The following is a 72,089-nucleotide window of genomic DNA, read 5'->3' on the forward strand; positions in this document are numbered from 1 at the left end:
TAAAACCTCGGATTGCACAAGCACTATGCCTATTATTATTATTATTATTATTATTATTATTATTATTTGTAGAATCCTCTATACTATCTACACTATCTATACTTCTATACTACTATATAAAGGAAACCCTTGGTAGTTATCTTAGTAGTGATTTTACTAAGCCGCCCTCAATATTGCTTGGCAATGGAGTTAAATCATGCTCCACGTAACTCTAATTTACGTTTTCCTCAATTCAACAACACACATTATTACTTTTTTTTTATCTTTTATATTGCAAGTGGTATTGGAGTCCCTCTTTGTCTTGAAAACTCAGCTGCTCATATTTCTAGAGGAAGTACTGCTAGAGTCTGTGCAGAGTTGAGCTCCCCTGGTAAAACTCCTGCTGATATTGATTTAGTTTTGAAGATGGAAGTATGGCTAAAATTCTTGTTGAGTACCCATGGGCAAAGCAAAAGAAGGTAGTTAGCAAGAAATGGGTTGAGAAGACAGCTCTTATGGAAGTTTCTGCTGCTGTTGATAAATCCCATTGTCCATAGAGGTACAGGTGAGTGTCGTGAGGGATAAAGCTAGCATGATTGTATCTAAAAGTCCTCAGAAAGTGAAAGCTCCTGAAGTTATCTCTTCCTGTGTAACTAGGACATCTGGGAACAAGCTGGAGAGTAATGCTAATAGCAAGGGCTCTTGTCCAAAGCCTGTAGAGGATACTGGGATAGAAACTGCCAACTATTTTGATGTCCTGGATGATAAAGATGTGACTCAACCTACAAATGATCTCCCTTTATCTCCTGAGAGACCTCGAAATGCTGTGTTGGAATTCAATCAAATGTTGCAGAATATCACGCAGCTGCAAAGGAAAACTAGAAAAGGAAGCAAAAAGAATGAAGTTGAAGTAACTGGTAATGCAGCCAGGGATAGACCCATACATCTCAACTCCTCCCAGTGACTAAGATTTCAACTTGGAATATGAGAGGCTTCAATAGGCCTCTAAAGCACCGAGAAGTTAGTGGGTTAGCTGCTGCAAATAGAATCAATATTATTTGAATTCTTGAGACCCGTGTACAGGAGAATAAGATGCAAAGGATTAAAGACAGTTCTTTCTCAACTGTTCCATGATTTACAATTATTCCCACCTTCACCTGGGGCAAGTATGGATCTTCTATGACAACAATTTGGAGCTTTCAGCGGTGGAGAAATCTGATCAGTTCATCCATTGTGCTGTAAGGATTGATTCCTTTTAAGTTCTGGTTCTCTGTTGTATATGGTTTTAATAATGTAATTGACAGATTTAATATTTGGAATTCTGTAAGGAATATACGGAATCTCGTAGGATCCTTCCCTTGGTTGATTGCAGGTTCTTCAATGCTATTAAAGAGGTTAGGGAAGCCAGTGATCTCAGCGACCTATCTGGGATGGACGACTTCATGTTGCTTCTATTTCTTCAATGTCTGCAAGTATTGCAGAACAAAACTCTCACTTTCACTCAGTATATGCACTCTTGTCTGCAAGTTGTTGCAGAACTGCACTCACGCACATACAGAACAACAGAGAGATGGACAGAAGAGAAACTTTATTAACACATTAACACACTTAACTCACATCATTGACCCTTACATATAAAGCCATAACTGATTGAAGATAACTGTTTTCCACTGGAGAACATTTGAAATTCAAAATATAACCTGTCTAACTTAACTGCTAAATTACAGTTAATCAACAACACAAGACAGACAACATAAGTCTTAAAGACACAAACTAATACACGAGTAAATTAAACAGTAGCTGATCCACATCTCCAACACTCCTCCTTGGATTAGGTACTGATACATACTCCAACCATCCTTCTCAGGTGCTCAAATCTTCCCACATGAAATGACTTGGTGAATAAATCAACCATTTGATCTTCTGTCCTGCAATAAACAAGCTTGATTTCACCACTTTGCTGTATTTCCCTGAGATAGTAGAACTTCAACTTGAAGTGCTTTGTTTTCCCATGGAAAACTGGATTTTGAGAGATGACAAGAGCAGCCTGGTTGTCAACAAATATCTCAGTTTCATGGTCAAAACCCATCCCTAAGTCAGTCATCAACTTTCTTAGCCAGATTGCCTGGTTTGTTGCTGCTGTGGCTGCAATAAATTCAGCTTCTGCTGTTGGCTGAGCCACCACTTCCTGCTTCTTAAAGCTCAACGAAAAACAAGCAGAACCAAGAGAAAAACAATAGACAGAGGTGCTCCTCATGTCATCCAATGATCCTGCCTAGTCACTATCAGAGAAACCATGCAGCTTGAAGGTAGAGCTTCTGCAGAATTTCAAACCATAGGAAGATGTCCCTTTTAGATATCTGATGACTCTCTTAGCAGCCACAATATGTGCTTTACTTGCACAGCTTAGAAACCTCGACAGTACATTCACAGCAAACATTATGTCAAGCCTTGTTGCTGTTAAGTACATCAAACAACCTATAAGACTTCTGTAGGTTCTTTCATCAGCTGGACCTGATCCATCATCCTTCTGCATTTTTGTCTTCTGATACATTGGTGTGCTTACACTTTTGCACTCTTCCATTTCAAACCTCATCAAAATCTCTTTGAGATACTTTCTCTAGCAAACAAACACTTCATTTTCTTTCTGTTGAATCTCAATGCCAAGAAAGAAAGTCATCTCTCCCAAATCTATCGTTTCAAACATTTTCATCAGATCCAACTTCAATCCATCTACCTGTACTTTATTGTTTCCAGTGACAAGCAAATCATCAACATACAAGGGTAGAATTACCATGTCTTCCTTCTCTTTCTTGACATAAAGTGTGAATTCACTTAGGCTTCTCTCAAAACCCAGATTCTGCAAATACTGATCAATCTTACCATACCAGGCTCGAGGGGCCTGCTTTAAGCCATATAATGTTGGGAATTGGTGTATGCCCTAGATGCAATCTATCATCAGTTCTGTAATATGACATGTATTTCATTATATTACGAGGCATATCTGTTATTGTGTAGATTGCGCTAAATATGATTTTACACAATAATGTCCTTGGAATAGTAGGTTCAATAGGCATCAAGTGTGACTTGATTGTGAGATCCTATAATTACTGAACATTATTCCTAAATGTCCATAGTCAAAGTATTATCGTTAATTAGGACAACGATAATACGGTTAGATTAGTGTAAGTGTTGATTGATGATCAAATCTCATAGGTCATGGATATGGAGATATCAAATCACACCACATGTATACATTAAGAGTAATGTGTATAGGACTGATCCGCCATGAGATTGCTACATGGGTTGTTACGTGACTGTCATTAGCATATCTCAAAGTGACTATAGTGTAATGGTCCTTTGACTTGAGGTCACCATAGATTCCTGCATGTAAAGTCATATACTTTGATACTGTCAAACGCCACTGTAACAGGATGGTTATAAAGACAGTTATTGGGTATACCACAGAGTATGGAGAGGAATGTGAGTGATCAAGATAGGATTTGTCCCTCCTACGAAACGGGAGCGATATCTCACGGCCACTTGGTGGTTAAGTCTAAAAGTGTATGCATACCCAAATGAGTCGATATAATGATATCGAGCTCATTTATTCTGATAGACTTACCCGGTAAACCAAGAAAAAGAGATATTGAGCCATACAAGGATGTCATCGACCATGCCTTGGGTTCAATAGAGATATAGAGGACAAAGGGATTATATTACACGGTAACGGAGGTCACAAGGTTCGTCGAGAAATTGACTTTCCGATTACTTGAGTAACAGTGATGCATTGCTAGATGCCACTCACTGTTTGTAATATTGAAATAGAGATTTTGATATTACTGTCAACGTAATTGGGAACCTACAGAGTCACACACTACGACTAAATTGAAGAGATATCTTGAAACAAATAAAATCGTCTAATAGAGATTAGATGATTTATGGTGCGACCGATTAATCGGATATTTAATGAGATTAAATTTATTGATTAATTAGACTCGATTTATTAGATTAAATGGACCTAATTGATGCACGATCAATATGGTGACACATGGCTTTTACGTGAATAGACATGTGTATGGACACATGTAATGTGGAAACCCAATTTGGGTTAGTCCCACATCGGCCAGGGACTTGAATTGTCCCCCCCCATATTGCTTATAAAAAGGGGGGCAATGTGCATATATATAGATATCAGTAGAGACATATATATATATATGTGTGTGCTGCATATATATTTGCTAATATATATATATATATACACGTAGTGTATGCATGTGTGTGCATATAAGTATATATATATATATATATATATATATATATATATATATATATATATATATATATATATATAATTTGAGTTGAATTGTTCAACTCAAATAAGGTCCATTAGTCTAATAAATTTCGGGTGTCGCATCGGGGTGTTTCTTTCGAGTGTTGGTCGCTAGCACCGCCGATCTCGAAAAATCGTCGACAAAGTCGGTGTGGATACCAGTAGAGGCGTCACGCGTGGGACGCTCGGTCGACAACTTTAAATATTCCAGGTACGCTTTTATTTACTCTTACTCTTCTAGTAGGTCTTGGAATTAGTTTCACGGGTAGGAAATTTTGAATTTCTGTTCCTTTTTCGCTTCCGTTGCGCCCCGTGGAACTAGCATATAACGCTTTCTTTAATTTGTAGACTTTGCTTTCTTCTCCTTTAGCAATGAACCCTTCAGGTTGCTCAACATATATTTCCTCTTCGAGCACACCATTGAGAAAAGCAGATTTCACATCAAGCTGGTAAACCTTCCAATTCTTCTGAGCTGCAACAGCAAGTAATAACCTGATAGTGTCTAACCTTGCTACAGGAGCAAAGGTTTCAGAGTAATCAACCCCCCAAATTTGAGCATATCCCTTCACTGCTAACCTGGCTTTGTGTTTATTAACAGAACCATCTGAGTTTAGCTTGGTCCTGTACACCCACTTAACTCCAATGACCTTTCTATCTTGAGGTCTTTCCACCAGATCCCATGTCTAATTTTTTTAATCATTTTTAACTCTTCCTCCATTGCAGATACCCATCTCTTGTCTTCTTTTGCTTCCTCGAAATTTCCAGGTTCAAAGACAGCTACATTGCACCTCTGATACACTTCATTTAATGACCTGGTTCCTCTTACTGGTATGTTATCTACCAGTTCTTCATCATTCAAAGCTTCAATTTCCTCCACCTCAGATGAAGTCTTTTGAGGTGCTGCCTCCCAATTTTGTGCGACTTCCATTTCTCCTTTCTCTTCATCAGTCCACTTCCATTTTTCTTTCTCCATAAATCTTACATCCCTGCTTACAATCACCTTATTTCTTGAAGGCTGATATATTCTGTAAGCTTTTGACTCCAAGCTGTAGCCAATGAAGATACCAGCTTTAGCTTTTTTATCAAGTTTGTCCCTTTTCGCCTGAGGAATGTAGGAATAGCATATACAACCAAACACCTTCAGATTTGCCATTGAAGGTTTTCTTCCACACCAAGCTTCAACTGGTGTTCTCTTGTCCAATGACTCAGTGGGCAATCTGTTTAGCAGGAAGACTGCGGTATTTGCAGCCTCAGCCCAAAATTTTTTTGGCATCTCCTTCTCTTGTAGTAGACATTTGGCCATCTCCATTATGCTTCTGTTCTTCCTCTCACTAACCCCATTTTGTTGGGGTGAATAAGGCACGGTGAACTGGTGCATTATACCAGATGTTTCACAAATTTCCTTGAACCTCCCTGATGTATATTCACTGCCATTGTCAGATCTTATAGCTTTCATCTTGCACCCACTTTCATTCTCTACAAGCTTCTTAAACTTCATGAAGATCTCAGCTACTTCTGACTTAGCTTTCATAAAGTATATCCAACACATTCTACTGAAATCATCAATGAAGATCACAAAGTACTTACTCCCACTTAGTGACTCCTCGGGCATAGGTCCACATACATCTGTATGGATTAGTTGAAGCTTCGAGACAACTCTCCAACTTGATCTTTTAAAAGGAAGTAGGACTTGTTTTCCAAGCAAACAAGTTTTACACTCTGTTACTTCTTTCTGAATTGCAGGCAACCCATCCACCATATCATTTTTCTGCAGAAAATTTACTCCTTTGCTGTGAAAATGTCCCAGTCTTCTATGCCACAACTCTTCTTCTTCTTTCAGCAAGTTTTTCATAGCCATGTGCTTCTTATCTAAGGGATTAAATGAGAAGCACTTGTCCTTCATTGGTATCCTAAACAGTGTCTGCCCTTCACTGTCCATGATCACACATTCAAATTCTTCAAATACAACCTTATAGCCCCTTTCAACCAGTTGACCGACACTTAGTAAATTTTGGTCAATATCAGGAACAAACAGCACTTCATGAATAAGCTTCACACCATTAGAACCTTCAAGCATTACATCTCCTTTTCCCTCAACAACAATGTATTCACCATTTCCTATCCTCACCTTTGACTTTACTGATTTATCCAGGGCACTAAACAAGTCTGCATTACTTGTCATATGATTTGTGCACCGACTATCTACTAACCAACCATCTTTTATCACATTTGAAGTAAAGCATGAAGCCACAAACAACTGCTCTACCTCATTTGTTATTGCATTGTGTGCTTCTCCTGGCTGTTGGTGACCTTTTTCTTTGCAAATTGCCTCCATATGACCAATCTTGTAACATCTTCTGCATTTAACATTTGGTCTCCTCCAACACTTGAAATGTGGATGACTTTTTCGCCCACTTTTCTAACAAGGAACCTTCTGCCACTTTCTCTCCTAGCCACCAGTATTGGTGTTTCCAGTTTTTGAAGATGCTTCTCCTTGCTTTCTCGGCTGATAAGCCTTCTTCCCTTTTGCTTCACTGTTAAACTTCAACCTTGCCTGCAAAGCTGCTTCTACAGGTTCTTCTTTTCTCATCATTCTTCTCTGTTCTGGTGCTTGCAAAGCACTCAGAACCTCAGCAAACTTCAATTCTGATAGTTCCTTCGTATTCTCTAATGAAGCAATGGTTGCTTCATACCTTTCTGGTACTGAGACAAGCAGTTTCTGCACCAACCTTTGATCACTCAACTAAGTTCCCAACACCATTATCTTGTTTGCGATTTCCACAAGTTTATCTGCAAACCGTTTCATCGTTTCCCCCATTCATCTGCAACCGTTCAAACTCTCTCATCAGATTAAGAACTTTCATACCTCTGATCTTCTCATCTCCTTCAAACTCGTCTTCAAGTAATCCCAGATTGCCTTAGCAGACTGAAGCTTCATTATTCTGGTGAAGAGAGTGGCTGTTATAGCAGCATAAAGGCATGATTTTGCCTTAGCCTTCCTCGTTACTCTTTCCTTGTGATATCTTATCTGATTCACCATGGGGTTGTCTGGAAGAGCAGCCACTTGATAATCTTCTTCTACTGCTTCCCACAGATCAGCCCCTTCCATGTATGTCTGCATCTTCACAGCCCACACGTGGTAATTCTCTCCATCAAACACAGGTGGTGTTATGGTGGAGAATCCCGATGCTGAAGTAGCAGCCTCCATCTTCAACTGATTTCCTTCTTACTTTTCTCCTCCTGCTCCACAGATCCCTTAAGATTCTTCACAGCTCTGATACCTCTGTTGCTTCTATTTCTTCAATGTCTGCAAGTATTGCAGAACAAAACTCTCACTTTCACTCAGTATATGCACTCTTGTCTGCAAGTTGTTGCAGAACTGCACTCACGCACATACAGAACAACAGAGAGATGGACAGAAGAGAAACTTTATTAACACATTAACACACTTAACTCACATCATTGACCCTTACATATAAAGCCATAACTGATTGAAGATAACTGTTTTCGACTGGAGAACATTTGAAATTCAAAATATAACTTGTCTAACTTAACTGCTAAATTACAGTTAATCAACAACACAAGACAGATAACATAAGTCTTAAAGACACAAACTGATACACGGGTAAATTAAACAGTAGCTGATCCACATCTCCAACACTTCAGAGACTTATTAAACGATGCTGTATTGCGTGACCATCCTTGGGTGGGTAATTTCTACACTTGGACCAACAAAAGAGTAAAAGGTTATAGAGAGGAAGCTAGACAAAGTACTTGTCAATGAACATTGGTATAACCACTTTCCAAGCTCTGTGGTTAAGTTAATGGCTCCACTAGTTTATGATCGTTGCCCAAGTGTTACAAGAAATTCCTTTAAAATTTTCAACTTCTAGACCTCCCATCCGAAGTATGAGGAAGTTATTAAAAGGGGATGGTACAGAGAGGGAAGGGGTACTCCCATGTTCTTATTTTGTAAAAGTCTTAAACATTTGAAGGGGGAGCTTAAGACCTTTAATAAAGAGAACTATTCTGACATTTCAAAGAGAGTGAAGAAGGCTGAATGCAAGCTTAAGGTTGTTCAATCGAAGTTGCTCAATGGAGAAGAGTCTACTGATCTTTTGGCTGCTGAACAAGATCTTTATCATTCTTATACTGAACTTAGAAGTGCAAAAGAAGCTTTTTTCAAGCAAGAAGCTCTTGTGAGATGGCTTTCGTTGGGGGATAGCAATACTGGTTATTTTCACAAGATTGTCAAGGCTAGGAGATCTAGTCACACTATAAAGGTCATCTTTACTGAAAATGGCATCAAACTTGAGGATCTTACTGACATATCTAATGAAGCTGTTGGGTTCTTCCAGCGACTCTTGGGGACCAAAGATCCATCTGTAATTGGTGTTGATATTTCAACTCTTCAGTACATTCTTAATTTTAGGCTTACCTTGGAGCAGGCTGCTCAGCTTTCAAGACCTGTTACTGAGGTAGAGATTAAGGAAGTGTTATGGAGTATGGATAGCGACAGTGCTTCAGGCCCAGATGGGTTTAGTGCTCATTATTTACAGCGTCCTGGGCAATAGTGGGAAGAGACTTCAGCTCAGCTATTAAAAGCTTTTTCTCCAGCGAGAAACTTCTCAAGGATGTAAATAGTACATGTATCACCTTGTCCCTAAGGTGCCTAATCCTTCTAGGATGTCTGAACTTAGGCCCATTTCCTGTTGCGATATAACTTATAAATGCATTACTAAGATCTTTGTAAATAAACTTAATGTATATTGCCTTATTTTATATCTCCAAATCAATGTGCATTTGTGAGTGGTAGAAGCATTGGTGATAACATTCTCCTAGCACATGAACTGGTGAAAGGGTATGATAGGACGGGTGCTAGTCCTAGATGTGCTATCAAAGCAGATATAATGAAGGCCTTTGATTTTGTTGATTGGAATTTTTTGAGATGCATCTTTGAAGCCATTGGTATTCCCACTATATTTGCCACTTGGGTGTTTGAATTCATAATGGGATCTCGATTTTCTGTGCTTGTTAATGGTGGTTTACAAGGCTATTTTAATGGTCTTAAGGGACTAAGACAAGGAGATCCTTTGTCTCCTTACTTGTTTGTCATGACTATACAAGTTCTCACTAAGATATTGGATAAAGTAGCTATTAATGGTCTTATAGCTTACCATCCATTTTGTAAAAAGATTCAGCTGACTCACCTTGGGTTTGCTGATGATCTTTTGATTTTCATGAAAGGAGAGCTTAATTCCATCAAGGCTGTTCTTGACATCTTTGATATGTTCTATGAAATGTCTGGACTGAGATTAAATCCAGCTAAAACTAAGATCTTTTGTGCTGGGATGGAGGAGCAAACTATCAAACACATTTTGAACTTAAGTGGTCTCAAGAGGGGTTCTTTGCCAGTCAGATATTTGGGAGTTTCACTCATTGCGGACAGAATAATAGACAAGGATTGTAAACCACTTATTGAGAAGATTACTTGTAGGCTTCAACTTGTTAAATCCGTAATTCATTCCCAAGTGAATTTCTGGTGTTGTGCTTTTGTTTTACCTAAGAAAGTTTTGAAGAAAATGGAGCAAAAGCGTAAGGCTTTCCTTTTAAAGGAAAAGATGGAGATGCAAGGTGCAAAGGTGGTTTGGGATAAGGTCTTCCTACCAAAGGATGAAGGTGGTTTGGGTGTTAAAGACTTTTACACCTGGAATCTATCCTGTAATATGAAGTTGATATGGTTGCTTTTTCAGAAGGCTGGTTCTCTTTGGATTGCCTGGCTGAATAACTATATGGTAAAAGGAATGAGTATTTGCAGTTTGAAAATTCCAAATGGCAGTTCTCATGCATTGAGGAAACTCCTAAAGATCGTATCACTATTTTATCCCTTTCTCAAACATGAAATTGGTGATGGTCAGTCAACATTCTTCTGGTTTAATAATTGGACTGATAGGAGTCCCTTATTTGTTGAAGGTTCCTTGTATGACATTCCCTGTGATGCCAAGCTTGCTGATGCTTTGAATAATTTCGTCTTGACCAACATAGTAAGTAGTGAAGAAAGGAGGAGAGGTATTCAACAACTGATGACGTCTACGACTGTGATACCCAAGAAGCAGGATGAAATTATTTGGTGTGCAACTAGGAAAGGGAAGTTTTCCATTTCTGGGACCTGGAATGAGTTGAGGAATAAAAGTGGTAAGGTTATTTGGTACAAGTTGGTCTAGTTCAACCCTTGTATATTCAGACACTCCTTTATCAGCTGGTTCATTATAAATAATAAACTCAGTACAATGGACAAGTTTTGAAGTGGAATCCTACGGTAGACACTTCTTGGAAGTTCTGTGGCACTGGTACCGAATGGAGGGAGCATCTCTCTTTCTTATGCCCTTTTGTGAAGGATATGTGGAATGCAATTATGAGGAAATGTGGCATTATGAGGAGTGCTCGTGACTGGAGTTATGAACTCAATCGGGCTATTAGCAACCTGAAGGAGAAAGCAATTGATAAGATCTGCATTAAGCTTGTTTGGCGTGCCTTTCTATATTTTACATGGAGAGAGAAATATGGAGGTCTTTCAGGGTGAGGATCTTTCGAGGGAAAGGATTTGGCAAGCCATACATAGTTCTGCTCAAGCTCGTGAACTGGAAATCAAAGGATTCGAGCAGAGATTGTCAAGGACTACCAGAAGAAGCTTCTTTCTGCTTGAGGTATATTTAATTGATGTTCCATTTTATTCCTTTTTAGCTCTATAGCTCTGTAATTAAGGCTAGTTACACTATCTTTAATTATTATTATTATTTTGAATTCTTATTTTACCTCTTATAACAAGTGGTTTCGCTTAACCTCGCCCTAAGATATCTCTAGTTTCCACATGGTGGTTCATTTGCTAGGTGTGTTAGGGCGTTGTCCGAAGGGTTTTTTAATGAAACACTAGTTGACCTCACCAAGATTAACGCGTAGATCCTTGATCCAGGAAACTCGAAGGATCAATTGGCCGTAGGGTTTATTGCGTGCCATTGAGCTTGTGACCACAATTAGCTCAGATGATATTGCAGCTCGAGGATTTAGCCGCTTTGGCTCTCCCAAGCACACGCATGATGGTAAAAATAATTGTGGAAAACAAATTAAAAAGAGTTCGTGCGATGAACCGAAAAATGAGAGAAATACATTTTTTTTTTGTCATCTACATTACAAAAGGAAGAATGAAGGTAGTTGGGGTAACTTTCATTGTCCCAAAAATGCCCATGGTAAGAATAAAAGTTGTAATTCCAGCTACTTAAATTAGGCGAAAGCTAAAAGTACAAATTAGTAATTTAATGATTTTTAACTGAACATCATCACCACTGGACTATTATTGTCTCTCACCTATTATCTTTCTCTCTCTCATTTATATTCGGTGCGTATGTTAATATCCGGGAGCCCAATAGGGCCTGACTAATCCGGTTTGAGTCGGATAGGCTCACTAAGGGGCAAAACTATTACAATCAAGGATTTTCTCCATTCACAAGACTTGAACCCGAAGCCTTACACAAGGGGAACAAGCGCTGAACCGTTTGAACCAATCCTTGTTGGTTGCGATTTGCCTTTATTTTCATTAATCAACTTTTTTTATTACAATAGGAGGCTCGTGGCCTAGTACAAGGAAATGGAAAGGAAATCTAAATAAAGGGGCACGGGTAGTCCCATTGATGAGAATCAAACTCGAAATCTCTAGATTACCAGGTGAGGGTGTTAGCTACTGCACTGCACCCCCTTTCATTAAGCAACTTTGTTATCATAAAAAATGCTTTTGTTATATTTTATGGAAAAACTATTCACATTTTGTATTATTTTTAAAATGGGTTATTTCTATTGGAAATATCAAATAATACATCAGTTATTAAATATAATGTAGTTAAAATAATTGTTTTTGGTATATTCTACGCGTAGTTCGAGTAGAAATACAGTGTACTAAAAAGAAACAAAGATAAAGGTTATAAACCATTTTACCAGTGGGCCTAATGGAGGTGATGCTAAAGCCTGTTTTTTTTTTTTAGGTGTATACCCTGGTATCCAAAGCCTAATGGAATCTGACTAATCCAGTCGGGAGATCGAGCATTAAAGGTTATTCTCCCTCCCAACAAGTGCGTTTCCCGGGATTTGAGCTTTGTGTTCTTTTCTTTACGGGGGTGAACTGCTTACCACCCAACCAACACTTGGTTGGTTGCTAAAGCCTATTTTAATATACTACCAGACTCAAATTCTCGGAAACTTTCTTTTCTCAAACGTTAGGATTCCTCCCAACAAGTGCATTCCCGGTGTGCGCACTCGAATTTCGTCTCGTCGGGGCACGCATGTGCGCGCCTATGCAACGCGGCTTGGGAGTGTCCACCTTCCCGGGGACGCGCGACGGATGCACGTGACAAGGAGTCGCCACTTGCCATTTTACGACCCGAAGGTCGAGGGCCGGCAAGTTACCCAGGTCTAGGGGTACGGGGTACACCTAAAATGTTAAGGCAATGGTCTATACGGAACCGAAAATTCCGAATTCGGGGATTCTATTACGTGTGGGCCTATATCCCATACGTCCTTTCGGTACTCTAACTTGTCTAAACTTGCCATTTTAATTTAATTACCGCTTAATTAAGTTCCGCTCATCTTATACGTTTTGACACCGTAAATTCGAAGAAACACTCTGACCGTCCACTCTCCGACCAGGATTTTACATGAATATATGTATAATATAAAACCTTACATTGTTCTCACAAATAAATAAAAGACAAGCTACAATGACTAAATCCCGGTCGGTTCGCATTCGGCCATGATTTCACTCATGCTCACCGTATAGTTTTGGAAAAGACCGAAAATTAAATTAAATGCGCACTCGGTGTATGGGGGTATTGGATCCCGTGATCGACGGTTATGGGCGTTGGACCCAGTGTGAATCGAGTCCTAAGGGATCAGGCTCGATCCGCATAACAATCAAGTGCAAAAGATGTAACAAGCAAGCTCAAATAAACAATCAATGGGGTTTTGTTATCGCCGAATTTACGTGAATTAACTGATTATTACCCGAGGTATCTTGGCATACAAATCCTACCTTAAAACAAGCAAAAAATGGATGATGGATAGGGTATGTAGCATCCGGCATTATTTTGACGGACCCGACAGACGTGATGTCCATAGTCAAGTCTCGAATGTGTGGGTTGTTTTTAGATTATTCTGTATCGTGACAATATGGCTTTTACAGATTAAAAGTATTTTCACCTAAAACCCAAAAAACCTAACCCTCTAATTGACTATTGCCCATGTTTGATTTAAGCCGAGTTTGTGATTAATTTGTTTTGACCAATTCTATGCACAAACCTACGCTAGGATCACGGTAGGACAAGAACCGGTAATCATGCCCTTGAATCGGTAAATATGTGTGTGCATGAAAATCAAGATTACGTTGTACGTATCTCGGTGCTTTTGAAATTGTGAATTTTGAAAAGGGTATGACTAACAGTTTTTGAACTGTCGACGCAATTACAAATTATTAATCAATTCGTGCAATCTATTTAAAGAAATCAAGTGATTTAATTTAGCCAAATTTAACGTCTCGATTATCCCGTATGTAGAATTTTAGGTTAATTAAAAACTTGTCGAATGCTTTTAGTCTACGGACTTCGAGCCGTCGAGATAGCCATTAGTTGACCGACCGATAAACTCTAATTTCCGACATGGTCACATAATTACAAAAATGAAATATTTAAATGGGGCACATACATTGTCGGTGGGTGATCCAAGTAGAAAAGGGCCGGATATTTTTAGAAAATGTCCAGGGGACTGAATTGAACGATTTTAAAAGAGCAGGGATTGATTTGAAAATTATGAAAAAAATTGGGGACTGATTTGAAAATTATAAAAAATTGGGGACTGATCTGAAAATTCTAAAAAATGGGGACTGTGTAAAAAATTTATTGAAAATGTCCTAGGACTTATTTGAAATGAAATTGAAAATCGGGACTGATCTAAAAACAAAAAAATGGCCCCAAGACTAAACTGAAACAACTCGAAAAGTCCCTAGGGATTCTTGAAAAATTCTGGGAATTCCAGGGTTGATTGGAAAATAGTAAAATGACTGGATTTTATTGAAAAGATTTTTGAAATTCGGGACAGATCTGAAAAGGGTGAAAAATGGTCCCGGGACTAGACTGAAACAATTTGAAAAGTTCTTTGGGATTCTTGGAAAAATTCTGAAAAATCCAAGGATTGATTGGAAAATAATAAAATGACTGGGGCTTGATTGAAAATAATTTTGAAATTCGGGGCAGATCTTAAAAAAATAAAATACGTCCTCTGGACTGAAATGTGACAAAATAGAAAGTTCGTAAAATCGAGTTCGGGACAAATTCGATCACCACGCGACCCAAGAATACTCATTTCACATTATATCCATCAAGCAAGCAATAATATTCAAGAAAGGAGCCCTAATCATGCCACTAAGTCGAGAATTTACCTAGTTCGGAAAGTTGAGGGGCTTCTCTGTAAAAATAAAAAATATCGTCGGATGAATCGGGCCTGATCGGATCGGACTGAACCGCCCGAAGGAGAAACCGCCCGGAAGAACGCTGGGCCGGATTGGGGAAGTTGGGCCTGGTTGGGCTTGGGCTGGGCCTGCGAAAAAAAACGAACTAGGCCGAGGCCCGTTAGCTGAAGGATGGCCGGGATCAGGGGGCAGCGGCGGCGACGAGGCTGGGGGCGGCGGTTCTCGCCCCTGGACGCCGCGACGACGGCCGGAATGGACGCGGGAGATAGCTCTGGGTGCCGCCGATGCTTCGCCGTGGTCGATCGGGACCTCACCGGCGCTTAATCAGTCGGAATCGTGGGAGTTATCTTGGTTTTCCGGCGATGGTTCCGAATTCAATCGATTTCCAAATTCCTTAAAACGGGAGCAAATTTTCCGATTTCTCTCAATGGTCTTGTTCCTCCCTCACCGAATTGCCGTTCCCTTTAATTAATTTCGATTCCTTCCCCTTTTCGTTAGGATTTCGGCCGATTTTCAGGGAAAATCGCGGATACCCGCGATTTGGGCGTTCTGGGCTGGCAGGGATCGCGGGCAGCCGACGAGCGCTGCCCGGCCTGCCCAAACTGCCCGAATCTCTTTTTTTTTTTTTTTTTAAATGCCGGCAGTCACGGGCAGCCGGTCAACGCTGCCTGGCCTGCCCGGCCCTGCCCGAATCTTTTTTTTTTACATACATAATTTAATTAAATTAAAAATAATAATATTTTTTTTAAGAAAAGGTGATAAATTAGGAAATGACGATTTTGCCCCTTGGAGTCGATGGACCGAAATTAGATGCTTACAGCTTGCCCCTCTTTGGTTGCGTGCTCGGATAGAGGATGCAGCCAAAGACTATAAGAAGCACCTTGTTTGGTTCTGGCGACCGTTTGGCAATTCTCCTCGTTTTTGCTAATATGTGGGCCTGTTGCAAAAATAGTAAAAACCATAAATTAGTAAATGTGGACGCATACTTGAAAGACATTAAGTGAGGACACGAAGTCCAAAAAGTAGTAAATGTGGACACGAAGTCCGGAATGCAATGAATGTGGACACGAAGTCCAAAATGCAGTAGATGCGGACGCGAAGTCCACAATGCAGTGAATGCGGACACGAAGTTTGGAAAGCAGTAAATGAGGACACGAAGTCCGGAATGCATTAGACTCGGACACGAAGTCCGGAATGCAATGAATGTGGGCATGAAGTCCAAAATGCAATAGATGCGGACGCGAAGTCCAAAATGCAGAGAATGCGGACACGAAGTTCGGAAAGCAATAAATCAGGACCCGAAATCCGGAATGCAGTAGACATGGACACGAAGTTCGGAATGCAATGAATGTGGACTCGAAGTCCAAAATGCAATAACGATGTGGACACGAAGTCCCGAACGCGAAGTCCGAAAAGCAGTAAAGATGGACACGAAGTCCTGGACGCGAAGTCCGAAAAGTAGTAAAGATGGACGCGAAGTCCGAAAAGCAGTAAAGATGGACGCGAAGTCCGTGGATGCGAAGTCCGAAAAGTAGTAAAGATGGACGCGAAGTCTGTGGACGCGAAATCCGAAAAGCAGTAAAGATGGACGCGAAGTCCGAAAAGCAGTAAAGATGGACGCAAATTCCGTGGATGCGAAGTCCGAAAAGCCGTAAAAATGGACGCAAAGTCCGTGGACACGAAGTCCGAAAAGCAATAAAGATGGACGCGAAGTCCGAAAAGCAGTAAAGATGGACCGGAAGTCCGTGGACGCGAAGTCCAAAAAGCCGTAAAAATGGACGCGAAGTCTGAAAAACAGTAAAGATGGACGCAAAGTCCATGGACGCGAAGTCCGAAAAGCCGTAAAAATGGACGCGAAGTCCGAAAAGCAGTAAAGATAAACGCGAAGTCCGAAAAACAGTAAAGATGGACTCGAAGTCCTTGGACGCGAAGTCCGAAAAGCCGTAAAAATGGACTCAAAATCCGTGGACGCGAAGTCCAAAAAGTAGTAAAGATGGACGCGAAGTCCGAAAAGCAGTAAAGATGGACCCGAAGTCCTTGGACGCGAAGTTCGAAAAGCAATAAAGATGGACGCAAAGTCCGGAAAGCAGTCAATGTGGACACGAAGTCCAAAATGTGGTAGATGCGGACATGAAGTCCGGAAAACAGTAAATGAGGACACGAAATCCGAAGAACAGTGAATGCGAGAGTAAGAATGATTGTTATGGGGTGGTGTAGGGCTATCTGTTCGGTGTTAAGCCGGTATTGTGCTGAAATAATGCAGTGATAACCGCGCCCTGTCGCTGGTCGTGCGCCTATGGGTTTGTTTGGCGAAGTTGACATGTGCTCCTTTTCGGGTCCTTCACCCGGATAGGGACTGCGACTTGTCGAACGAGACAGACATATGCCCGCTCGGGGAGACGCCTCCCGGGACCTGTATACTCAGACCTGTATGCAGGAAAACGATAACCAACAATCGTTGTCAGTCGCGCAGAACTTGCTGAAATTGCGATATTTAAAGAAATCTATGTAATGATATTCCGGGAATTTAAATTCAGTGGCCGTTTGAGGGGTGGCCGCGTCCCCGAGTATGACATGTATTTGACTTGAAGGATGCAAGGCGGGCATGACCCGCAGAGTTTTTGTATGAAGGTAAAAGGAAGGATCTTTAGGGATCCTCTAAATCAAGGACACGACAATTCGAACTCATTTCGAGTCATGTCTTGAACCCGAAGAATCGAAGATAATTTGCTTGCGTTGAAAATCGCTAAACCACTACTTGTCATAGCTCTACACGAGGTGTCGCAGCTCTTTCGTGGTTGAACCGACAATTTCCCCTAATTTTTGCCCGGGCCGCAAAACGCGTGACGACCTGACGGGGTATTTTATTTTGACTTTCTCTCATGAATGCTCTCCTTTTGCTACGACAGCCCAAGATAGGGTCCGATCGCACCTCTCAGTTCCTTTAACTTTTGCCTAGACCGCCCTTTGTGGGTTTTCAGCCTAGTAAGGATATAATTCATGCTCTCCTTTTGCCACGGCTCCCCTTTGCGGGATTTTAAGTCGTGCCCCTCATTCCCTAATTTTTGCCTAGGTCCCCTCGAGGAGGTTTACGACCTAGCGGGAAAATTATTCTTTTTCTCTCAGAGACGTCCTTATATGGAAGGATTGGATGGAGATGGCATAAATGCTGATAACAGAAAATGCGCTGAAGTAAAACGGGCGTGGAGCTTGAAGAATACGGAAGAAGACAAGTGTTAGAAGTGTGAGTTGTAGCTGCGGGGACATGCAACGGCTGTAGAACGACGAAGTACCCAATCAGGGATAGTACTTCTTAAGGGCATCAGCGTTGACTGGGAGCGCATTTTCGGTCCCGTCCATGTCGCTTAAGATAATTGCCCCTCCGGAGAAGACTTTCTTGACGACAAAAGGCCCGTCGTACTTGTATGCGAACTTGCCCCGAGAATCGGGTGTAATATGTAGGACTTTCCGCAGGACGAAGTCACCGGGTTTGAACTTGCGGTGGCGGACTATCGCATTGAACGCTCGGGCTATTCTCTATTGGTAGCATTGGCCGTGACAAAGTGCTGTTAGCCGTTTCTCGTCAATGAGATTGAGCTGTTCAAAGCGTTGTTTCGCCCATTCTGCTTCTTCAAGTTCGGTCTCGGCGAGGACCCTTATGGAAGGAATTTCCACTTCGATCGGGAGGACGGCCTCCATGCCGTAGACCAAAGAATACGGGGTTGCCTCGGTTGAAGAGCGGATAGATGTTCGGTATGCCAAGAGCGCGAAAGGAAGCATCTCGTGCTAATCTTTGTAAGTCACCGTCATTTTCTCGATGATCTTCTTGATATTTTTGTTTGCAGCCTCCACTGCACCGTTCATTTGGGGACGGTATGGAGTGGAGTTGCGGTGATGCACTTTGAATCGCTCACAAAGCTCGTCAATGATCCTGTTGTTCAGGTTCTTGGCATTGTCGATGATGATCGTCTCGGGGACTCCGTATCGGGTGATGATGTCACGCTTGAGAAAACGTGCCACGGCATTTGCAGTGACTGCAGCAAGTGTTATGGCCTCGATCCACTTGGTGAAGTAGTCAATTGTCACCAAAATGAATTGGTGTCCGTTGGATGCTTTGGGGTTGATAAGACCGATCACGTCGATACCCCACATTGAAAAGGGCCATGGGGCTGCCATCGGGCGCAACTCGTTAGGCGGTGCTTTGATCTGGTTGGCGTATACCTGGCACAAGTGGCAATGCTTGACATGTTTGACGCAATCGGCTTCCATGGTGGACCAAAAGTAACCCAAACGCATGAGTTTCTTGGCAAGCATAAGCCCGCCCATGTGGGGTCCGCAACTCCCTTCGTGTATCTCTCCCATGAGACGTTGTGCCTCGACTTCGTCAACACACCGGAGTAGTGTGACGTCGAAAGAACGGCGATAGAGAGTTTCTCCACTCAGGAAATAATGTGCTGCGAGTCGCCGAAGTGTTTTTCGATCACGACGGTTATCGAATGTAGGGTATTGACCGGTTTGCAAGAAATGCTTAATGTCTTCGTACCATGGCTGCTCATCGGTCGCCTCGATTGCGTCGCAGTGAGCAGGGCCTTTGGCGATCTCGATCTAGAGTGGTTCAATGAGGTTTTCTTTCGTGATGCTCACCATGGATGCGAGCGTCGCGAGTGCATCAGCAAATTGGTTCTTGATGCGAGGTGTGTATGTGAATGAGATTTTCTCGAAGTTCTCCGCTAACTCCTCAAGATACTCGTGATATGGCACTAGCTTTTCGTCCTTCGTCTTCCATTGCCCCAGTGTCTGGAAGATTGTAAGCATAGAATCTCCGAACACTTCTAGCTCCTTCACCTTGAAGTCGATCGCCGCTTGCAGGCCAAGGATGCATGTCTCGTATTCAGCCACGTTGTTGGTGCAGGGAAAATCGACTTTTGCTGCAATCGGATAATAACGTCCGTCGGGGGATATCAGCACTGCGCCGATACCAGAACCGGTGGAATTCCTTGCACCGTCGAAATACATCTTCCATGCGAATTTGTTCTCCTCACTATCTACTTGGAGGATCCCTTCGTCCGGAAAATTAGAGTTGATCGGCGTATCGTCTTCGATTGGGAACTCCGCTAAGTAATCCGCAATTGCCTGCCCCTTAACTGATGTGCGGGGCACATATTCAATGTCGTATTCTGTCAGCTGACATCGCCACTTTGAAATGTTCTTCATGGAAGATGGACTATCGAGCAAGTACTTTAGGGGATCCACTTTTGACAATAAGCAGATAGTGTGGTAGAGCGTGTATTGTCGAAGTCTGTGCATAACCCATACTAGCGCGCAACATATCTTCTCAATCTTAGGGTAGTTTGACTCCCCTTCGGTAAACTTCTTGCTCAAATAATAAATGGCGCGTTCTGCGCGCGTGGACTCGTCTTCCTGCCCTAACATGCATCCTAGGGATTGCCGACGCACTTTCAAGTAAAGGATCAGTGGACGATCTGCTGTCGGCGGAACTAGCACTGGTGGCTGAGCCAAATATGCCTTGATAGTATCGAAGGCCTTCTGACATTCCTCGTCCCACTCAATTGCCGCATTTTTACGAAGTAGACGAAAGAGTGGTTGACATTTGTCTGTCAGGTTTGCGATAAATCTTGCAATGTAGTTCAGCCGTCCCAAGAAACCTCGTACTTCGCGGGCCGTCGATGGCTGACGTAGCTCCCTGATTGCCTTCACCTTGTCCGGATCGACCTCAATGCCTCTCTCACTGACCACAAATCCTAACAGTTTCCCTGACTTAGCGCCGAATGTGCACTTCGTCGGGTTGAGTCTGAGCTTGTACTTCTTGAGGCGGTCAAAAAGGCGCTTTAAATTAACCAGGTGGTCCTCTCATTCTTTGGATTTGGCAATCATGTCATCAACGTAGACCTCGATCTCTTTGTGCATCATGTCGTGGAGTAGCGTGACCATCGCCCTCTGATATGTTGCCCCGGCATTTTTGAGGCCGAAGGGCATGACTCGGTAACAGAAAGTGCCCCACATTGTGATGAACGTCGTCTTGATCTTGTCCTCTTCGGCCATCCGAATCTGGTTATATCCGAAGAAGCCATCCATGAAGGAGAACAACGTGTGGCGTGCTGTGTTGTCGACTAAGACGTCAATGTGAGGTAGGGGAAAGTTATCTTTGGGGCTGGCTTTGTTGAGGTCTCGGTAGTCGATGCAGACTTAACTCTTCCATCCTTCTTCTCCACGGGCACGATGTTCGCTACCCACTCAGAATAATTGCAAACCTCCAGGAACCCTGCGTTGATCTGTTTGATAATCTCCTCTTTGATGCAGAGGAGAAGGCCGGCACGCTGCCACCGTAAGTGCTGTCGCTTGGGTGGAAACCTCTCTGTATCAAGCGGTAGGAAGTGCTTGACTATCGATGGATCTAAGCCTGGCATGTCGGCATAGGACCAAGCAAAGACCTTTTGGTAGTCCGTTAGAAATTCGATCATCCAGGCTCGTTGTGTAGGGTCGAGACCCGTCCCAATCTTTAGGATGCGAGGTTCTTCTTCGGTACCCACATTGATCTCCTCTGTCGGCTCCACGGAAGTGAGTTGGCGGTTCTCAAGGCGGCGCAAACTCTCTTCTATATCGGGCACTCGACCATCCTCGTCGAGTCTTTCCCCAGAGTATATGGGTTGTGACTCTTCAAGGAGTTCCTCGGATGGGTTCGAATCGACGCGTCGAAGACTCAGATTCGAGTGGAGCCTGGCGATTTAAATAAATTGTCTTAGAAAATTTAAAGTGCTGTGAATAAGTGAGAGAAGAAGAAAGTAGACGCAAGAATTCTGAAAAATGCATGTAGGGATTTTATTAATGATGAGGGCGCAATGCCATAACAAGAATCCATCTTCCGTCGTGTGGCTTATGGCTATGCCGACACGCGAGGAATATCAAAACATAGATGGCCTTACACATCGGTGATTACAGCCGAGTAACGCGGGACTGAGGTCCAGTTGTTGAGTTCCTCATTTTCCTGCGCGAAGCGGATGTAAGCCCCTGGAGTAGTCTCCTCGGTGACGGCGCATATGTTTGGCAAGTCAACAGGCTCGCTGTCTGAATCCGAGGAGGGACCGTCAAGAGTACCTCCGATGATGTGTGGAGGCCCAGGAAAAAAGTAGGAGAGCGGCTGATCCGGGATGCCCCCGTTGGTCTTCCCATAGCGTGCAGCGAGACGGTGAAAGTGCTTGCCCCTGCGGGCTTCAATAATCTCATGGCAGGAAGGGCGAAAACCGAGTCCCCTCCTGTTCTTGTACTCTCCGACCTCAATGGGACGTCTGATCCCTTGACCATGTGCCCCGAGTCAGGTGCCGGTGATGTAATTGTGGCGCAGCAAAATCTTCCCTACCATGCGATTAGCGCGGGTTGGACCGATCTCTCCGTAGTCCCGAATGACGGAGATGGTTTCAAATGAATGGAATGGGAGGTTTTGATCGTCCCCGATACTGATGTAGGGGACAGCCGTCTCCTTGTAAATGGAGTAGTCCTCCTCACCCTTGACCGTGATAAGTCGATCTTCTGCGATGAATTTGATCCTTTGGTGTAGGGACGAAGGAACGGCGCCAGTCGCATGGATCCACGGTCTCCCGAGCAACAAGCTGAAAGCACTCGGAATGTCTAGGACTTGGAACGTAGCAGCGAATGAGCAGGGACCCACCTCGATCACCAGGTCGATCTCTCCATTTACTTCCCTCCGCGAGCCATCGAAGGCTCGAACCGCAGTCTTGCTCGGACGGATGCTGTTAAAGTCCACGTTCATCTGCTTCAGCGTGGAAACCGGGCAAACATTGAGTGCCGAGCCATTGTCGATCATGACCCGACCGATGATCAAGTTATTGCACTTCCAGACAATGTGTAGTGCTCGCGAGTGTGCCCACCATTCTGAGGGAAGTTTATCATCTGAGAATGAAATGTTATTGGAGAAGATCGAACTGATAGTCTCTTCAATCCGCTCCGGAGCCGTCTCTTTGGGGATCTGCGCTGCTGTCAGGACCTTTAGAAGCGCTTCACGATGTGGCTCTGAACCCAAGAGGAGGGCGAATAGTGAAATGTGGGCTGGAGATTTGCCCATTTGTTCAACGACCTTGTACTCGCTTGCCTTAATAATCTTCATGAAGGTCTCAGCTTCTTCTTCAGTCACCTTCTTCTGGGGCATAGACGAGGCTTCCGGGGCGACTCCGGGCACTGCCAGGGCTTTCCCTTTGTTTGCGGCCTTCGGATTTTCGTAGACTCGACCCGAGCGCGTCACGCCCATGACGTTAAATTGACGCTCAAGGTTCCCAACACTTCCTTTTAGGTCCACGGGACCTTGCTATCTTGATATGGCTCTCGTGCGGGGACTTCTATCACGAATGGGGCGGGCGTGGCATCGAACCCTGCGTACCCTACACTAGTTTCTACAGGAACATATTCGATCACGAACGGGGCTGGTGCCTCCTGTCTGGTCTCGTACTCCCCTATAGCGTAAACACCGATCATGTTAATGCTGGGTCCCGAGCTTGACCCGTGATCGGGAAGAGGATTTGATTGCACGTTCGGGGGTTTGACGGCGTTGAACGTGAGTTGCTTGTCATCAATCATCTGTTGGATCCTCTCCCGTAATTTCCAACAATTGTCGATGGTGTGACCGGGTGCGCCCTGATGGTACTCGCAGCGCCGACTCTGATCCTGGATGGTTGGGTCGAAATCAGGGTTAGGTGCTATCGATCGGATCTTGTTACCCGCGAGGAGTTGCCGGTATATGTAGGAGAGCGGAGCCGGCAGGGGTGTGAACTGTTTACGCCGCGTTTGTGTTGCGATGCCCTGTTGGTCCTGCGGAGCCGGAGTCCGTTGCACCAGTTGAGGAGTTCTCAAAGCCGGGGGCCTACTTTGTTGAATCGAAGGAGGAGCAGGGGCATAATTATGGGCGTATTGCTGCGGGACCGGCGACGGAAAGGCAGCCGGCAGGGCGGAATAGTAAACTTGCTGCGTTGGGAGTTGTTGTTGATAATGCATCGAAGGTAGGGGATACGCTTGAGTGGCCGGTGGTGCAGGCGTGTAGCTTACGGAATATTGTTGGGGGGCCTGGCGCCCTGAGTTGACAGCATTGACGGACGTGTCTTTCCCTCTCCTATTTCCTGCTGTCCCAGTGGCGGCCCTCTTCGAGGACTCTCCTTCCTTTTTCTCGGCCGGACCTTCTATCATGCCGAGCTTAATGCCGATGTCGAGCTTCTTTACCGCGTCGATAAGGTTGGAGAATGAAGACGTGTGGGCCAATAAGTGCAAGTAGTAGGCCCCTTTAAGAGTGGAGCGGAGTAATTGGATCTGCTGTGCCTCACTGATCGGAGGGACATGCTTCGCCGCTCTAGCCCGCCACTTCACTGCATAGGCCTCGAAGCCCTGGTCATCGGTCATCTCTATCGTGCTGAGCTCCAGCAGAGTCGGGGGCGTCTCCGCACAGTACCTGTACTGGTCGATGAATTTGCTCGAGAGGTCTGCCCATGTGGGGATATCCGCAGCTTTCAGTGACATGTACCAATCCAGAGCCGCTCCTGCCAAACTATCCTGTAACGTATGGATGACGAACTCTTCGTAGTCCCAGTACTGCAGCATTTTTCCCCGGTAGTGACGGAGATGGTGACGAGGGTCGGTTGTGTCGTAGTACCTCTGGAATTCAGGCACCTTAATCTTTAGGGGTAGCTGCATACCTGGGAAAAGACTCCAATCGCCATCGCCGGCATCGAGGCGGGAGCCGCCTGACTGTAGGGCTCGGATATTCTCTTCCAACTTCTTCAATCTCTATTCCTGTTCAGTCCCCGTTTCCGGGAGAAAATTTGTGGGTGGAGCTCTAGGGGCCGCGTGGTTCAGCGTGCTCGGTTCAGAGTAAGCTATATTTATGGGAGATGGAGCTTGGTAAGAAAGGCCGATATGGGGTTGTGGAGCTTAGTACGGGGGAGGTTCAGCAGTGTGAGCAGGAGCCTGGGCAATTGTAGGCAGGAATATGATTGGCGGTGGGACAGCGGAAGTCGGAGCTGGGACCGACGCAGAGAGTGGAATCGAGACTGACGTGGAGATCAGTGGAGGTACTAGCATAGACGGTTCCAACATTGTCGTTGAAGCAGGTGGTGCTGGAAGATTGTTAACCGGATGGGCCGCTGGCGCGTTCACTATCGTTGGGGCAGACGTATCTCCATTATCAGGAATCAAGGTCGGCTGGGCCCATGGGCTTGGATCGACCGCTGGCCCGTACCCAGGAGGTGGGGTGAAGCTCGAAGAAACGCGATTTGGGCCTTTCAATAGGGCCATGAGCTCGGCCATATTGGTAGCCATGGTGACAGCCAGTTGATTGACCGTGCTCTTAAGTACTGCAATACGTGCATGATCATCAACTGCAGAAGATGGCTGCCCTCCAGAATATGCCGGGTGTGGGCCCGAAGATGCAGGTGGCAGAAGATGAGTCGGGGAAGCTCCCCGATGTGCTGGTGACACGCCTGCAAGGGGCACGTGTGGTGGTGGCGCATGCATAGTTGGTGCTTGAGAATGAATTGGAGTGGGAGGCGTATCCTCCTCAAAGACAGCTAGTTGATTTTCATCTGCCATTCTTTGCTGAAAACGAGTGGGATATCGGTGAGGTGCCGCTAGTTGTTAACACCTGGATTCCATAAGTGCGTGAGTAAAGATTCTCTTTAAAATGAATAAAGTATTGAATAAAAGAGGGAATGCATGAAATGCATGAATTTTGAAAACTAATGCTGTCATTTGCATTGACTCCAAATGATCCAAAACATAATGCAAATTTTAAAAAAAATAGTCCTAAATCGATCTTCCACCTCAGCCGGGGAGCAAGCAACCATTGCCATGGAGAGCCCTAGTTCGAGGGTCTGGCGGGGGCGTCATCCTAAGGTGTATATGGACCCCCGCGGGCCCTTTTCCTGGACCTCTCCAAAGCGGTGTTTACTCGTGCCAATTCCTGATCGCGCCTCTGTAGCTCGGCACGGGTCTGGGCGAGCTCTCTCTGTAGTTGGCATTGATCAACAAGCTGCTCGCCCTTCTCTGCGACTTCTCGATGAAGATGATCTCTTTCGGATCTGAGATGAGTGAGCTCGGCTTGGATGGCCATATTTGGAGTGGGAGTTGCGCCGGGTGACTCGCCATCTTCGACTCGTGGAGAGTTGACGAGATCCTTCTGTGCTGCCGGACCCCATCAGTAGAAGCGAATGATGTATTCTTCTATAGCTTGGAAATCCCGCTCATCAAGGGTCGGATGCTCGGGGAAGTATGGACGCTCGGTAATCACAGTTCGCCACACATCCAGGACCTGTTTGACGTTACTTTGGCGATCTGCAGGTGTCTGATCCTCCCGCCAAGTATGTTCAAATCTAGTTCGCGCCGTATCCTCGGAGACCGTCTGTAAGCCACCAAGCTGCCTCACTACTCGCGTCGGAAAATAAGTGGTGGACCCCGCATGACTCATGAGTGGGACTCCATAAAAATCAGGACACCTAAGGGCCATGGGTCCGGGTGGCATCCACGCGGCACGCCACTTGAAGCCCCTAGGTGCTATTTCACGAAAAATTTTGATCCACTCAGAGACCTTGCGTTCTTCCACACGCAGGAGGGGTAGCAATCGAGAAATAATTGACTCCGGACCATTAAAATACATAATCGAGCGCAACAGACGTAGAGGGTTTGCGTGACTTTGAAGCCAAATTTGTAAAAGCATAGGGGATCCTCTTATCCTTCGGTCGCATGTTCCCAAGACGCGGTCGAGGGACCGGATGGTCTCAGCCACGAGGGCTACCTCATAACCACGCCCTCCGACCACTTGGAGGACAACGCTGACCAAGGCAGCATCGATGAGACTATGCGAGCGAGGGAATAAGAGGGTCCCAAAGATTAGCAATAGAACAGCATGACATAAATCCTTTCGAAGAAAATCCCCCTGGACCCTATGCGCTCGTGACTCAATAAAAAATAGGAGTTTCTCGATTGCAATCTCCGTGCTGCCGAAGTATGCGAGTTCAGCATTCAAACGAGTCGTGGGAACCCCGAGTAGGCGTGAGACTAGGGTTGGTCGGGCGGTGTGGAAGTTGGGTTCTACAATGCCGTGGACAACTGCGGTTCGACCGATGAGTGTCCGGTACTCCTCAATGGTTGGCGTGAGCTCGGTACCCTGTTTGTCGAAGACGGCACGACTTGGGTTCCAGAATGCGATGGCGGCTTCGAGGAAATTCCAATCAACTTGCCGAGTAGCCAACAAAGGGATATCCCCTATGAACGTAGAGATGTAACGGCGGTCGACTGGGCGTAATGCTCCCCATATACGGGTAATCTCCTCGAGCGGTGGTGTGACTCTGTCGAGGCGCGGGCAGGAGATCGGGTGTGACATCCCTTACCAAGATGAAAGGAAAATCGACTTAAGACTAGTCAATACAAATGACACCCTAATTTTGAAATTGGATGATGCATGCATGTAGAAAATAAAAATGCCCACGGCTTAATGAATAGTATACATCACACATCTCTCTCAAGAACAGAAAAATTCAAATTGGCGCACAGGCCGACTCAAGGATTGTTGTTGGAGTCGGGTTAGAGGATGGCGTGGAGCTTCTGCAGAATGCATGGTTTTAGTACTACAGGGACCGTGCTACGTAAGGATGGGGGCTCCCGACTCAAGGGTGTCAATTCCTTGAAATCGAGCGGGGATCTTTGGGGGTCTAATCGACGGTCCAACCGTGCGACGTACCCTTACTCGGAACCCCTATCTAACCTGTGTTTCCTAAAATCGGTCGTGGGACACGACCGGTAGGTACCTGAATCTAGTATGATATGCAATGTGCGTGCGAGAAATAAAAGTGCGTAAAGTAGATAAGCGGGAAATTGCGAAAAGCGATAAATAAACAAGCAAACAAAGCAAGCGGGAACGAGCCCGAACCCTCTAAGTGTCTCCAGTGGAGTCGCCAAGCTGTGCGCACCCGAATTTCGTCTTGACGGGGCACGCATGCGCACGCCTATTTTAATATACTACCAGAACTCAAATTCTCGGATGCTTTCTTTTCTCAAACGTTAAGATTTCTCCTATATTCTTTTTTTGGAACTTCTTCTTTACTTTTTCTTTTTTTGTTTTTTGCTCAAGGGAACTCCTTTCAAACGTTAGTTATAAGTTCAACGAACTTTGCACATGTGCAATTGGTTTGAAATGACGAAGTTAATATTTACAACAAATTCAGCAAACATGGGACATGTATACTTGCAAAGACATGTATATGTGCATTCGTGGGGGAGAGAGAGGAATCCCGTGAGTGCACCCATATGCATTCAAGGAAAATATGTGCTATTAATCTTTTATTAAGACACGTGTCAACTCCTAGTTGAAGAGACATGAGACAAGGACAGTGGATTTGTGTCCACTAATCAATTCCTTACCTTGCTAATATCTTTCCGTCGTATACCACAATATATTTTGATTAATGGTCAATAATTGTCATGTCGGATTCATCCTGCCCCTTTTATTCCCATTTCTTGTCTCTTACTGGAGGCAATGCCACGCTATGAGCGAATATTATGAAATATTCCGTTGATATTTGAGGTTTTTGTATTCAATGACAATATGAAGTTGCATAGAAAGGTATAATTGATTACATAATGACCAAGAGTAGTGCGTTGAGTCATATATGATTTATTTGAAAAATTCCTAAACTTATATATTTAAATTATTAAGAATTCAAAATAATGATTATGGATGAGAGAGGACTACGGAAGGAGAGAACGTGGAGGGAGAGGATGGTGAGGTGATGAAATATGGGAGGAGAAAGATAATGTGCACAGAGGAAAGAGAATCTTTTTGGAAAGGTTTAAGGTGTTGTCATTTTAAAAGTTTGTTGCACAGTAATTGCAAGTAAAGTACATAAAGTTATCTTACCGAGAAAAGAGTAGTGAAGTTATAGAAAAATAGCTCAATTCTAAGTAAATTACGTGACTTTCAAGTAAATTACTTATATCTTGAGAAATACTTAAGATAAATTATTTAGATTCTTAGTCAATTACTTATATTTGAAGCAAATTATATGGATTTCGAAAAGTTGTACTTACATTCTTAGTAAGTTGCATAAATTTCAAAGAAACTTTACTTAAACTTTTAGTAAAATACTTGGTTGTGAGTTGTATTCACTCAATTAATTTCAAACAAGATGTGTACTCAACGTGTCCGAGCATTCCCAATAAATGTAGTGCCCCATGCCATCACTTTTAACAATTGCACCATAGAATTTGCCAAATTTCTCATTTTTTTTTATAAACTAATACTCGTCTCATTCGTTGCACGGACATTTTTGTTTATACTTATTAAATTCAACGTGTAAATTTACATTGAATCAATCTGAAGCAAAACCTAAAAAATTGATTGTAGAAAAATGGAATACCAATAAAATATCTCAATCAAAAATTTGTCATTTCGCAAATTTTCTCATCTAGAAATATTATGAGTAATTATATATTTAAGCAATTTGTTTTTTACCTATATTTGATAACTCCCCCCTCCCATCACTAGTGGGCTATCCCGAGCTTCTTCCAGTCCAGCCCAATATTGGATAATACCAATTTTGGGTGTTAGAAAATATTATATTTCTTTAAACTAATATCACCTTTAAATTTGTGTATCAGGTTAAAAAGACCAAGGCAATACCAAAACCTAAATGGATTGAATCATTTTAACGAATTAACAACTTAGCTTTCATGTTTGGCTTCCCAAAATAGGTTAGTGAAGATTCTCTAACCCCTTAGCTTTCTTATGGGCACTCAAAACGATACCGATGGTGCTCGGGGTGGGGTTGAAGTTCTATTATCTTATCCCCATCTAGTCGACATATCACCCATCATTATTTTATATACATGGAAAATTATCCTCATTTAACTTTATGTAAGGATTAACAATTGTCATTACATCAATAATGTGTTACAATATTAAGCCAAGCGAGTATATTAGTAGCATGATAGAATTGCTAATAATTATTGAGATTTGATTATTGTAACCACAAGAAAGGCTAGCGAAACATTCCCTCCCTACCTTTTTTATCATGACAGTTTATAAACATGATAATATTCGAATAGATTTTACTTCTTGCTTGGCAATGGTACGCTTTTTCGATATTCAGCAAGGGCCCATATTGGAAATATGTTTCTATAAGATGCGTAGTGTAACATGCAATTCTTCTTGAATGCTCCTGTGATTTCCTGCCAATAGAACCACAAAGCTTTCACAACACTGACAAAAACAAACATGCGGATATAATTACATCTTAAACATCCTAAGGGTCCTTTGGTTTTATTAAGGAAAATATTCAGTGAATGAAACACGTGTTTTTGTTAAGTTCTCAAAATTGAACAATAGTTTCCTAGGAGTCTAAACATTCTCTAATGGAACATACATGCTTTGGTCATATATTGATAGCTTCTTGGGGTATTAATACAAACCTGTTGGGGGAAATCACCGTTGTCAAGTTGGGAGTTGATTAGTAGCTTTGCAGCTTGATGAAGAGGGGTCGGGTCCCCTTCCGCCTGACAATAAAAGAGAAACTTCCATACGTGAGAAATTTTCACAAAAGACGCAATCGATTCTAAGATATGTGAACAAAAAGCCATTAAAAATTACCTGCCCAGAGTGAATCAGACTCATCATAGCCCATGCAGTAAGCACCAAATTCGATTTGTTTCCCTCCAAAGGCACATATTCCTACAACAAAATTCCATTGCGAATTGCTCAACATTTTAGCTCAATTTTTCATCACAAGGTCATTTAAATGAGCCTTAAATATATATATTTTTATCCACAAGCACCTTGGAGTCGCATAAAGTTTACCTTCTTTGGGCAAGAGAGGTAGCTTTCTCCCCATCCGCCATCTTCGAACTGGGTTCGGAGTAGAAACTCCACAGTTTTGCGAATCGCCTCGCAGTTGTTGTAGGTCTTGCCAACAGCTTCTAGTCCTCTCAGAGCAAACCATGTACCATATGTGAAACAAACTCCCCACTCTCCATACCTAATATCAGTTCTTTCATTAACTTGTATTTTGCAATGAGTCAAATGTCTTTTGTGAAATATACATGAGAAGGGGAGAGAGGCCTGAGGATAAGATAAGCATACCAAGAACCGTCAAGCATTTGCATACTCTCGAGATATCTTGAAGCATTTGTTAGGGAAATGTCAATCTCTTTATCCCTATGCTCTGGGTATAACTTCTTGAACAACATTAATGCTTGCATAGCTGCCGAAGTGCACTCCACATACTCGTGCTCAATCACAATATCTTCAAGGAATTCCATTGGATTAAGAAGCTTCAAGTATTAAACCACTTAATTTAGAAGAAAAATAAAAGGGAGAATAAAGAATATATTCAAAATAGGGTTAAATATATGAAAAGTAAATCCTTCAAATAAACGGTTCTCACCTCCAACCATTTCTCAGCTCTTGCAGGTTCCCACGCTGGTAATCCGCCATTTTTACTCTATCAAAAGATTTACAACGTCAAATTTGTCTAAACTTTTGCAATAATGTTCTTCTAAGAATCTCTACATGTAGCACTAAGATGCTTGTTTGATTTACACCTGTAGGGACAAAATGATGTTGACAGCATCATAGAGTTGCTCAGGTTCCATCTTTTCTCCAACAATTTTCCGGGGCATAAGTGAGAAAAGCAAGCAGCACTACATAAGAGAGATGAAAAAAAAATGAGAAGATTGAAATCGGATATCGGATGAAATGAAACCCTTTAGGGCCCATTACCGTCAAACCTTCCGCAGTGCAGTCTGAGACTTGCCACCCGTGATCTTGATCAGAGAAAGTCCATGACCCTTTAGAAATATGGCGATGCATGTTTTTGAAGTCCCCAGAAGGATTATCCTTGACCTTAAACATTCAAAATGATAATAATATTTTATTAGGCCTCTTTAAACAATACAGTATGATGGAAAGGCAAGATTGTTCACCATAAGGGAGGCAGCAACTAAATTACCTGAGATTGTTTGATATAATTAAGTCCTCTTGCTAGCACTGGTCCTATCTCGTCTACAAGATTACTAGCAAGTAATGCTTGGATTGCAAGGCTTGTATCCCACAGTTGGCTTCCAAAACTCTACGAGTAATATGAGAAGGAAAATACCAATTTGATAAGATCAACTTGAATCCAATTTTTCAAAATTCAAGAGTAGTAACCTGCATCTTCATTCCATCTTCAGCAACCCAAATGTAATCTGGGATCCTTGCTAGATGCTTTTAGAAATAATCTCCATTAGGGTCTTCCACCCAACATGCAAGTATGCATAGTACCTGTTTGAAACAATTTATATTATGAATCTCAGTAGAGCTGCTTTCTTGCAAATCTCATAAAGAGATTAATTTTAACCAAACCTAATTCTCATACCTTCTCAACACTTCCAATGGTGATACATCGGCTATTCTCATCTTCATAATGTATATGCTTCATGGTCACTTGCAGCGCCTTCTCTCTCAACTTGTGAAAGGGCCAACGATTTAGGATTAGTTCTGTGAATATGTAAAGGCTATCCCAAAGCAGGTTCTGAATTAAAGGATGGGGATAGTTGAGATCTTCCTGCAATGAGAAGTCCTCTCAAAGGGAACTGTTTCAGTGTTGTGATAGGTAATGGAAGCTCATGATGTAGGAAAATATACCTTGGCACAAAAATGGCGGGCTTTTCGCCAGTTGATGGTGTCATAAGGTTGAGTGTGAAGCTCTTCCCTTAATTCTTGAATGAGAGGTGTAATCGGTCCTACAAATTTCTCCCCGTACAAGTAAGACATGGGCATATAAATTATCCGACAGTAGCACTACATTTTGGCTGCAGGTTTGAGATTCAAGACACAGTGTAAAATATTGAACCCGAGAAAACATATTAGGGAATATAATCATAATTTTGACGAATGAAGGACTGAATAACCAACCTGGATTTATAGGAAGGAACGAAGGAAGCATCCAAAACTCTGGAGGCATTGGATTGCTTCCCGACCATTCGAAGAGTCCAAGTATCTAAACCCCAATCAAATGAAAATAAAAAACAAAGTAATGAATAAATTTAGGTCTCAATAGTCAAAATAGTTTTCAATCTTAGTAATTGATGTATCTCTATATAATCTAATATCTTTAAGGGCAAATAGAGATTACTCAATTTTTAAGCACTTGAATTGTTAAGTGACCAGATTATGTTCGAGTGATTTAGGTGGGACAAGAGGGACATACAGAGAGCCAAGTCTTGCCCCACGAGGGAATGTAGGTGACTCCGCCATGGTCACGAATCCACTTACGTGCCCGAGGACATGCATTATCTTGGCCACCGTTGGGGCCTTCTCCAAGGATGCGCATGCATATGTAGTTCAAGGCCATGCAAAACATATTACTTTGTCCTTCTATGTGCAATCCCCAACCACCATCTTCATTCTACAACCAGAAGAAATCCTCAACTCTAATTTCCAAAAACACAAGTATTTTGACGATAGGCAAATAATTATTATAGTCAAATCTACCAATATTCTTAAATGTATTTATAACACACACACACACACACAGATATATATATATATATATATACAACACATTCATATAAACTGGCTATGTAGTAGAAAGGTTCCTCTACTATTTTTTAGATATGGTACCTGATGGTAATAAATGTATCAAAGGATTTCTTTGCGATGCTCTGCAGAGAAGACCATGTTGAGGTGCCCTGTTATAGAGAGGCACATTACCAGCACATTATCAATTGGCGGTGGATAATCAGCAAGGCGTGCAAGTTTACTCGCTAAGTGATCAAGGTTGGTGAAGGAACTGACCAATGGTGGGAGGAAGAACAAAGGGCCAGCATTCTCAGCTGGCCAGTGCCCGTCGCTTCCCTGCAAGGCAGAGAAATAGTGGACTGCTCTCCTTAGGGAAGTTGTTGCTGTCTCATAAGTTATCTCCTGTCCTTCCTCTATCTTTACAGGCAGGATCATCTGCTCAAACTTTTTATCTCGCAAAAACTTCAAAGAACAGTGCAACGAGTTTAAAATTTTTATAGTTTAGGTGAACAAAACGTCCAATTTCATTTTGTGTGTTGTATGCTTGTTGTGGACTAGACGATGGCCCACTTGGGGCTTTATTTACAAAGTTCTTTTTCGAATGGATTTCAACAAAGTCGCACATTATAATGGAATCTCACTAGGTAGCACGTTAATTTTGAAGTTATTCCTTGTCAACTCTCTATAGAAAATCTGATCCAGACATAATTTTTCTATTAGATATTGATGCAGAATACGCCATGATAGATTTGAAATCAGATGTAAACCATTAGCATTTTTAAGTAATTTTTAGTGATTTATTTATATATTTCTTTTTTCAAAAGAGTTTTCTTATATATTCTGTCGTTCGAGTATTACGTACTTTAACCTTATCAAAGAAGGTTTCACGTGCAACGCATGTACAAATTCACTAGTATATATAAATGTGTATAGCAATTGAAAAATATTTGCACGAGTAAATGTAATACACCAGGACATGTGGTATATCTAGAATTTGTTATTAAACTTAAAATACTCAGTTGCACTATCGCCTAGAAATAAAAACATAAAATACTGTATGACACTATTGCCACGTAATGAAAGTCGTTCTATTTTTTATTTGTTGACTTCCTGTTCCGGTCTGATTATCACATTTTTCTTTTTCTTTTTTTAAGCTTCCGTTTTCTCTATTTTGTTTTATATTATTAATATTTTCCCCAAAATTTCCTTACTTCTTACTGATCAGAAGAAAATACTCCCGTTGTATGGATGTAGAGGAGGATTATTAATGCTCACCCAACTCGAGGGGAACAGGGAATTTGCGGTGTGCGTGTGTAATTGCTTGGGATCGACTTACCCAACTCATTGGGGGCGCTAAAGATTGATCTTGTGTGCATGGACCTCACTTGCAATGGACTCAAACAACCCCGTAAAGGACATTGAAAATTGACTGTCTGCACGCGATTGCTTAGAATCGACTCACGTCAACTTGTAGGGAGCATTTTATTCTCAAGCGAAATAATAAATATTGACTAATGCGTCTGCTGCTTAGAATCGACTCACACCAACCCCGTATTTATGTAATTTTATCAAATATCGAAGGATAATTTTTGGAATTTAAATGTGGAGAAATAATAAAAGGAGTTTCCAACTTTTATATGTTGTATATAGATAATATGCCGTGAGTTCTTACCTAGTCAAGTAATATTGGACGTACGCCCGAAGAACTGCGAAAGTTAATTTAAAATTTGGATCTTTAGTGGGGGGAAAAAAATGGACTGGTGTTTTTGTTTTTACAGTTAAAGGAGAAAAACGAAATGGATTTTACGAAACGAGTGTCCAAAGAAGAATTGAATGGTACGTTTGAATTCAGAGTTAAAGTAACTTTAATTTTTTATTTTGATTTTGATTTTGATTGTGAAAAAGGACAAATGAGATGTGATTATAAATTTGACTTGGGAAACGTGTGTGTTTTTGTTGTGTAGTGTGTTGAGATTAACTTTAACTTTAACTTTAACTCAACACACTACACAACAAAAACACACATTTTCCAAGTAAAAAATTTTAACTTTAACTTTAACTTTAACTCAACACACTACACAATAAAAACACACGTTTCCCAAGTCAAATTTATAATCACATCTCATTTGTCATTTTCCACAATAAAAAACAAAATCAAAATCAAAGTTACTTTAACTCTGAAACCAACCACACCATTATAATCCGATAACCACCGGAACAAAATGTTGCTCGATGGCCAATTACTAAGCTTCCGGTGGATGGGATAGAAAGTTACTGAAAAATGAGGGAGAGAATGCGTCGATGTGAACAGATAATCAATCGCATGAAAAAGATGTAGCTAGTAGCATGTACCTGGTACCGCCAGAGGAGGTCGGCGCTGGGCCTAACCTTGAAGCGATTGTTGTAGAAATTGAGGCGAGCGGCTTCAACCTCGGCCTTCTGTTCAGGAGGACCCGTCTCCGGGTCGAACTCCCATATCTGCCTGCCAACGTAGTTGTTGGTGCTGTACAAGTACGGGCTGTTGCCTCCTTCAGCTATCTTCAGCCTCCACATGTTCTTTTTTTAATGAGTTCGCCACCGAGAATACGGTAAAAGTTATAGACAGTACATTACTCTCTTGTCAATATCTCCACATTTGTGTATACATATCCACTGACTTGCTATAATCATAACCTCACCATGACGATAATTGTCAAACTTTTATTCGATGATAGAGAGTTCACAATGGACTGACTTGCTAATTAATCAAGGACCGTCTGTGTAAATATACACATAATAGGATGAATTAGGAAGCATTACCTTATTATCAGGGAAGAGATATCGGTCACTCGGAGGTAATATTATAACGAAGAGAAGCTGAAAGAGGGAGAGTGAGGGAGCAAGAAAGAAAGGAAGGGAGAATATATTATGGGTTTAAGCCTAATGGGATGGGCTCTTCTGCTTCGTCTTGAAGAAGTCACAGACCTCATGCTCCTATTTATACTTTAAGCCTCCCTTTGAATCGAGGGAAATGGGGTAAAAGAACAGGGACGGGAAGTTGATAAAGGAAATTTTTTAAAATTCTATAATACTTTTTAAAATTTTATGATTACAGTGTATGCTCATGGGTTTAGTACAATGAAATAGAAATTTAATATCTAATAAAGGGGCACGGATAGTCCTACTGGGTATCGAACTCGGAATATCTTGATTACCATACGAGTGCGTGAGTCACTGCATTATACTCTCATTGATTATTCTATAATAGATATTTGGGAGTTCTACTCATTGTGGATAGACTAATAGACAAGGTGACGTAGCGTACACGCGAGTAACCTATCACAGACCCGTTGATTCGCGCACGAATACCGGAACTACGATCTTCTACTACCTGTTGATTCTACGAATACCAAGAAATAGGCATCAAACTCGAATCAACTCCGAGATTGGACAAAGAGCACGAAAGTTCTGAACTTTATTGATAAATCCGAATTAACTCCTCCAGCCCTAGGGCTTACACAAAGTTTAAATAGGGTTTTAAAAAAAATTAAATTGCATAAAAAGAAATAAACTTTCCTAAAATTGTAAAAAGCACCCTAATTAACATAAAATTGCCTGTTTGAGACCCTAAAAGATGGAACTCGCCTAAAATATTGAAATTTCTTGGCCAAAGGCCGTGAGTTTTGCTCCTGAGGCCGTTTCCTTTGAAATATAGTCGTCAGAACCTATTTTTCTCCAGGTACTGACTTGCCAGGTCTTCTGCCGCATCACAAGGATTGTAAACCACTTATTGAGAAGATTACTTGTAGAATTGACAGCTGGATAGTAAAGAAGTTATCTTATGCAGGGTGGCTTCAGCTTGTTAAATTTGTAATTCATTCCCTAGTGAGTTTCTGGTGTTGTACTTTTGTTTTACCTAAGAAAGTTTTGAAAAAAGTGGAGCAAAAGTGTAAAGGGTTTCCATTGGAAAGGCAAAAATGGGGATGCAAGGTGCAAATGTGGGTTCGGATAAGGTCGGCCTGCCAAACGATGAAGGTGGTTTGGGTGTTAAGGGCCCGTTTGGTTTTTGTGATTTTAGAATCATGATTTTGATTTTAACTCTACCCACTACACAACAAAAACACACGTTTCCCAAGTCAAATTTATAATACCATCTCATTTGTCTTTTTCCACAATCAAAATTAAAATCAAAATCAAATTTAGTTTAACTCTGAAACCAAACGCCCCTAAAGACTTTTACCCTGAAATCTATCCTGTAATATGAAGTTGATATGGTTTCTTTTTCAAAACGCGAGTTGTCTTTTGATTGAGCTGTCGGCATTGACTACATAGCCAAAACCGATTATATTTTGATGCATAAGAAAATATCTTATACGCTGCTATACGTGCCGTGTGGTGATTTCAGGACAGAAGAAAAACGTCATAATCAGATCATTTCACTTACATGTGGTGATTTTGACACAAATAATTGAGATTTTCACTGCTGATATTTGGAAATTATGAGGATGACACGAAAAGCATCTCCGCCCCAATCAACAAATGAAATATCATACGGAAAGCAGCATCACTATGGGAAAAAGATCTTTAGGCAACTCATTTTCTGCCCACGGTTTAAAATGTCCTGAAAAGTAGTGCCATGACGATTTTTGGTGAAGTTTTTAGTAACGTGGTCTTAGGGCTAATCTGTACCGATATCTATCAAAAAGAATTTACAAGGTTGCATTTGGTTTTTCGAGTTGGATCATGATCCAACTTAACTTGAATTTGTATAATGATTGCAAGTGCTTGCAAATATATGGATGAATAAGAACATATATATATATATATATGTATGTAAACATAGGTATGAAAGTAAATAAAAAATTTATTATTAAAAAATTAATTATAAAAATGGTTAGGAAATAATTTGAGTGAAAATTTATTATTAAATGGAGAAAATGACAAAATAATAATGATTGCGATATTGAATTTGAGGAAGAATAGAGTTGAGTTGGATAGAGTTGGGTTGGATATAGTAAAGTTTTTTATTTCAAAACCAAACAAAGACTAATGCTGTTTTTGGTATCAAAGTAAGATTTTAAAATCAGATTTTTATTTTGAAAAAGAATAATATAAATGGGGCCCATCCTTTGACTTTGTATGAGTTATTTTATTTTGTTGTTGAAAAAGAGTGGTATAAATGAGGCCTACTCTTTAACTTTATATGAGTTATTTTGTTTTGTTATGGGTAGAATTGGATTAAAGTTGTGATTTTAAAATTATATTTGTAAACCAAATAAGCCATAAAATATGATATTTTTTATTAGAAAATACCTTGGCCCATGTCTTAAATCGCTAACTTAGGCTAACCTATGATGACGCTTATATAAGTGTTAGCCAATGGGTATTTTGGCCGACGCTTAACATAGAATTGGCCAAAGTACCCCTTTACCACTTATTAGCGGTGGCAAATGTACCCTTTAGCCAACGCTTCTTTTAAATAACTTGTGTTTGACACTACGCTACACTATCTTTAATTTTTTTTTTTGAATTCTTATTTTACCTCTTATAACAAGTGGTTTCGATTAACATCGCACTAACATCTCTCTAGTTAACACATGGCGGGTTAATTTGTTAGGTGTGCTGGGGCGCTGTCCGAAGGGAGGTTTTAACGAAACACTAGCCGACCTCATCAAGATTGACGCATATAAGTTCAGCGAACTTTGCACTTGTGCAGTTGGTTTGAAATGACGAAGTTAATATTTACGACAAATTCAGCAAACATGGGACATGTATATTTGCTTTGCAAGTGGTGGACTTATGGCAACATTCATGGCCATTATTTTTCCAAATTTCATAATGTATAAGTGCATTTGTAGGGAGAGAGAGGAATTCCATGAGTGCGTCCATATGTATTCAAGGAAAATATGAGCACTGATCTTTTATTAAGACACGTGTTAGCTCCTTGTTAAAGAGACAGGAGACGGGGACAAAGGATTTGTGCCCACAGATCAATTCCTTACCTTGCTAATATTTTACCGTTTTATCCCACCATATATTTTGAGTAATGTTCAATAATTTTCATCGTTGGATTTGTCCTGCCCCTTTTATTCCCATTTCTTGTCTCTTACTAGAGGCGATGCCACACTATGAGCGAATAATATGAAATATCCCGTTGATGTTTGAGGTTTTTGTATTCAATGAAAGTATGAAGTTGCACATTAAGGTATAATCGATTACATAACAACCAAGAGTAGTGTGATGAGTCATATATGATTTATTTGAAAAATTCCTAAAATTACATATTGAAATTATTGAGAATTCAAAATAATGATTATGGATGAGAGATGACTGCTGAAGGGAGAAAATATTAGGTGGTCCTACCTCACCAACACATCGATCTAGCTAGTGAGGAAATACCAATAGAAATTTGCCAAATTATTCAAGTGAGCCTCATGAGTGTCTAGCACTTAACTGTATTAAGTTTAACATTTATCCTATTAGAAGGAAAAAATATCCTTCCTTTTTCCTTCATCTTCTAGTCTCCTTTCTTGGACTTTCTTTTCTTGCTCTTCTCAAGACTATGCTTTATTCTTTTATTAGGTACTCCCTTTGGTCTCATTTGCATTGGATCAAGCACTCACAATTCATTTTCATGCCCAGAAACAGTAGTTTTAGCATCTCCATCCGCTAATATATTATGTTTTGTTTACCCCTTTGTTGATTTTAAACTTTTCAATTCTTTCTCAAGTTCATTCAAGCTTTGTTGCGCTAATTTTTTAGTATCATCATCATCCACACTCAAACTCATAACAACAAAAGCATGTCGCATTAATCTATTAAGACGCATGGTCTTTGATGGCTTGGATACATTTTTGGAGCAAGAGCCATCAATATCAATAGAAATTATTTCCTTTGCAAATTTGGTCCATCTTTTTAGAATATACTGGGAAGGAATACGCGGACACTTCTTTGCAAAGTTCAAGATGTGTAAAGCATGTCTACATAACCATCCTAAAGATTCGAATAGTTTGCAATTGCTGGTAAGAGTGTAATAAATTGAATTGAAATACACAACATGCTACGTTTTGCTTTCATTTGCTAAAGTATATGAGTGCATTGGACCGCCTGTTTCCGAACTCACAATGAATATAGACATGCTTTGTAAAAATTCATCTTGAAACTTCTTAAAAATTATATGAGTATACTCATCATACGCATGCTTCAATAAACCATTATCCCTTACTACAAGCTTTTATTTTCCTCTGGCACATTCAAAATCATCAGAAACTTCAACATCTCGCATATTTTCTAGTTGCTTTTCATAATGATTGACAAACTCAGTTAAGGTCATCACTTTACTAGGTATAGATTGAAAAACATTGTTTTGCTTTCACTTCTTTGAGTGGATCTTATGCCTGTTGAAAAAGTATCATTACTGAAAACATGAAACCATTTATGATGCAATTCATATAGATGATTCAACCATTTATTATTTGCAAGGTCTCATTGCTTAACAATTTCACTCCAAGTGCTTTCAAACTCACATATAGATTCACAACCATGCAATAGTTTTGAATAAAATATTTGCTTAAATTTGGGTTTAGATAAAAGTTGGGGAATGTGTTGTGTAGCGTTCTTAGAAATATGCCACGTACATAGATGATGCTTTGTTTTAGGAAATACTATTTCAATCGCTTTGGCCATAGCATGATCTTGATTAGTAAATATGGTTTTACGAGCTTTCCCCATTGCATGTAGAAAAGTTTGAAATACTTAAACTAAGGAAGTAATTGTTTCATCTAAAAGAAATGTACAACAAAAAAGAACGTTTTTCAAGTGATGATTGACACCTATAAATGGAGCACATATCATGTTGTATTTATTAGAATCAAAGAGCACGACATCTCCAAAACATTGATAATCAATTTTGGGGTATTTACCTAAAATGGCCCATGGTTTGCCCGTTTTGTCAAATCTATCCTATGCTTTTTTTTGTCAAATCTATCCCATAGTTTACTTTTTATATCAAATCTATCCCGGCGTTATCTTTTCCATCGACATCTAACGGCCGTGCTGACGTGGTGCCTATGTGGCAAGTGTCGCCCACTATCTCTCCATGTGCCACGTCAGCACGGCCGTTAGATGTTGACGGAAAAGATAACGCCGGGATAGATTTGATGCAAAAAGTAAACCATGGGATAGATTTGACCAAAAAAAGCATAGGATAGATTTGACAAAACGGACAAACTATGGGTCATTTTAGGTAAAAACCCCATCAATTTTTGATAATCCATCACACCAAAAAAGATTAGCCATTCTAGACTCATCATCCACTTGTAAGGAATAATAAACATTATTTCCTTGATTATGTAAGCTAATGAAATGATCCATGACATTTTGACAATCTTTCGCACTAAATGCATCTCTTCTTTTTTATTGTAAGAAATTATGACAGTCAAGGTTTTCAGAATCGCGATTCTAGGTAGAATTGGTTGAGGGTCGTAGAATCGTGAATCGTAAGATTCTACCTATAATTAAAAAAATTAAAAAAAATAGCATATATATATATATATATATATGTAGCATACTTTCCTGAGCAAAAAAAATCAATCATTGTTCATTCAATTAGTTCGGGCTTATCGCACATTATGAACACTTGAGTTGCCATTTCCTTTTGGTAATCTATCAGGCCATTTTTCAGATGATAAACGGAAAATAACTAGGACCTGGTGCTTACTATATATTCAATACGAGAAGTTCCACAGTTCATTCCCTTACCATTTCAGCAGTCATAAAAATGAACGAAGTGCCTCTGCAAGCATCAAACGTTAGAACCGTAAAATATAGCAATCCCAAAACAAAAATAAAAAAAATTAAGCAGACTGCAAGGTAAGATATATAGAATTGGGCATGCCTTCCAATGAAGAGTTACAACATTCTGAATGACTTTTGAGTTCTCGTAAGCAAGCGCTGAGGCCATGATAATGAGGTCCATGAGAACCCGATTACCCAATTCTCCTTTCGCAATCTTCCCCAGAGATACTAAATCAGTGCACTCTTCCATTGGGTTCATTCAAATCAGTCCTGGACGCTGGGCGATCAAAGGCAGTGGGCAGACTCTGGACTCTGGACCAAGCAACCGAATCGAGAGATCATCTTGGACGGAAGTCGAGGCATAGTCAGCTTGGATCAGATCCTGGACGCTGGGCGGTCTGAGGTCAAGGCACAGTCAGCTTGGACGGAAGTCGGTTGAAGCTCGGAACACCTTGGGCGGAAGTCGTAACTACGGACTCACGCTCGTCAGAGACTTGGGCGGTTGAAGCTCAAGCCGAGTCAGCTTGGACTGGTCTGGTTGAAGCTTGGAAGTCGGAACAACTTGGGCGGAGCGAAAGTTGAAACTACGGACTCACGAAGCTCGTCGGAGACTCGGTACAACCGAACAAGAAGAAATGGCTGAATCTTCACCTCGGACCGTCGGAGAGTCAGACGAATCGGAGACTGGGTAGTGGGTCAGGGCATAGAATTGTCAGGGACTCGGGGAGAAAGGGTACTGCCGGAGAAGAAAGGGAAAAAGAGGGGGAAAAAAAAAAGAATCAGTCGGGCTCAGGGCCAATGGGCTGGGCTTCGACCCGACTCTGGCCTGCCCTTCACCCGAGGGCCGGAATGAGGCCTGGGCTTCGCCCGAGTCTGGGCTGAATCCGAAATCGCAGAATCGGCCCGATTCCGCGATTCACTTCCGATTTTGGATTTTCCGAGTCACCCCTCTTAATCGAAATCGTAGGACCCCCTTGGAATCGTAGAATCGTAAGATTTTACGATTCGAATCATGATTCTGAAAACCATGATGACAGTCTTTTAAGGTGAAATTAATGTTCTTAGACCCTCCAGACTCATTCTTAAAGTTGGAATATGCCTTTGTAGCTCTAATGCCTGCTTGTGCCATAGAACTAAGAACACTTTGGCTTGTTTCAGTTATCTTCCTACACGATCTAATTAGATGTTTTTGACTATCATCAATAAATGGGTGATTATTTATACGAAAATTCTTAATCAATTCCCATATTTCATTCTCAATTTTGAATTTAATGTAAGCTCCACATCCACATCTCTTTATAGTCCTTTCATATTTTCGATCTTGTTCAAAAGAATCCTCAGGCCCAAACCCTTGACAGCTACACAAAAAAATGCAAGTTCGCAGTTCACCAGATCAATTGTAGTATTTCTTACCTTTGCTGATGTTGAATCCCTTGTTGAAGGCATACAAATTGTATGCATTGTAAGCCTCTTCCTCGCTATTAAAAATATGACCGACTAGTAATTCCAAGTCCTTAGTCGCTTCTCGTACAATTACGCTTGGAGTTGAGTCTTCTACATTTGCCAAATAAATAAAATCCAAGATATAAATCATATAGATACTTAATGGCCATTAGTAGAGAAAATAATACAAGAAGGATAAGGAGAATCATACCCATCAGTGAAACATGATGATCTTCAAAATTACACTACTTTTCCCTCAAAAATGATAAGAGCTTAAATGCAGAGGAATATGTTCATCCATGAAATGTAAACTGGAAAGTAAATATGAGTGGAGAGAACAATTGCAAGAACTACTTATAGGCAATGCATATCTCTAAATAATTATTACACAAAAAGTATATGCAAATTCAATAGTTTTGGCACAAAAATCTCAAGTAAAAACAATGCATTAATCCCTTCCCAAATGATCTCAATACATTTTGTCAATATAGAAATTCAAGATGGTATGCCATATAAGATAACTTATCAATGAAGAATGAATTATAAGAGAAAATTTCAAAGAGAAATGGAAAGAACATATGTCAGTATCTTCATGCAAATTTCTCTTAATTGCTCAATTTTGGTCTTCACTTTGAGTACTGCATTAACCTGAAAAAAAAAAAAAAAAGCTCGGCCAAATTAGAATAGCTAAGGAAGGGAAGAATCAAGAACAAAATCAACAAAATAAGAGTGACATAATGCAATTTCACATCTCTAATTTGCAGAGATTTCGATTTTCATTGACCAAAAAAGGAAAAAAAGAAAGACATAGCAAAATTCGTAGACCTTTCGTCTTCATGCGAGCTCTACTACTTATTCACTTCCCATAAGAGACCAGATTTCTTCATCTTCTTCCCCTTGGCTACATTTCTTCTCTTTTAAACAATTTCAATTAGCCAATTAAATTTGCCCTCATAGCCAGAACAGACCCAACTACACTTCCTTGCTGCCTTTCGACTTTCTGTAGATTGAGCATACTAATTTATTGGAGAGATACAGTTGAACAAGAAAAATGAGAGGAGGCTAGCTAGTCCAGCTCGTCTTATGCAAAATCAAGCAAAATTTCAAAGAGAAATGAGGTCTCCGAGGAGATAGCGGCCGATCTCCATGGAGGCCGATGAGATGGTGACCAAATTTTCTAGCGAGAGAGGCGAAAGAGAACATAATAGCCAGAGAAAGGAGGATAATGGAAGACACGATGGAGATGGCGGTCGATTTCCATGGAGTCGGCGATATGGCATCCAGATTTTCTAGAGAGAGAGAGAGAGAGAGAGAGAGAGAAGACTAGAGGAGAGAAGAAACGACGGAGATGGAGAGGAGAAAGGAGAATAGAAGATGAAGGAAAAATGAAGGATTTTTTTCCCTTTAAATAGGGCAAATGTTAAACTTAACACTGTTAAGTGCTAGACACACATGAGGGCCCACTTGAATGATTTGACAAATTTCTATTGGTATTTCCTCACCAACTAGATCGATGTATTGGTGAGGTAGGACCACCTAATATTTTCTCTATGAGAGGAGAGAACGTAGAGGTAGAGGATGGTGAGGTGATGAAATATGGGAGGAGAATGATAATGTCCACATGGGAAAGACAATCTTTTTGGAAAGATTTAAGGCGCTGCCATTTTAAATGTTGTTGCACAATAAGTGCAAGTAAAGTACAAAAAAGTTATGTTACCAAGAAAAGAGTACGTAAAGTTATCCTAGTAAGTCACAGAAATTTCAAGGAAACTTTACTTAAAATTTTAATAAAATACTTGACTGTTACTTGTATTCACTCAATTAATTTCAAATAAGATGTGTACTCAATGTGTCCGAGTATTCCCAACAAATGTAGTGCCCCATGTCATGAATTACCCAAATTTCTCTTCTTTTTTATTTTTTATTTTTACAAACTAATCTCTCATCTCGTTCGTTGCACGGGCATTTTTGTTTATACTTATTAAATTCAACTTGTGAATTTACATTGAAACAATTTGAAGGAAAACCTAACTAGAGTGATTATAGAAAAATGGAATACCAAGGAACCATATTTATGATCTTATCTCAATCACAAATTTGTCATTTTACAAATTTTTTGATCTAGAAACATTATGGATAATTAGATATTTAAGCAACAAACTTTACCCATGCGGATCCGAATTTCATCTCGTCGGGGCCTGCATGCGTGCGCATTGATTGCACGGCTTGGGAGTCTTTACCTTCCCTTGGGACGCGCATCGGACACACATGAAAATGAGTCATCACTACCTGTTTATGACCCGGAGATCGAAAGCAGGTGAGTTGCTCGAGTCTAAAGGTAAGGATAAACTAGGTTTGCTAAGACATATGGTATTGCAGAACTATGAGTTTCGAATTTGGGGTTTCTGTTACGTGCGGGCCTATATCCCACACGCTCTTTCGGTACTCTAATTTGTTTAAGGTTTGCCTTTTTTTAGTTTATTTACCGCGTTGATTAGGTTTCGCTCATCTTACTCGTTTTGACACCGTAAATTCGTAGAAATGATCGATTCGATCCAAGAAAGCGAAAGAGGAGCGGATCCTCAGATAAGGGGATTGATCCACTATCCTCGCGTCTCAGCTAACCAGACCATGATGACCAGCTCGCCATGTGGACAAGACCCGCGACTCGTGTGGTCCCGCTCGTCTCGGGGGCCCGTAAACCGACTTGACCAATTCCGACTCTCAGACTACACGCTTGCCGATGGGGACCGTTACATAAATAAGTGTACAAATAAATACTTCATAATGTACGCTCAAATAATAAATACAAATTACAACAAATGGATCCGGGTTGACTCATATTCAACTAATATTCTGCTCGCACTCACCATGAGTTTTGGAAAAATCGAAACTAAAATTAATGCGACGCGGGCTCATGAGAGGTGGGGGTCGAGTCAAACCATACCAACGGATCCCAGGAGGGCCAAATGGTCCTCAAGATAGCCATGGCCTGATCAAGCGTCGACTCAAGTTACCCTCCGCTTAGATACTACTAGGATCGAAACAGTGACTTGAGATTAGACCCCATGTCGCACTCGGGTCGCGCGCACTCATTGTGTGGGGGCGTTTGATCTCGTGATCGATGGTTGGGGCATTGGACCCCATGTGAGCCGCATCCTATAGGTTCACACTTGAACCGTCACAGAACAGACAAAAGCAGATAAAAACATATAAAAATGAATCAAAACAGATAAAAAAATGTAGGTCCTTAATGCCAAGACCTCCCTCAGCTAAGACCTTATTCCACACCTTGTTTTTTAACATACCATAAGTTTCTTAACACCCATACCTTGTTCCACAAATGTAGGTCCTTAATGCTAAGACCTCCCTCAGCCTTTAATAGACATACCGTTTCCCAGCTGACCTTACCCCCACCTGAATGTTGCTCAAGGCCTTTGCAGAGGAAGGATCTACACTTCTGTTGTACTAATTTGATGACTGTTTTTGGAAGAATGAAGTGGGAACACCAGTAGCTGGCCATACTAAAGACTATAGAATTGATCAACTGCACCCTACCTGCATACGACAAGTATTTCACAGACCAACTCTTGATTCTTTTCACAATTCTCTCTATTAGAGCCTCACAATTATTTGAAGAGAACTTTCCAGAAACAAGGGGAAGCCCCAAGTATCGCACAGGTAATGTGCCTCTCTTAAACCCTGAACAAGATAGCAATTCAAAAACGCTTTCCTCACTTATGCCTTCCATAAAAATCTCTGACTTCTAAGGATTCAGCTTTAGACCAGGCTAATTATAAAAGGAATTCAACACATTCAGAATAGCAGTAAGTGACTCCTTTGAACCATTAGTGAATAAGAACAGATCATCCACAAAACAGAGATGGGTCAGCTTTAAAGACTTACACCTTGGGTGAAAACCGATTCTACCTTCAGCTGCGGCAATATCTAAGAGGTTCAAGAAGACCTCCATGGCAATGACAAATAAATAGAGGGATAAAGGATCTCTCTGCCTTAGTTCTCGCTGGCCTGCAAAATATCCGGCTAAGAATCCATTGATTGCCATTGAGAAATGAGGTGAGATGATGCCGCCCTTGATTCACCAGAGAAATGTGAGGGGGAATCCCATAGCCTCCAAGCTGTTGAAAATGAAATCCCAATTTAAAGAGTTGAAGGCCTTCATAAGATCGATATTTATGACACAACGGGGAGATATCCCTTGTTTGTGATAGTTCCTCACAAGTTCATGAGCAAGAAAAACATTATCGAAAATTTTCCTTCCTTGCACAAAAGCCGTATGATTCAAGCTGATAACCTTAGGAAGCACTTCCTTGAGTCTGTTGGCAAGCACCTTTGTAATACATTTGTAAACCACATTACAACATGATATAGATTGGAAATCCTTCATGCGATCAGCTTTTTCTTTCTTTGGAACAAGAACTGTAATCATTGAATTCATCTCCCTGCATAACTCCCTTGTAGAAAAATAGTGTTGCACAGCTCCAATAAAATCCTGTCAAACAATTTGTCAGGCATGCTTATAGAAGTACACCGTGAAACCTTCTGGACTTGGGGACTTGTCATTCCCCATCGGGAATAAAGCTGCTTTGATCTCCTCTTCGGTGATAGGTGATGTAAGCAATTGATATTTGGTGTGAGGGACCTTCTTTTTAAGGATATAAGACAGTTGTTCAGCCGAGACCCCCCCAAATCTTTCATCTTGAGTACCCAAGAGGCCCTGATAGAAGTTAACTGCTTCCATTTTTATTTCTTGCACTCCTTCCAACTTGACACCTGAAGTTGAGTAAAGAACCCGTATGGTAGTTTTGGCATTCCTTTCCTTTACTGTTTTTGAAAGAAAGTAGTATTTTGGTCTTCCGCTTTCTGCCATGCCACCCGTGACTTTTGTTTCAGGAGTTTCTCCATTTTTTCAAGAGCTTCTAACAACTGAACCCTCAAGTCCACCTCATTCTTGATAGTTCCAATGGACACTCCATCATTGCCCAGGAGAGAAGCTTAAACCTGTGCAAGCTCTGTTTGCAGATCAACTATCTTTGTATGTACATTCCCAAAATGAGTTTTGTTAAAGAATCTTAGATGCCTCTTGAGGTTCCTCAACTTCTTGTACAAAACTGCCATCAGAGTGCCTTCTTGAACCTCCGACCAAACACTCCTTACTAGCACCATATACTCCGGGTGTTCAGTCCAAAAGTGAAAAGATTTGAACGACTAAGGGTCAACATTCTCCTTGTCACCAAAACTTAATAGTGATGGGCTATGATCAGGGATGCCCAATGGAAGAAACTCCATAGCTGAAGCAATATCCTTTTGAAGCCATAAATCATTAACTAGGACCCTATCAATTTTCTTGGGTTGGAACCCCTCCTGTCTTTTTTTTGCTCCAAGTGTAGTAGCAGCCTACAAAAGAATGATCCGTGAGCACAGCCGAGGAGATGAAATCAGCAAACTCCCTCATGCTCTGATCAATACCTACCTCCCTACCAACTGCTTTAACCTCTTCTAAATCATTAACTGCATTGAAATCACCCATCAATACCCAGCTATGTCTCATATTCCCAGCTAAGATCTTCAAATCATGCCATAATATCCTCCTTTCCACTAGGTCATTAGAAGCATAAACAATAGTGAATGTAGTCCAGCCAACTCCTTTGGGAACATTCAACAAAATGTGAATAAATTGACTAGATTTGATTTGCCAAGTATTTGGACTTGCAAATCCTCCCGGATCATTATCCACAACCTACTGTTACTAGAAAATTAATAATTCTTCACCAAATACCAGCCTCTCCACTATCCACAATTCTTTTATAGTTATTCCGTTTAACCCGCATCTCAATTATGACAAAAACCCCTATATCATGGTCCTTCATAAATTTATAAAGCATTTTATGCTTAAGAGGGTCGTTTAGCCCTCTAACATTCCATGAGGCAACTATCATGAGAGTAACTTAGAGGGTTTACCACCCTTGCCCACCCTCAACTTCCTTTTCCCAGCGCTTTCAGAACTGTTTGAGTTCAAGTGATCAGTTAAGCCGATTTTGATTCTTTGAGTCGATTTTATTCCAGTAAAGCCGAGTGAACATGAGATTGATTCTTGTTTCAAAAAACCAATTTGAAGTCCAATTCATTAATATATTTGGATTCGTGCTCATATCGGTTTTTATCACACGTCCCGGTTTTAAAGAGTCGACTTGGATTAACAAACCGGTTCGTGTTTTTCAATCAAAAACAATTTCATAATATCATCGCAATCATCGAATTAGTCAACAAAAGGGAGCCCTAGACATGCCACTAAGTTCGGGATTTAATACCTTTCTCGAACTAGGGTCGAGAGGAGCTCATATAGCTTCGAAAATCCATTGAAACAAACCAGTTGCGGGCTGTTTACGGTGATCACAGTGGTGATGAACACTGGAATGACAGTAAACGACCGCAGGAAGGGCTTTATGCAACTCAACAACGACCTCAGCAGTAGCACCAGAGCTCCCAGGACCAAAGATGGGTGACAACAGCTGCAGAAACTCGAAAAAGGGACCTAGTGAGAGCTATGATAGCAACACAATACTCCAGTGGCATGGTGACAAAGGCAAAGAAATAAGAGACGTGATGGACAGCAAAGGAGAAGAGGGAGATGTGTTTGGTGGCTGTATGGATCCGATTGAAAGAACTGAGGGTGATGGTGGTAAACAAGAAACGACAGAGGTCACAGTAAGCAGCAAGAATGGCTGAGGGAGGAGGTGGCCATGCTTCCTGGAAAAATGACCGAGAGGGAATGACAAGTATAATGCAGGGAAAAGAAGAAGAAAGGGAAGAAGCCCCGCAAATGAGGAGGAGCCGAGGATGGGAGTCGAGGGCCCTGGTTGCGTGAAGATGAAGGAGAAGAGGCAAAGGAGAGCTGGAGATGGCCGTTGCTACCTACTTTCTGCCGAGAAAGAGAGAGAGTTCACGATGATTTAAGGACAACAGACCAGCCTGATGAGTTGATGGCTGTGCTCAGCATGTCTGCTGTAGCCGAGAGGAAAAAAGGGAGAAATGGTGATGATAGCTGGTAAAAAAAAAATATAGACAGAGAGTAAGCGAGTCAAAAGATGGAGAGGAAGATCAGAGGAAGTGATCGAGCAGTAGAGATGAGAGGTGGCGTGAAGGAGATGGATTTGCAGAGGAAGAAGTTGGAGAGGGATGGGCACACGAGCATGGGCAGCCTGCCAAGGAAGAAGAAGAACAGAAAAAGAAAGAAAAGGAAGAAAGGAGCGATCAGCAACAGAACCAATACGGAGGGAATGGATCTGCAGAGCAGCTTGCATGGGAATACAGAGCAACCAAGAACAAAAAGAAAAGAAAGGAAAGTTACAGAGAGTGGCGGATGGGTCGGCCACTTGCACATGGGGCCGAACCCCATTAGCCGCATCATTTATTTATTTATTTTGGTCATTTTATTATAAATACTTTTTTATTACTCGCACGAGCGTATTCTGGTGAAATTTGATTTCTCGGAACCGTTGATATTTTCGGAACGAAAATATTTGAAATTGAGAAATTCGAAAAATAATCAGCTCTGTAAGAATTCCAATTTGCATCGATGGAGATCGAATCTTAATGAAAATCGACGTCAAACCTCTGACACCATTGATCGTAATTGCTCAATTATTTTCGAAATTCGATCTCTTTTGTTCAATATTTGAAAAATATTCTAGGACCTCTATTGTGTTAAAAAAAATTTGAGGATCAACATTATGCAGAAAAATATTTTACAATCCCGAGTATGGTCTTGAATTTTGAAGAAAATCAAAATTGATACAAGTAAGACCTGAAATTCTCGTATTTTAAATCGGATACCCCAAAAATGATCCTGGACCACCATTGTATTGAGAAAAATGCAGGGATCAATATTATGCATAAAGATATTTTTCGATCCTGAGTTTTGCTCCGGATTTTGAAAATATAACTTGGTGCTAGGCCCAAAAACTTCCCGTAAAGAATTTTTTATTGTTTTATTTAAAAAAATTTAAAATTGGGGTTAAATTAAGAAAATACCCCCATTTCAAAAGCAGTGAGTGTCAATAAGTAAAGAGCGTAGTCAGGTCCTCCTTGGTGGTCCTCGAGTACTGGTGGATCAAAATGGGGTGTAGACATTACCTATATTTGATAACTCCCCCCTCCTATCACGAGTGGGCAGTCCCGAGCTTGTTCCAATCGAACCCAATATTGGATAATACCAATTTTGGGTGTTATAAAATATTAAATTTCTTTAAGCTAATAGCACCTTTAAATTTGTATATCAGGTTAAAAAGACCGAGGCAATACCAAAACCTAAATGGATTGTATCGTTTCAACGAATTAACAACTTAGCTTTCAAGTTTGCCTTCCCAAAATAGGTTAGTGAAGATTTCCAAACCCCTTATAGGCACTCAAAACAATACTGATTGTGCTCGGCGTTGGGTTGAAGTTCTATCATCTTAACCCGATCTAGTCGTGATGCAGCGTACACGCGAGTAACCTGTCGCAGACTTGTTGATTCGTGCACAAATACCGGAACTACGACCTTCTATACCTGTTGATTCTACAAATACAAGGAAATAGGCATCAAACTCGAATCCGAGATTGGACAAAGCACGAAAACTCTGAATTTTATTCACTGATGAAAAAACAACTCCACTCCCCTTTGCCCTAGGGCTTACATCGTTTAAATAGAGAAAACGAGAATATATCGAAAGAAATAAAAATATTCTTAAAGATAAACTATTTTCTAAAAATATTCTTAAAAATAAACTATTTCCTAAAAATATTCTTAAAAATAAACTATTTTCTAAAAATATTGGGCAAATTACAAAAAAAACCCAAATTTTGTAAAAAGTCTCAGTTTCATCCTAAATTTTGTTTTATAACAAAAAAACCATAAGTTTTCTAAAATGTCTCAAAAATGACCTCCGTTATAACTTTCGTCAATTTTTGCTGCTGATGGTGGGTCCCTTTAACAGTCCACGTAGGTCACACGTAGGCAAAAATTGACGGAAGTTATAACGGAGGTCATTTTTGAGACATTTTAGAAAACTTATGGTTTTTTCTGTTACAAACAAAATTTCGGACAAAATTGAGATTTTTTACAAAATTTGGGTTTTTTTTTGTAATTTACCCAAAAATATTCTTAAAGATAAATTATTTCCTAAAATAGAAAAAAAAAGCCCTAACTAACATAAAATTGCCCGTTTGAGGCCATAAACGATCGAATTCGGCCAAACTCTCGTCTTTTCACAGCCAAAGGCTGTGAGTTTTGCTCTGGAGGCCGTTTCCTTCGAGATAGGGTTGTTAGAACCTATTTTTCTCCAGATATCGACTTGCCAGGTCGTCTGTCGCATCATTCTCCCATGGGTGGAGAGAATTTGCCATTGAATTCGCCCTAGGAGTTTAGAGATAAGATCAGCATCATGATTTTCCCCATGCCCATCGAAGTCAAAATCAAGAATATATTCCATTATCTCAAACTGATAAACGACATTGCTATCAAAAGCTGAACGTGGTCCAGAGCGGGTGCAGTCAAGGTTCCCACTATCAAGATTCGACAAACATTCACCAAGATCCCGCAATTCCTTGATAGATTTAGTTATCGTCACTGCTGCCCCAATCCCAATTCCTGTCACATTCTCCTCTTCCTCGTCGAACTTGGGCTCTCCATTGCCTCCCACTACAAAAAATGCTTCATCGGATGGATCCTCTTCGGAAAACAAAGTCGCGTCCCCTTCAGAATTGGAATCATACTCAATTTCCTCTCGATCAGGGTCAGAATTCGGATTAGGGTTTCTCCGATTCTGATTCTCCAAAAGTGCAGCCATCTGCTGTGTGAACTGCTCCATCATACGATCTATCCTCTGCTCCATCCTTTGATCCAGCTGATCTAGCCTCTGCTCCAGATATCGCAGATTTTCACAGTCATGAACATCTTCCACACGATCCCTTCTCCTGGGCGGCATCGTTGATCCAAGAACGAACGCAGCTCTGATACCAACTGACGCAGCGTACACGCAAGTAACCTGTCGCAGACCCGTTGATTCGCGCACGAATACCGGAACTACGACCTTCTATACCTGTTGATTCTACAAATACCAGGAAATAGGCATCAAACTCGAATCCGAGATTGGACAAAGCACGAAAGCTCTGAATTTTATTCACTGATGAAAAAACAACTCCACTCCCCTTTGCCCTACTAAGGCTTACATCGTTTAAATAGAGAAAACGAGAATATATCGAAAGAAATAAAAATATTCTTAAAGATAAACTATTTCCTAAAAATATTCTTAAAGATAAACTATTTCCTAAAAATATTCTTAAAGATAAACTATTTTCTAAAAATATTCTTAAAGATAAATTATTTCCTAAAATAGAAAAAAAAGCCCTAATTAACATAAAATTGCCAGTTTGAGACCTTAAACGATTGAATTAGGCCAAAATCTCGTCTTTCACAGCCAAAGGCTGTGAGTTTTGCTCTGGAGGCCGTTTCCTTTGAGATAGGGTTGTCAGAACCTATTTTTCTCCAGGTACCGACTTACCAGGTCGTCTGCCCCATCAAGTCGACATATTGCCCATCATTATTTTATATACATGCAAAATTATCCTTATTTATCTAGAGAGGGAATAGTACAGTGGTGCACCTCTCGCTTGGTGACTAAAAGGTCTCAGGTTCGATACCCAGTGGGACTACCCGTGCCCCTTTATTAGATATTTAAGATTTCTATTTCAATGTACTAGGTCCATAAGCCTCCCTTGTAACTGAAAAAAAAATTCCTCACTTTATGTAAGGATTAACAATTGTCATTACATCAATAATGTGTTACAATATTAAGCCAAACAAGTATATTAGTAGCATGACAGAATTGCTAGTAATTATTGAGATTCGATTATTGTAACCACAAGAAAGGCTAGCGAAACATTCCCTCCCTACCTTCTTTATCATAACAGTTTATAAACATGATAATATTCGAATAGATTTTACTCCTTGCTTGGCAATGGTACGCTTTTTCGATATTCAGCAAGGGCCCATATTGGAAATATGTTTCTATAAGATGGGTAGTGTAACATGCAATTCTTCTTGAATACTCCTGTGATTTCCTGCCAATAGAACCACAAAGCTTTCACAACACTGACAAAAATAAACATGCGACTATGATTACATCCTAAACATCGTTAGGGTCCTTTGGTTTTGTTAAGGAAAATATTCAGTAAATGAAACACGTGTTTTTGGTAAGTTCTCAAAATTGAGTTGAATGACCTTTAATACAGCATGTTGCAAAATAATAGGAAAAGAACAATAGTTTCCTAGGAGTTCTAAACATTCTCTAATTGAACATACATGCTTATGTTATATATAGATAGCTTCTTGGGGTATTAATACAAACCTGTTGGGGGAAATCACCGTTGTCAAGTTGGGAGTTGATTAGTAGCTTTGCAGCTTGATGAAGAGGGGTCGGGTCCCTTTCCGCCTGACAATAATAGAGAAGCTTGTATACGTGAGAAATTTTCACAAAGGACGCAACCGATTTTATGATATGTGAACAAAAAACCATTAAAAATTACCTGCCCAGAGTGAATCAGACCCATCATAGCCCATGCAGTATGCACCAAATTCGATTTCTTTCCCTCCAAAGGCACATATTTCTACAACAAAATTCCATTGCGAATTGCTCAACATTTTAGCTCAATTTTTCATCACAAGGTCATTTAAATGAGCCTTAAGTATATATATTTTCATCCACAAGCACCCTGAAGTAGCATAAATTTTACCTTCTTTGGGCAAGAGAGGTAGCTCTCTCCCCATCCGCCATCTTCGAACTGGGTTTGGAGTAGAAACTCCACGGCTTTGCGAATTGCCTCGCAGTTGTTGTAGGTCTTGCCAACAGCTTCTAGTCCTCCCAGAGCAAACCATGTACCATATGTGAAACAAACTCCCCACTCTCCATACCTAACATCAGTTCTTTCATTAACTTGTATTTTGCAATGAGTCAAATGTCTTCTGTGAAAAATATATGATAAGGGGAGAGAGGCCTGAGAATAAGATAAGCATACCAAGAACCGTCAAGCATTTGCACACTCTCGAGATATCTTGAAGCATTTGTTATGAAAATGTCAATCTCTTTCTCCCTATGCTCTGGGTATAACTTCTTGAACATCATAAATGCTTGCATAGCTGATGAAGTGCACTCCACATACTCGTGCTCAATCACAATATCTTCAAGGAATTCCATTGGATTAAGAAGCTTCAAGTATTAAGACACTTAATTCAGAAGAAAAATAAAAGGGAGAATAGAGAAAATATTCAAAATAGGGTTAAATATATGAAAAGTAATCCTTCAAATAAACAGTACTTACCTCCAACCATTTCTCCGCTCTTGCAGGTTCCCACGCTGCTAATCCGCCATTTTTACTCTATCAAAAGATTTACAGCATCAAATTTGTCTAAACTTTTGCAATAAAGTTCTTCTAAGAATCTATACACGTCGCACTAAGATGCTTGTTTAATTTACACCTGTAGGGACAAAATGATGTTGACAGTATCATAGAGTCGCTCAGGTTCCATCTTTTCTCCAACAATTTTCCGGGGCATAAGTGAGAAAAGCAAGCAGCACTACATAAGAGAGATGAAAAAAAATGAGAAAATATAAATCGGAGATCGGATGAAATGAAACCCTTTAGGGCCCATTACCTTCAATCCTTCTGCAGTGGTGTCTGAGAGTTGCCACCCGTGATCTTGATCAGAGAAAGTCCATGACCCTTTAGAAATATGGCGATGCATGTTTTTGTAGTCCCCAGAAGGATTATCCTTGACCTTAAACGTTCAAAATGATAACAATACTTTATTAGGCCTCTCTAAACAATACATTATGATGGAAAGGCAAGACTGTTCACATAAAGGGAGGCACCAGCTAAGTAACCTGAGACTGTTTGATAAAATTATGTCCTCTTGCTAGCACTGGTCCTATCTCGTCTACAAGATTACTAGCAAGTAATGCTTGGATTGCAAGGCTTGTATCCCACAGTTGGCTTCCAAAACTCTACAAGTAATATGAGAAGGAAAATACCAATTTGATAAGATCAATTTGAATCCAATTTTACGAAATTCAAGAGTAGTAACCTGCATCTTCATTCCATCTTCAGCAACCCAAATGTAATCTGGGATCCTTGCTAGATGCTTTTTGAAATAATCTCCATTAGGGTCCTCCACCCAACATGCAAGTATGCATAGTACCTGTTTGAAACAATTTATAATATGAATCTCAGTGGAGCTGCTTTCTTGCAAATCTCATAAAGAGATTAATTTTAACCAAACCTAATTCTCATACCTTCTCAACACATCCAATGGCGATATATCGGCTATTCTCATCTTCATAATGTATATGCTTCATGGTCACTTGCAGCGCCTTCTCTCTCAACTTGTTAAAGGGCCAACGATTTAGGATTGGTTCTGTGAATATGTAAAGGCTATCCCAAAGCAGGTTCTGAATTAAAGGATGTGGATAGTAGAGATCTTCCTGCAATGAGAAGTCCTCTCAAAGGGAACTGTTTCAGTGTTGTGATAGGTAATGGAAGCTCATAATGTAGAAAAATATACCTTGGCACAAAGATGGCGGGCTTTTCGCCAGTTGATGGTGTCATAAGGTTGAGTGTGAAGCTCTTCCCTTAACTCTTGAATGAGAGGTGTAATTGGTCCTACAAATTTCTTCCCGTACAAGTAAGACATGGGCATATAAACTATCCGACAGTAGCACCACATTTTGGCTGCAGGTTTGAGAATCAAGACAGAGTGTAAAATATTGAACCCCAAGAAAACATATTAGGGAATATAATTATAATTTTGACGAATGAAGGACTGAATAACCAACCTGGATTTATAGGAAGGAACGAAGGAAGCATCCAAAACTCCGGAGGCATTGGATTGCTTCCCGACCATTCAAAGAGTCCAAGAATCTAAACCCCAATCAAATGCAAATAAAAAACAAAGTACTGAATAAATTTAGGTCTCAATAGTAGTTTTCAATCTTAGTAATTGAAGTATCTCTATATAATCTAATATCTTTAAGGGCAAATAGAGATTAATCAATTTTTAAGCACTTGAATTGTTAAGTGACCAGATTATGTTCGAGTGATTTAGCTGGGACAAGAGGGACATACAGAGAGCCAAGTCTTGCCCCACGAGGGAATGTAGGTGACTCCACCATGGTCACGAATCCACTTACGTGCCCGTGCACATGCATTATCTTGGCCACTGTTGGGGCCTTCTCCAAGGATGCGCATGCATATGTAGTTCAAGGCCGTGCAAAACATATTACTATGTCCTTCTATGTGCAATCCCCAACCACCATCTTCATTCTACAACCAGAAGAAATCCTCAACTCTAATTTCCAAAAACACAAGTATTTTGACGATAGGCAAATAATTATTATAGTTAAATCTACCAATATTCTTAAATGTATTTATAACATATACATATATATATATATGGCACATTCATATAAACTGGCTACGTAGCAGAAAGGTTCCTCTACTATTTTTTAGATATGGTACCTGATGGTAATAAATGTATCGAAGGATTTCTTTGCGATGCTCTGCAGAGAAGACTCTGTTGAGGTGCCCTGTTATTGAGAGGCACATTACCTGCACATTATCAATTGGCGGTGGATAATCAGCAAGGCGTGCAAGTTTACTCGCTAAGTAATCATGGTTGGTGAAGGAACTGACCAAAGGAGGGAGGAAGAACAAAGGGCCGGCATTCTCAGCTGGCCAGTGCCCGTCGCTTCCCTGCAAGGCAGAGAAATAGTGGACTGCTCTCCTTAGGGAAGTTGTTGCTGTCTCATAAGTTATCTCCTGTCCTTCCTCTATCCTTACAGGCAGGATCGTCTGCTCAAACTTTTTATCTCGCAAAAACTTCAAAGAACAGAGCGACGAGTTTAAATTTTTATAGTTTAGGTGGACAAAACGTCCAATTTGAAAGTTAAGGGAATGATAGGTAAAATGAAGTAAAGCTTGAGTCCTTTTATTCCTCTTTTTTCCTCTCGTTTCGTGTTGTGTGTTGTATGGGTGTTGTGGAACAGACGATGGCCCACTTGGGGATTTATCTACAAAGTTCTTTTTCGAATGGATTTTGACACAAATGAGCAGCCAAGGATTGGTACGAAAAAATAAGATTAAACAGTTTTTTTTACTTTTTTAACAAAAAAGCACATTTTGATGTAATCTCACTAGGTAGCACGTTAATTTTGAAGTTTTTCTTTGTCAACTTTATATAGAAAATGTGATCCAGACATAATTTTTCCGTTAGATATTGATGGTGAAAACGCCATGATAGATTTGAAACTAGATGTAAACTATGAGTCTTTTTAAGTAATTTTTAAACTATTTAATAGATTTGAAAAACGGATGAAACCATGAGATCTCTAGAGTAAAAACTTCTAATTTTTTTAACATCCTTGCACATGTGGAAGGTAAAATCAAGCTAGGTGACTTCAGTTTTTCAAAAATTGTTGGATTTGCAAAAAAGGTGAGAAAACGTGCTATCTGGTGTAGTTCTTCAAATAGTCTTGGCATTTGCCACCTCCTGGAAACAATAAGTCTTTTACGGAAAGTTGACATTGCACTATATGGTGAAAAAAATTCAAAATTGTCATACTAGTTGATGAAATTAAAGCAAACTATGGAGTCTCGAAGAAAAGTCAAAAAATCATGCCTTACTGTGTAATGTTCTGAAAAAATAAAGAGTGATCAAAGTTAATAACAACCACTAAATAATCATGTAATTAGATCCATCCGAAATTAGTTTGCGTGTCATTTTCTCACTATTGGATTAAGATAATAAGATAATTTTGGCATTACAAATGTTTTGAACAATTAAGAAAAAGGTTGTGAAATGGGAGGGAATATCCCAGAAGCCACCATCGACCTTGCCAAGGCAGTTGTGGTCGCCAGCGAACAGCGTAGTCCTCCACCACTGCATCTCCCTCTCCCTTCCCTTCTCTGATTTTCACATTCTCATTTTCTTTACTTATAAATTTTTTGGTTTCTGGGAAATCTATTATTAATAAATTATATTTTGATAATAGATTTAGATAAAAAAAAAGTAACTTTTTATCGAAAAATTGACATTAGGATTAAAATGAACAAGTGTGCCATACTAAGGATAGGACTGAATGATTCAGCAAAAAAAAAAAGGATAGGACTGAATGGGAAAAAAAAGGATTTAAAAGGAAGCAGAAGAAAAATTTATAATATTGAAGACAGAAAGGGGCTTTCTTTTTTTCTTTTTTATTTCCTTTCATTGCCTTAAACTAGGCCAAATAATAAAGAAACAAATAACAACGACCTACGTTGTAGCTAATACACTTTCCTTGGCATTAGAGTCCCAAGTTAGGACCTGACTGTCTCTTGTTCGCTCACTCCTCTTTTACCTTTCCCTCAATTTGTACTATAATAATATTTCGATTTTGTGCTTAGAATTTTCATATTAATAATATAAGATAGTGTTTTCATAAAAATAATCTATATGTAAAAGTATGACAAGTTTATCCCATTTTCAATATCTTAAAAATATGTTTATACCCTCGTGACATTTTCTCGTACCTTTTAGGCTCATAACTTTTGATCGCATATTTTCGCTATATATATAAATTGGCTCTTTCTATTCATTACTCAATTTCAATGCTTTATTGCCCCACATCTCTCTCAATGGAGTTAGTTCTTCATCACATATATATTTGTTCTTTTATTATTTCATAACGATTTATAGCTTCATAATTTCATTGCATCATATGTTCGTTTTCAACATCTTTTATCCTAACATGTTCTTATATTCTTTGTCTCATTGCTATGAATCACGTGGTTATTTTCAAAATTTCATGTTTTCTATATTATTGTTTTAAAAAATAACCGTATCCTTCATAAATTTTGACCTTTTTTTTCATACATTTTACTCCCACACTTTTGATGTGCTTTATTAGTATGACTTTTTTCACACACTTTTAACTCTTTATTCATTGCTCATTCTCAACATTTGTTGCCTCACATGTTCTATCTATCATATATTGCCTATTGAGTTTAACTTTGTACATTTCTTCTAAAGTACAACCCTTCCCCAAGTGTTTCTCCAACTTTTTTTCCTTTTCACCTTTGGTAAACTAATAATATTATTATTTTACCGTTTACTCAAATAATACGAATGATACTAAATATCAAATCTTTTCAATAACATGGCATCATTTCATTCGTTTTAATGGAAAAAATAACTTTTACGTATGCTGTCTCATGACATTTCGACTTCAAGGTACCCTTTCATACTTCTTTACTATAAAAGCTACATAGTGTATTCTTTCTTATAATTATTCACTTTGACAAACGCATCAAACATGAAATAACTTATCCATTCAACGCTCACGGTTCCTCTTTCCCCTTTCCTATTTACAATTTTATCTCTTTTATTTTCTCTTTCGATTTTTAATTACTTCTCCTTTAATTATTCTTATTCTTCGACTTTACTAATCGCTGAAAAAATTTCCCGTATTCTTTTTCTTCGACCATAATCCTTTTTATTTTTTTTAAGTTTCAAAAACCAACTTATACCTATTCTTTTTCATGACCTGATTTCAAGGCACCATTTCATACTTTTTCACTATAAAAACTACCTAGCATGTTTTTTCCCATAATTATTCACTCTGACAAATGTATCAAATATGAAATAATTTCCCCATTCAACGCTCACAGCTCCTCTCTCCTATTTCCTATTTACATTTGTATTGATGTATTTTCAAACTTTATGTTAAGAATTTTTAAAATTATTTAATAGATGAATTTTTTTGATGATTTACTGACATAAATCTTGTGATTGAAAAATTTATATTTTTTATTAAATTTTCAAAATTCATATTTATTTATTAAAATATTATTTAAGACATTATGCCATTAGTAATTTGTTTTCAAGTCCCAATAATACTTTTTATGGGATTCTATGGATACAAAAGTACATTGTTGGGAGAACAAAAGAAAGAAAGAGAAGAAGAGTTTCAAACAAAAGAGATACCATATCATTAATTTTTTTTATTTAATTTTGTTTTCTTTTATCTCATGTTTCTTTTTCTCTCCTTATTCTTTTTCTCTTCTTTTTCTTTTATCCACCGATATCGACTACCATTTTATCCATTGCCACTATAGTGCTTGCCACGCCCACGTGCTAATAATGTTGCACAAGCATAAAGTCCTCATGCTATTAATGTTCTCCTTCATGAGCTTTAGGTACATTTTCGTTCTTGCTCCTCAAGGGTACGTGTGTAAACTTGGAGATATAAGTTGCTTCTAATGCAAATCTAATATCGATTATCAATACAATTTATTAGTTTATAACTAAAATTAAATTACTTATGTGCATTTGGTGGGATCTAAAGTGTATTGTTTATTTTCTTATTTTATTTGTTATGTATAAATTATAATATATAATACGAATTACTAAAATAAATTTATATATACATAAAATCGAGTCCGATCACTTTCCTTCCAATTTTATTTCTTTAAATTTATATATACATAATGTATCTAAAGTGTATTGTTTATTTTTTATTTTATTTGTTAAGTATAAATTATAATATATAATATGAATACTAAAATAAATTTATGTATACATAAAATTGGGTCTGATCACTTTCCTTTCAATTTTATTTCTTTAAAACTTAAACCCAACCCTTAAGGTCTTTAATTTTTGGAATTTTTCGATCGATTTGGGTCGAATTTTTCTAGATATTTGAGTTATGGGTTTCATTGCAAGTCTATTCGTGAAAATAATATTTCTATTAATTATTTTGTAAAGTTTAAAATTTCGAATTCATTTCTCTACTTTTTCTTTAGGATATTCTATTGAAGTGAAAGATTAAGTCAGAAAAATATATCAACTGGAAAAATTTTCATTAAATAAATTATTTTTAAATCGCATTAATTTCATTTTTAAATCATTTTCAATATTTCAATTGTACTTATCAATTTTTTTATTCATACAGTAGATTATGCATCAGTGCTACGCGCAATATAAAAAAAAGTTTAAAACGTTACCTCTGTATTTTCATCATTACGTACCATGTGTAATTTTACATAGTTGTGCTGTTAATGAAAAAATTTAAAAAATTGTGATGAAAATTGAAAAAATAATTTTTTAGTGAAAGAGAAGAAAAATAACTTAGGTTGAGTTAGCGATGGAGTGGGGGTTGAAGAGAAATAAGTAAAAAGTAGAATGGAAGATGACCACGTGTGAATTGATGGAGGAGTGAGATAAGATATATATGTTTAAAATTTGAGCAGTTTGACAGTTTTATTATTGCCTTCAGTTTTACGATTCTTCAATAGAGTAAAAAGTAATGGGGATAATTTCGTAAATTTAGATATAGTGATTTGTCATTAGTATGTTAATTTTGTATATACTTTTTGTGCTACACATATGTAAATACTATTATTAATATATATACATATATATGTTTCCATTGAATTTAATATTATTTATTTATTTTATTATAAAATTAGATGATATTTTTTTTGTGAATATTATTAGTTTCCTTTAATAATTTTTATTTTTAATTTAATATTTAAATACGCATGGCCCACTTCCCCATGTGTCATGTCTACAATGTTAGTGTCACGTTAGAAAAATCCTTTAAAATTGACATGAAAGTGATGATACGCTAGACGTTATAAGAAACTAATAATTTGTAATTTTTTCAATTAAAAAATTCATGCTACAAATAATAAAAAGGCCAAATTTTTGCTTTTTTGGGGTCATCAACTCTTAAAGATATTATTAACTATTTTTTATTTTATTTATTTATAAATTAAAGTAAGAACAGATTCCTGATTAGAAATAGTCACAAATTCATTCAAAAAGATATTCTATTAATTTACTTGTACTTTATATATTTCTTTTTTTTTAAAGAGTTTTCTTATATGTTCCGTCGTTCGAGTATTATGTATTTTAATCTTATCAATGAAGGTTTCACGTGCAATGCATGTGTAAATTCACTAGTATATATAAATGTATATAGCAATTGAAAAAATATTTGCAAAAGTAAATATAATACGCCAGGACATGTGGTATATCTAGAATTTGTGATTAAACTTAAAATACTCAGTTGCACTATCGCCTAGAAATAGAAACATGAAATACTGAATGACACTATTGTCGTTCTATTTTTTATTTGTTGACTTCACGTTGCGGTCTGATTCTCACATTTTTCTTTTTCTTTTTTTAAGCTTCCGTTTTGTTATATATTTTTAATATTTTCCTCAAATTTTCCTTCCTTCTAGAGTAAAATACTCCCGTCGAAGGGATGTAGAGGAGGACTAGTAATGCTCACCCAACTCGAGGGGAACCGGGAATTTGCGGTGTTCGTGTGTAATTGCTTGGGATCGACTCACCCAACTCGTTGGGGGCACTAAAGATTGATCCTGTGTGCATGGACGTCACTTGAAATGGACTCACACAACCCCATAAGGGACACTAAAAATTGACTGTCTACACGCGATTGCTTAGAATCTACTCACGTCAACTCGTAGGGAGCATTTTATTCTCAGGCGAAATAATAAATATTGACTCACGCAATTGCAGCTTAGAATCGACTCATTCCAACCCCGTATTTATGTAATTTTATTAAATATTGAAGGTTAGTTTTTGGAATTTAAATGTGGAGAAATAATAAACGGAGTTTCCAACTGTTATATGTTGTCTATAGATAATATGCCGCGAGTTCTTACCTAGTCAAGTGATATTGGACGTACTCGCGAAGAACGGTGAAAGTTAATTTAAAATTTGGATCTTTACTCGGAAAAGGGACCAAAAAAAAAGATTGGTTGTTTTGTTTCTAATGAAGATTGTCCAATGAAGAATTTTACGAAAAGGAAAAAAAACGAAAAATGCTGATGAGAAAAACGAAAAATGTTAAAGGGGAAAAACGAAAAGGATTTTACGAAACGAGGGTCCAATGAAGAATTGAATTATTTGAATATTATAATCCAACCACCACCACGACAAAATGTTGCTTAATGGCCAATTACTAAGCTTCCGGTGGATGGAATGGAAATTCATTTAAAAATGAGAAAGAGGATACGTCTATATGAACAGATGATCAATCGCATGAAAAAGATGTAGCTAGTAGCATGTACCTGGTACCGCCAGAGGAGGTCGGCGCTGGGCCTAACCTTGAAGCGATTGTTGTAGAAATTGAGGCGAGCGGCTTCAATTTCAGCCTTCTCTTCGGGGGAACCCGCCTCCGGGTCGAACTCCCATATCTGCCTGCCGACATAGTTGTTGGTGCTGTACAAGTACGGGCTGTTGCCTCCTTCAGCTATCTTCAGCCTCCACATTTCTTTTTTAATGAGTTTGCCGCCGAGAATACTGTAAAAGTTATAGACAGTACATAACTCTCTTGTCAATATCTCCATATTCACTGACTTGCTAAATTCATAACCCCACCATGACGATAATTGTCAAACTTTTATTGGATGATAGAGAGTTCACAACGGACTGACTTGCTAATTAATCAAGGACCGTCTGCGTAAATATACACATAATAGGATGAATCCGGAAGCATTACCTTATTATCAGGGAAGAGATATCGGTCACTCGGAGGTAATATTATACCGAAGAGAAGCTGAATAGGGCCTAATTAGCAGAGTAAATTACTCAATATTAGAGACCAAGAATTTTAATTCAGGGTTGAAAGTGGGAGAGTGAGGGAGGAAGAAAGAAAGCAAGGGAGAATGTATTATGGGTTTAAGCCTAATGTGATGAGCTCTTCTGATTTGTCTTGAAGAAGTCACAGACCTCATGCTCCTATTTATACTTTAGGCCTCCCTTTGAATTGAGGGAAATGGAGTGAAAGAACACGGAAGGGAAGTTGATAAAGGAGATTTTTTAAAATTCTAGAATACTTTTTTTTTAATTTTATGATTACAGCTGATGCTCATGAGTTTAGTACAATGATATAGAAATCTTAATATCTAATAAAGGGGTATGGCTAGTCCTACAGGGTATCGAACTCGGAACATCATGGAAACATATTTTTAGTTTCTCAACCACTCCTTCCGTTTCTTTCTAACTTCACTTTCCATTAAATTTACTATATTTTTCTTATTTCATTTTAATATAGCTCTTTCCCTTAAAAAATTAATATAGTAATTTTGATTAGTTTATCAACCACTCATACTGCGCTCTCATTATCATTATTGATGATGAATCGGCTTGTCATCAGCCGGAAGTAAACACACCTTGATAATTCAGTGGCAGCGACCACAACAAATCATATACACAATGCGGACCTTGGGATTTCACTTATTTACATAGATGATTGTCACATGGGCATATATGAATTTAATATATTGCATCATCATATCTTTTCTTACTGGCACTTTGACTTATGTTTCTTGTACCAATTAGCTTTAGATATGAATAAATTATTGTTCAGCTGTCAACTTTGCATCGACATTTCGTGTCCCTTCTTTTCTTAAGGAAGCAATTGATTAAGCTGCTGGCATTGACTACATAGCAAAAAATTGATTATGTTCTGCTGCATAAGAAAATATCTTATACTCTAGATGACACGAAATGCATCTCCGCCCGAAGCAACAAATGAAGAATCATACGGAAAGCAGCATCATTCACTATGGGAAAAAGGTCTATAGGCAACTCTTCTTTTGCCGACGGTTAAAAATGTCCTAGCGCAATGAGGACTTTTGGTGAAGTTTCAGTAACGTCTTCATAAGGCTAATCTATGCCGATATCTATAAAAAAGAATTTAGAAGCTTGCGTTTTGCTTTCGAGTTGGATCAGGATCCAATTTAACTTAATTTTGTGTAATGATTGCAAGTGTTCATAAATATATGGATGAGTGAGAATATATTTATCTATGTATATATAGATGTGAAAGTAGATGATGAATTTATTATTCAAAAATTAATTATAAAAATGATTAGGAAAAAAATGAGTGATAAATTATTATTAAATGGAGAAAAAGACAAAACAATAATGATTGCAATGTTGAATTTGAGAAAGAATAGATTTGGATAGGGTAGAGTAGACTTTTTTATTTCAAAATCAAACAAAGACTAATGGCTTGTTTGGTTTCAAAGTATGATTTTAAAATCATACTTGTAGGGCCCCCATATGTCATAATGCACTAATTGAAAAAAAAAAGAAGCTTTGGTGGAATTTATTGGGAAACTGGAGCGTATCTGTTTTGCTCGGCAACATACGTCACAAAGTGCATTACTATTTAACCGATGCATAAAAATGGAATTACTCTCGAACTTAACTCGGCATGAAGGATGTCTCAAACTCTTATGCCAAATGTCTTCAGTATATGCTTTCATTGCTCGTGCTCTTTGAATCGAAGAAGACACTTGTCGCAGAAGCCAGACCCCCGTGAAGTTCACCCACTCCAATCGTACTCCCCAAGGTGCGGTCTTGAATCAAACAAAGACCAGAAAATGTAGTGTACACTACAATTAAGTTCCCGAAATAATTGAGCCACAAACAATAAGTTGCAATTAAAATCTGTCACGTAGAGAACATTATGAAGGACGATATCATCTCCAAAAGAGACCTTCCCAATGAAAGCGGCCTTTGTTGTTCCATTCGGAACATGAATAATTGGACCATCATTAATTGGAATAATATCAAAAAGACTGTCCAAGTTACCAGTCATATGTCGCGAAACTCTCGAATCAATGATCCAATCAAGTTGTGAAGTAATTGGCATAAAATTCTCACCACTTAAACGATGAACCTCACCATCGTCTCGTGTGACCATCGAGACAAGTTGCTGTAATTGGGCCTCAGAGAGATGTGCTAATTTGCTGAGGTCTGCTGTTTGTTCGCCATGGGCCTGGGCCTGGCCCGCTATATGGTTTGCCGGACTTTGGGAAGAAAAATGCTGGGCCAACTGAGTGGGCCGACTGAAGGGGCCTCCACTGCCCACGACTCAGTGCTGTCTGTTCGCCATGGACCTGGGCCTGGCCCGCTATATGTTTTACTGGACTTTGGGAAGAAGAATGTTGGGCCGATTGAATGGGCCTCCACCGCCCACGATTCAGTTGGGCCGTATGCATCTGAAATGGGCTGCCCAAGTAATAATTGCTGGATTGTCCCGGGTTGGATAAACCGAACCCGACACCTGCATTTCGACGCTGGTGTGGAACAGAGGGCGAAGAAGAAGTCCTGAACTTTCCTCCCCGCGATTGCCCCGACGAGTTCCCCTTCGAACTCCGTTGATGTTGTTGATTGGTGGTCGAACATCCATAGAATTGGTAGCAGGTGGCTCGGTGATGCCTGGTCCGTCCACAAGCCGTGAAGTCTCCCCGAGCCGTGAAGTCTCCCCTATTCGAATCGGCGAAATTAGGGTTAGTGCCCCCGAAATCATTCGCGATTTTGGCTGCGAAACCCATCGCTTCAGAGCTCGAATCCCTTCCTTGAGTGATCAAATGATGAGCTTTATTGAGAGATATTCGGGATATCCGAAATACATTTTCTATTATCTTTCTGTTATCTCGAGATATTGTAATATTCTAAAGTTAGTTTTCTTCTTTTTCGGATATAGAACAGATTGTATATATGTAGCTCGTTACCCCGATGAATAGATCAGAATGATTAATTCTAAATTGGAGTCTTAAGATGGTATCAGAGCCAGGCTTTCTCTGGAACTTCTAAGATTTGAGAATTAATGAGAAGGGATGACGAAGAGGGAAGAAAAGGTTGAAAACTCCGGGAAAGGGATGCAGGGTTCTGCGATTTACAGGATCGGAAGTTCGGATTCCACGGGGGTACAAATCACCTCATGTTTGCTTAATGGAGAGAATTACCTGACATGGTCAAGGGCAATGACGATTGCATTGACAGCGAAAGGGAAGCTGGGATTTGTGGAAGGCAAGGTCCCGAGACCACCACGAGGTGACCCGAACCTGGAAAACTGGGAGATGTGCAACTCTCTTGTTTTGGCTTGGATTTTTAATGGACTGGAGAAGGAACTTCAACCGAGTGCGGCTTATGCAACGGAAGCAAAGATGCTTTGGGATGATTTGAAGGAGAGATATTCTCAAGGCAATGAAACGAGAATATATCAATTGAAGTCTGATATCTGTATGTATCGACAGGGAGGGAAGACAATCCAAAAGTATTACTCGGGAATCAAGACGTTGTGGGACGAGCTCGAGAATTACCTTGAGTCACCGGGATGCTCCTGTGAGGCTGCTACACGGTATGCTGCACAGAGAGAAAAGGAGAAAGTATATCAATTCATGATGGGATTAGACGACCAATTTCGAGGAGTGAGGTCCGACATTCTCAGGACCGTGCCCTTACCAACATTAAGCAGAATATATCAGATGGTCTCAGAGGAAGAGAATCAACTTGCTGTTGTCCGCTCCCGCGAGACTGTACGCACACCAGAAGGGGGAATCGAGCTGGGAGCTTTCGCTGTGAAGGGGGCGAGCGAAAATCGACAGGGACAGCGCTGGACAGCAGAGGGCAAGCCGATCTGCGACCATTGTGGTCGACCAGGCCACATCAGAAACTCTTGCTGGACGCTCCATGGTTCGCCTGCAGAAGGAAATAAGGGCAAAGGGAGGAAGGCAACTGAACAAGGGAAGCAAGGAGGACAAGGGCAATGGAGAGCACCCGGGCAGACTACTGGGCAGCGGTGGAAAGGACAAAATACAAGTCAGAGTGGACCAACATTGGGGCAGTGGAATGGAGGAAAGTCAACCGGAAATGCACTGGCTAATGCAGTACATGAAGGAGCGGGAACCAGTGGCGGGGGTAATTCCATCCCGGGATTATCCAGCACTCAACTTGAAACATTGCTTAGCATGATCGCAGCACATGAAAGGGAAAATGAGCCACTAGTCGGTAAATCTAATAATAATTTTATTTTTGTTGAAAAGGGAGAATGGATAATTGATACAGGGGCATCAAGACATATGACCGGTTGTGTGAATTATTTGGATGATTCGAGGCCAATTGGAGAAGAATTTTCTATTTATATTCCTAATGGAAAGTCCACTCAAGCAAGGAATATGGGGACTGTGCGACTTGGGAATTTGTTCACTTTGCAGAACGTCTTATTTGTGCCATCGTTTAATTGCAATTTGATTTCGGTCGGCCAACTAAGCAAAGATATGGATTGCTTTGTGACATTCTTACCTGGGTTATGTCTCATACAGGACCGCATATCGAGGAAGATAATTGGACTGGGTGAGCTTCAAGGGGGGGTGTACTACTTGCGGTGGCTAGCATCATCGGTGTTGGCTTGTCAGGCTCAAGTGTTTGGCTCAGGAGATATCTGGCATAAACGGCTCGGGCATCCATCTAGTGGTATTAAAATAAGTGAGATTGATTTCGATTCTAACTCCATGAAGAATAAAGGCTGTGATGTATGTCTTCGGGCTAAACAAACTCGTTTGCAATTTAATTTGAGTTCAAATAAAGCTCCATCTCCATTCTATCTTGTGCATTGAGATTTGTGGGGTCCTTATAAAGAGAAGACGATTTCGGGAGAAAGTTATTTTTTGACTATTGTGGATGATCATAGCCGAGCAGTTTGGTTGTATATGTTAAAGGATAAAACGGAAGCACGACGAAGTTTGATGGGGTTCTGTAATTTAGTCAAAAATCAATTTGGAACTACTGTGAAAGTGGTACGAAGTGATAATGGGCTAGAATTCTTGTCTCGGGAGTTACAAGATTTCTTCTTTCAGAATGGAATTGTGCATCAGACATCTTGTACGGACACACCGCAACAAAATGGACGAGTGGAGAGAAAGCATAGGCACATACTTAATGTCGCACGTGCACTATTATTTCAGGCCTCACTCCCTACACGTTTCTGGGGAGAAAGTGTTGCGACAGCGGCCTATTTGATTAACATGATGCCGACACAGATATTGCATGGCAAAAGTCCGTATGAGGTTCTTTTTCAGAGAAAACCAAGTTATTCAAATCTGCGGGTATTCGGATCTTTATGTTATGCACATCATTGACCACGTAACAAAGATAAGTTTGCTGAGAGGTCTCGGAGATGTATATTTGTGGGGTATCCCCATGGAAAGAAAGGATGGCGGATGTTTGATTTGGAGAAGGAAGAATTCTTTGTTTCAAGGGACGTGCAATTTTTTGAGAGTGAATTCCCATTTAAGAAAAGTAATCACCCGAAGATGACAACCGGGAATCCTCTATTTTTCCCGAAGACATGGGCTGGAGAGAACTTTGTTTTTGAGGGGGAGGGAGATATGTGGTGGATCAGGGAAGAAATGGAAGGAGGAAAGGAGGCCCGTGATAGGCCACTGCCCAGTCCAGAAAATCCTGCGGGGCCTCAGAGAAGCACAAGTGGAGCAGCGTCCAGTCCACGATCAGAAAATCCTGCGGGGCCTCGAGGAAGTTTGGATGGATCTCTGCTCAGCCCATCAAATAATAGATCTAGTGGGCTGCAGAGAGAATTGGAGCAAGAGGCCCTGTCCAGTCTAGAACGGGAGCAGGAATTTCAGCCTGCATGCCGAATTATTCCGGCCCAATCCCAGCAAATTGCAACAGAGCTGAGAGGATCTGATGCTCAAGCTTCGCGACGATCGGGTAGAGAAATTCGAGCGCCAACATATTTGAAGGACTTTGTTGATCATGAAGATAAAAATTTTGTTACTCACGTTGCCACACATTACCCCCCCTGCTCGCCCATTCCATCGAAATCCTCAGGTATGTCGTATCCTATTGAAACTTATTTAGCTCAAACTGGATCTCCTAATTTGGATCTGTCCTATTTGGCTGCAATTGATTCGGATATTGAGCCTAGAACTTACCAAGAAGCAGTTCGTGATCCTCGATGGAAAGCAGTAATGGCGGAAGAAATACGAGCATTGGAATTGAATCGGACTTGGATATTGGAGACATTGCCCCCAGGTAAGCGACCTATAGACTGTAAATGGGTCTACAAAATAAAGCGACGTGCAGATGGAAGTGTAGAGCGATATAAGGCACGTTTGGTTGCGAAGGGGTTTACTCAAGTAGAAGGTATTGATTTTCATGAGACGTTTGCTCCTGTAGCTAAATTGGTTACTGTGAGGTGTCTATTGGCTGTGGCGATAGCAAAGGGTTGGGAGATGCATCAAATGGATGTGCAAAATGCTTTTCTGCATGGAGATCTAGATGAAGAGGTATATATGAAGCTACCACCTGGATTTTCTTCCCATAGAAGAAGGGTTGTGTGTCGTCTCCAAAAGTCTCTTTATGGTCTTCGACAAGCATCGCGCAATTGGTACTCTAAATTTGCGGACGCATTGCGAAGATATGGTTTTCAGCAATCTGGTGCCGACCATTCCTTATTTGTTTATTCAAAAGGAGATATCTTTCTGGGAGTTCTGGTTTATGTGGATGATCTTATAGTGGTTGGCAACAATTCTGGACATTG

At 40.1% G+C, this 72,089-nt stretch overlaps 3 protein-coding genes and 1 pseudogene across 3 annotated transcripts; 1 reads left to right on the forward strand and 3 right to left on the reverse strand.

The window, feature by feature from the left end:
* The first annotated feature begins 8,271 nt into the window (after positions 1 to 8,271).
* On the forward strand, positions 8,272 to 10,536 carry LOC116212080. The gene is made up of 2 exons (XM_031546666.1): positions 8,272 to 8,849; positions 9,129 to 10,536. The coding sequence occupies exons 1-2, from the start codon at positions 8,272 to 8,274 to the stop codon at positions 10,534 to 10,536; spliced, it is 1,986 nt and encodes a 661-aa protein (XP_031402526.1).
* A 14,237-nt stretch (positions 10,537 to 24,773) lies between these two features.
* Positions 24,774 to 25,430, reverse strand: LOC116212081 (extensin-like). Its single transcript, XM_031546667.1, has one exon. It carries the CDS (start codon positions 25,428 to 25,430, stop codon positions 24,774 to 24,776), a length of 657 nt encoding a protein of 218 aa, XP_031402527.1.
* Positions 25,431 to 29,819: 4,389 nt separating this feature from the next.
* Positions 29,820 to 36,326, reverse strand: LOC116209999 (annotated as a pseudogene).
* An 18,051-nt stretch (positions 36,327 to 54,377) lies between these two features.
* Positions 54,378 to 65,506, reverse strand: LOC116212401 (beta-amyrin synthase-like). The gene is made up of 18 exons (XM_031546996.1): positions 65,232 to 65,506; positions 64,801 to 65,032; positions 58,357 to 58,542; positions 58,183 to 58,272; positions 57,790 to 57,987; positions 57,501 to 57,585; positions 57,230 to 57,396; positions 56,961 to 57,149; positions 56,753 to 56,866; positions 56,553 to 56,672; positions 56,324 to 56,446; positions 56,147 to 56,245; positions 55,990 to 56,046; positions 55,687 to 55,877; positions 55,405 to 55,582; positions 55,198 to 55,278; positions 55,020 to 55,103; positions 54,378 to 54,732 (listed from the first exon to the last, which is right to left on the reverse strand). The coding sequence occupies exons 2-18, from the start codon at positions 64,999 to 65,001 to the stop codon at positions 54,613 to 54,615; spliced, it is 2,283 nt and encodes a 760-aa protein (XP_031402856.1). The 5' UTR covers positions 65,002 to 65,032; positions 65,232 to 65,506; the 3' UTR covers positions 54,378 to 54,612.
* Between the last annotated feature and the right edge of the window lie 6,583 nt (positions 65,507 to 72,089).

Source organism: Punica granatum, chromosome 6 (assembly GCF_007655135.1).
Source record: "Punica granatum isolate Tunisia-2019 chromosome 6, ASM765513v2, whole genome shotgun sequence".
NCBI classification, from domain to species: Eukaryota; Viridiplantae; Streptophyta; class Magnoliopsida; order Myrtales; family Lythraceae; genus Punica; species Punica granatum.

What these genes read in the sequence shown, in the direction of transcription:
- LOC116212080 (XM_031546666.1), top strand. Translation starts at nt 8,272, where the DNA reads ATGTTCTTATTTTGTAAAAGTCTTAAACATTTGAAGGGGGAGCTTAAG. An exon ending in AGTGCTTCAGGCCCAGATGG is followed by an intron (nt 8,850 to 9,128) that starts GTTTAGTGCTCA and finishes TGTGAGTGGTAG; the next exon opens with AAGCATTGGTGATAACATTC.
- LOC116212081 (XM_031546667.1), bottom strand. Translation starts at nt 25,430, where the DNA reads ATGGCAGATGAAAATCAACTAGCTGTCTTTGAGGAGGATACGCCTCCC.
- LOC116212401 (XM_031546996.1), bottom strand. Translation starts at nt 65,001, where the DNA reads ATGTGGAGGCTGAAGATAGCTGAAGGAGGCAACAGCCCGTACTTGTAC. An exon ending in GATACATTTATTACCATCAG is followed by an intron (nt 57,988 to 58,182) that starts GTACCATATCTA and finishes TTCTGGTTGTAG; the next exon opens with AATGAAGATGGTGGTTGGGG. An exon ending in ATTTTATCAAACAGTCTCAG is followed by an intron (nt 56,447 to 56,552) that starts GTTACTTAGCTG and finishes TGAACGTTTAAG; the next exon opens with GTCAAGGATAATCCTTCTGG.